This window comes from Gallinula chloropus (assembly GCF_964237585.1).
Source record: "Gallinula chloropus genome assembly, chromosome: 10".
In the NCBI taxonomy this organism is placed as follows: domain Eukaryota; kingdom Metazoa; phylum Chordata; class Aves; order Gruiformes; family Rallidae; genus Gallinula; species Gallinula chloropus.
In genome coordinates, this window is record NC_140095.1 from 19,498,549 (window position 1) to 19,570,637 (window position 72,089).

General features: G+C 42.2%; 3 protein-coding genes across 3 annotated transcripts; all 3 read right to left on the bottom strand.

The window, feature by feature from the left end:
- Window positions 1-351: 351 nt before the first annotated feature.
- On the bottom strand, window positions 352-22,254 carry FBXO38 (F-box protein 38; the record flags this gene model as incomplete). The annotated part of the gene is made up of 21 exons (XM_084268572.1): window positions 352-942; window positions 2,560-2,673; window positions 2,937-3,040; window positions 3,871-4,016; window positions 5,157-5,323; window positions 6,357-6,459; window positions 8,086-8,186; window positions 11,149-11,868; window positions 13,580-13,759; window positions 14,859-14,978; window positions 15,628-15,850; window positions 16,723-16,865; window positions 17,119-17,289; window positions 17,598-17,728; window positions 18,151-18,244; window positions 18,658-18,795; window positions 18,937-19,074; window positions 19,415-19,580; window positions 19,980-20,143; window positions 21,221-21,354; window positions 22,127-22,254. 21 exons carry the CDS (start codon window positions 22,252-22,254, stop codon window positions 764-766), a joined length of 3,564 nt encoding a protein of 1,187 aa, XP_084124698.1. The 3' UTR covers window positions 352-763.
- Window positions 22,255-33,935: 11,681 nt separating this feature from the next.
- On the bottom strand, window positions 33,936-38,862 carry LOC311195485 (serine protease inhibitor Kazal-type 6-like; the record flags this gene model as incomplete). The annotated part of the gene is made up of 5 exons (XM_084268889.1): window positions 33,936-33,981; window positions 34,475-34,602; window positions 36,258-36,277; window positions 38,349-38,489; window positions 38,847-38,862. The coding sequence occupies 5 exons, from the start codon at window positions 38,860-38,862 to the stop codon at window positions 33,936-33,938; spliced, it is 351 nt and encodes a 116-aa protein (XP_084125015.1).
- An 8,700-nt stretch (window positions 38,863-47,562) lies between these two features.
- On the bottom strand, window positions 47,563-54,720 carry IL12B (interleukin 12B; the record flags this gene model as incomplete). Its single annotated transcript, XM_084268874.1, has 6 exons — window positions 47,563-47,688; window positions 48,963-49,108; window positions 49,934-50,127; window positions 51,140-51,257; window positions 52,408-52,689; window positions 54,639-54,720. 6 exons carry the CDS (start codon window positions 54,718-54,720, stop codon window positions 47,563-47,565), a joined length of 948 nt encoding a protein of 315 aa, XP_084125000.1.
- Window positions 54,721-72,089: the final 17,369 nt, after the last annotated feature.

Genomic DNA, 72,089 nt, shown 5'->3' on the forward strand with positions numbered 1-72,089 from the left:
GTCAGTACGTGTAGACACACACTAGAGAGCAGAACCAACAATTAGCAATTTTTTTTTCATATTACAGAGTTAAAAACACTATTAAAATGAAATCAAATGGTATGAAATAATTAGAACATAGCCTCTGTTTTCAAGGTGCTCAAGAGATTTTTCTTCTTTCTCACAAATGTTTTTAATGAACTCTGGAAACTACCACAGATCAGCAACTTCCCTACTTCTCTTCTGCTTTTGGTCTTCTTTGCAACAGCTGGAGAATAGTTCTCTCCCTTTGAAAAATGCACACAGGACGCAAAGATTGTGCTCAACAGGTTTACTCAGACTGGACTCTTAAATGTTCAAGAAAAAAGGCACAGATTAAAAGAGACTCTGATGACTCTTTTGAACACAGCAAATGGGATTTTGTTTATAACAAAAAAAAATACTGCTATGAATTGTATGGGCTGAAAAAGTCAAATATTTTTTCCCTGTTTCTAATTATTGGCCTTCATTAAAATGGAATTTAAATTAAATTGTATAAACATATGAAATAAAGTCTCAGTATTAGGAAGTTTTTCTTTTGTTTCCTCTATGTACAAATCTTAGTATACAATTTTTACTTTTCATTATACATTTACTACATACTCTTTTTTCCAAACTGTGTGAGCACAGCCGCAAAGTACGTGTTTCAGGAGAACGCTTTGCATCCGGAAAGAATCCCCCTGCGTTCCTGGCCGACAGTGCCAATCAGTTTCTCAAGAGATGACAGGATAGGGAGGGCATCCACTCAAATGTAATCATCCTCTACTGGTTCACCGTTGACGTCACAGTAATGGATGAAGATAGCCACCACGCGCTGGAACACACCTTTCTTCATCTGGCGCAGTTCGGAGATCTCCTCTCCTATTGTTTCCATGCAGATGTCTGCAGACAGCTGCCCTTTCCTTCGGGGTGCATAAATAGTGGCTGTGGAAGGCACACAAGAATGAAAACTAGAATCTTTCCTATAAAGAAATTTGCAAGTCAATCTGTTTCGCATTAAATGAGGCAGTCTGGGAGAACAAAGCAAACAGAAACATCTTCCATTGAACAAAAATGTTCAGGGAATATTATTCAAGCAGAAAAGGTATTCTGTCTTCCCCATATTTAAACCTTTCAATAGCTCCAATACTCATTTAATGTACGCAAAAGCCCATGTGACTTCGAGTGAAGGAAGTCCCAGTGCATAGCAAAGCCTGTCCCCTAAGACTTACCTGACATGCTTTCAGGTTATCCATTTCAGTGATCACTTAAATGTTTTATAAACAAGAGCAATTGAGGATAAAGATGAAGTCTTTGTATTTTATGGCTTTAACATCATGTTTAATCTAATTACTCTTTTAAATCAAATACACATCAATGTTTTATTATTCAGACTTAGTCTGAACTACAAGTGTGAAGTCTATGAATCAGTTTCAAATATAATAAAATTTTTTAAAAATCAGAGATTTTTTTCTAATCCTTTTGAGCCTTATCCCTTATCCTTGAAAGGCTGAGTGAGCTGGGACTGTTCAGCCTAGAGAAAAGAAAAGACTAAGGGGGACCTTATTAATGTTTATAAATATCTTAAGTATGGGACGCAGGGGAAAATGGCCAGCCCCTTTTCAGTGTCTGTGGGGACAGGACAAGGGGCAGTGGCTGCAAGTTGGAGCACAGGAAGTTCTGTACCAACATGTGGCAGAACTTTTTCACAGTGAGGGTGAGGGAGCCCTGGAACAGGCTGCCCAGGGGGGTGTGGAGTCTCCTTCTCTGGAGATATTCAAGACCCATCTGGACGCCGACCTGTGCAATATGAGCTGGGGAGCTGCTTTGGCAGGGGGGTTGGACCTGATGATCTCTCGAGGTCCCTTCCAACACCTATGATTCTATGATCCCTTTGAATTATAGCTAGATGAGAATTTTAATTGACTGACATCAATTAAAAATACCTCTAATGAAGGTGATTCCAAGATTTTCCTAATTAAGTAGTGGAAGAACATTTTTCCCTGCTCTTAATTGAGCCCTAGGAACTGCACACTAGTATTTTTAAGACAAGCTCCTAAATAGACAGAGGCGCATATATATATATATATATCTCCTGAACTCTTAACCCACATCATCTCTGTTCCAGAGTTTAAGTCCCGTTCTTTCCTCTTTTATCCTAAGTTTCTAAAAGTTGCTGCTCTCTCTTCAGCCTACTTTAGTAACCTCTCACCAGGCAAGGCCAGAAACATTAGTCCAGCTGAGCTTTCAGCAGCAATGCCACTAATCTCCAAAGAACATGAATTCCTGGGACTACACATGACAGCATTGGGTTTGTGTGGTTTACATGCACTCCTTCTGCATATGACAAACCCATCATATTTTTAAACTAAGCAGCAGAGCAGCTCTCTAATTTTGGCACTTCAGTGGGCTGATATACTGTTACAGTACTATGGCCCTTTCCTCCGCTGGACCACCTACTCATCCAGCTCCCAGCACTGCTACAAGTCATTATTTACAGACTACCATAAAAAGCATAAGAATTAAAAACTTGAAAAATAAAGGAATGCATTGATTACTTACTTCTCTCATCATCCTCAAAGTCGTATCTAGCATAACTGTTTGGCTCCGCTGTTCTCAGTGATCTCAACCATGGGAAGTCAGTAATCATGGAGTAAGGGGCACCATCCACAATGCCTAGGGGACAGACAGGATGAGCGCACAAAGAGGATAATGTCACTCTTTCAGCACCAACACTCTTTATCAAGTAAACTTCACTGGTATCACACAGATCAGTCGCTCGACTGCAGGAAAAGCACTTCCTCAATTCAATTCCCCCACTCTGTGTCAGAAGTCCTCTGTTTCCCCACAAGAATTATTATTCATGTCTCTCTAACCTCACTCAAAGTTACTTATTTTAGAGACTGATCATCAGCTTTCAGCTCTCTCTAAACACTCACCTTCTAGAGTGTAAATATCTCGTCCCCAAGGGTACTTTGTGTATTTCTTCAGGTCTTCATCAGTTCGTGTAGCTTCAGGGAAGAACTCATATTTAATAAGCTCTCTGGAGAGAGGAAGGAAGAGAATACAGGCAGTAGTGATAGGAAATGCGAAGGTGGGAATGACAAAAACCAAATGGGAAATCCTATTACACAACTTTTCCCTTAATGAGCCTGAATCCATCAAAACACTCCTCTAAGACCCTCACACAAGCTCAGTATACAATCTTTTCCCTTCTGAGAGTAACCACAGAGAATACGTAAGGTTTCAATGAGAAACCAATCAAACTAAATTTTAAGTATAGCTTTCTGTCTGTAAGGAACAATCCAACACAGCTGCAACTGAACAAAACTTCCCAAGTAAATTTGTTCTCATAGTCCTTTTAGTGAAAAACCAGGACAAAAGCACTGGTTTAAAGCAGTTGGATCAGAGCCACTGTATGCAACAATTTCCTGCTGCTAAGAATTTCTGCTCCTCAGTAAGGAGCTGATACTCATTGCACATTATCTTGCCCAGAAACTAATTCTATTTCTTGGAGTAAATAAGTCTCTCTTTTTTAATTAGAAGAATCTTGATTTCAGATCCTACCACATTCCTCAGCCATCTCGACTACTTCAATGTTCAACTTTGTTATTGCTGGATGGAGCAGAACTGGGGAATTCCACAGTATTCTTCACATGGGTAAGTTTATTGAGTTTACCTTTTGTATGAGATACATGTGGACATTGAAATGCTATGCTGCATTATGTAGGATTCAACCTTTACTAGTCAGCACACCTTTTTTCTTTTAAAATTTTAACAGACTACAGCAAGTCTCCAGCCTGACTGAAGCTGTAACGACAGACTCAGGAGTGAACACTTTTTCTGTGAAGTTACTGAAGGGCAAGTACTCACTGGTTGATATTTGCTATTGTGTCCATCCAGCTCCGAATGCGCACCTTATTGCGGACGTTGGGTGGGTTACTGAATTCGTGAATTATGCAGATGTGGTAGGGGTAAGGGCCACTAAATATCTTTTGCTCCAGAGTCAGCGTGTCAACCTGTGAAAGGCAGCAAACCAAGACTTGTAACCAGGAGAAAAAGATGTGATTTTATGGTTGACAGGACACATCTATCAAATCCCCCCCAATTCTTGGGGAACATGCCCAACAAGAAGAAATTTTAACAGCATATATAATCAAATACACAATTAAACAGAGTAAAACTTCCCACGTGCGGCTCTGCCAGTGAATCTTCTTGAACAGTGGAATTTGATGGGAAATGTGTATTTTCTGATGCATTTCACAACTCCAATATGTAAGTGAACTTCCATAAAATTACATAAGGGTCCAAACTACATTTGTTTTCTCTGGATTTGTCTCTGGCTTTGAGGGAGGGGTTGGTTCTCGATTATTTGGGGCTTTTGTTTTACCACAGTTCTACCACTGTCCTCCAAGAGCTAAAGCAAGAGATCTGATTTCAAAGGGCAGCCTGCTTTTATATCAAATTAGCCTTCCCTCCTTGGTCAGGCAAACCAAACCAGAAAAAGCATTACTTTGCACGAGAGAGGCAGGATCACAGTAGAATACAGAATGCCCTGCTTAGAGTGATGAAGTCAAAAACCATTCTGGGTCTTAAATTAAGTTCTCTTATTTACTTGTCAAGTGACCTCAATAACTCACTAAGTATTACAGCTTACATCTTCTACATGTTATCTGGGGGAGGAAAGGGTGGCTCCCAGTACCACAAATTGTTTTGCAACACTGTTTAGCATCAAAAGAGGATGCAGCTTTTGCAAAGTACTATTCAAAACACTAACTTACTGCTAGTAAATCTTATAGGACATGGGTTAAAAATTGCAGATACCTATGTCTCTGCTTATACATAACTACAAGTTGATTTAGCAGCATCTAGGTTCTTACAGTTACCTTAGTTATTCAGTTTTGAATGAATGTAATGCATCATGATTTTTTACAGTATCTTCTGAGATGGTAATATTAAGTCTTAAAATTTAGTATCCAAGTTCCAGATTCTGCAGTGGAAGCCTTGGGGATAAAAGTTTTAATAGACAAGTTTCTCAGAGTTGGGTTGCTGAAAAATTTACCTTTCCTGCATTAATTGAAAGCACATGAAGCCCAGAGTGGAAGAACACAGGCAGAGCCTCAGATGCATTCATGATTAAATTAACATTGGGTGTGTACCTGCTGCATTGGACGAAGATAAATGATCCGGTTTCTTTCTGGTGGCATCCTGAGAATCTGATCCAGAACCTGATCCATGTTTAGCTTCTTGCACTGGGCATAGTCAAACCGATTGACAACTGGTGCGTTTTCTACTTTCAAGTGTTTCAACACACGGCACCTTGTAGCTGTAAATCAGCAAACAAAATTATTACAAGAAAAGAAATGGAGTACTGAAAAGACCTGAGGAGCCTCCTGTCAGAGTTGTGAAGGCCACTACTTCAAAAGAAGGCAAACAAGTACTGGAAGTAACAGCCAATAACTGAAGTAATTGTCTAGCTGGCAACTGAAGCATATGGAAGAAATAGGCTGGCTCTTCAATTCTTCCACATTATGACCAAACTTTTAATTTGTGAACTTGTATGAATTCTTTTAAAAGGCCATGTCAAATTACATCTAACAATAACCTTTTTCTCCTTTTGTTTCCTTTCACAAAGCCTCCTGAAATGGTCTGTGGACTGCCATAATTGAATACCACTAACATCAAAAATCAGATCAAATATAGAGTATTGCAAAGCCACACAATGTAAAATAAAGCTATTTCCCTTCTACTAACCCTGCTCATGTAATCAGAATTGAGCTAAAAATTTACTTCTGTTCTAAGTAGTATTCTGGAATAAAGAAATAAATGAATTTCTTCATTCTCTCCTAAGTAGGCATACCTCATTTCAGAAGAAAAGGTGTTATTTTATGTAGATGTTGCAGAAAACAATAAATGACCCAGTGCTTCAATACAGCACCAATCACACACACTGGCATGTGAATGCAATGCAGCTTAAATGCCATAATTTAAAACAGGTTTTTATCATGTCAGCTAAATAATCTAGGCATGCAGAAAGAAATGAGAGAAAAAACAAAGTGCTCTGAAACTCATTTCACCAGCTGCCAATTATTCTATTATCACTCTTCAATAAACATCTCATCTTCCTAACTGTCATATAATTTCATCTGCTAATTTTCAGATATTAATCTTTATTAAACTTGTTACAACTTATAGGGGAAGAGGCATTCAAACTGAGAAGTAGTAACATTTAGTGTTCTAAGCATCAGTTTAATTTGTAGCAAAGCAGCTGATGAATACAAAGCAAGCAGAGGACTGACTTGAATTCTTTCAGAAATTTCTCATAATGCCAGAGGGAGGAGCTATGCATGAATACCTACCATGTATGAACATCATTTTGGGGCAGTCTTTCAGTACCAAATCTGTTATTCCACAATTGGTTAAGGTGATTCCAACAAGGTTTTTGGATTTCAAAGTCAGCACCTGGTGGGGAGAAAAAATAAATCTACAATGGGGTAAAAATAAAACAGGAAAGTAAAATAAACTGAATTTTAAAAGATATTGCCAGGTACTGCCAGATACAGAAGGATATTAACTGGATACTAATCAATATAATGCAGCTTCTGTTGGTAACAGGTATTTGAGATGACTAGGCTACTGATGGCAATGAGATAAAAAGACTTCCTGCTGATCAGCAACATCACAAAATGCAAAAGAACAACTTCACAGGATTAAAAGAAAAGCCGTATCAGGAAGCAGAATTCATACTGGAAAACCTAATATCACCTGCCAGGTACTTCTACTATTCAATACCTATTTTTCAACCACAATGACAAAAATAGCAATTCTGGACAGTCACTCTTGTTTAAGCACAGGCAGAAGGTATATCAGAGAAACATGGTTTGAACTTACAGTACCAATGTATTTTACCAGTGCTATCTCAGAGGAAAACCTCACACAGAGGGTTGGAAATTACACACATAACCTACTTAATCCTGTATGTCCACTATTGGTGATATATTTTTCTATCACAAATCAAGCTCAGGAAACACATAAGCAATCATTTCCAATAGCATGAGCACAAGGAAGATATTTTGGGTTTTTTATCTGAATTTTTCCAAGTTTTATGACTACAAATCCTAGCAAAATTCAGCAACCCAAGGGTGAAGCTGAGCAATTATACAAAGATGAGTAAACATAGTTTCACTGAAATAGAGACATGTAAAGAGAAAAAGGAAGCATTTTGAAAGGGGTTCAGCAATTTAAGCTGTTCCTTGTAACCACAAACAGTTAAAAATTCAAAAATCAGAATGTTGTTCTTTCAAAATTGCACATTTTAGGAAGAAAAATCATGCACCAAAAATACCTTTCATGTCAATCACAAAAGCTGTAATGCATCCCAGTAAACAGAAAAATGTTACAGCACACATTCACAAAAGCTGTCTTAAATTAGTGAGGCTAAGTTCTTCACTGAACAGAGGGGGGAAAAAAAATGCTAGCAGGTTCCTTGACAGCAGAGCTCAGAACAGAAGCTTAAGTTAGCTTTCCTTCACTCTCTGAAGCACTCTTACACTCAGCTAGAATATGGCCCTTGGGTAAAGAGCCCCAATACACTAAGACAGACCTTGCGACTTCTTCCACAACTGACCTTTGCTGCTGAAGAATAAACTCACGTTATTTATATGCTAAGAGAACCTCTGTCCTTCCAAAGTAACAGCAGAGTTGCTGTGTCCAGAGGTAATTGCACATCCCATGTTTCTTTTAACAGCAGTAGCCTATGCTTTTGGTTCAAAATAGATGTCAGAGGATAATTTTTTTCTCTTCACACCGAGTAGGACACTGCAGAAAAGCAGGACTCCATGCAGCACTACAGCCACAAGCACCTGACACACTTCAAGTTCAGCTTTAGCTTAGACTTTGCTCTTCTCAGGCCAGTCAGAGCATCACTGCACCTAACACAGAAACTTCATGTATATGGTTAAGACCACAGGGAGCAGCAACATCAGCTAATCTCATTTGACTCTACACCAAAGACAAGCTTGTGTAATTCCATTGCTCATGAGCATCCTCAGCTGATAAACCTGTAGCAGGTAAGGAAATAGACCTTACTTGAACATGATCATCTTCAATCACCGGATCGCTCGTACTCGTGGACTTGTCAGCTGTCCTTTTCCGCTTCGTGGTTTGCCGTGCTTTTGGCTTGGCCACCTCTGAAAACAGAAGACCAGAAAAATCTTTCCTCTGTTTACATTTCAGGAGAACAACAGAGGCATTCCCTAGCTGAAAACATCCAGTAAGAACATACATTGCCTACGAAAGCAGATCAGACTACCTGTCTGGCTTGAAGACAACTGTATATCTTTTCCTTGCACAAAACCTGCTTTCAGGTTTGTTGCTCAGAATCATTCACACATAAATTGGGCCAGGGGGTGGTGGGCTGTTTATAGCTGAAAACACAGGGATGCTGAATCTTCAACACCATAGAAAGACGCGGAGCCAAGAGAAACACAGGAGGTGAATTGTTAGGTTATACTTGGTTCTCTGCAGCAAACAGAACATTCTTGACAAATACTTGAACTGAAATAGCTTTAATGTTTTAAATAGTAGAAAGAATCTCAAACTACTTAGAAATCTGCTTTTTAAACTGTCACTAACTTTTTCCTAGCATTGCAAAGGATGCCCAGGTATAAAATACTTTGATGTTCCCAAGCTGCTTCTTACTCCATTTCACTCACCAGTAACATCAAATTCCTACTTGATTTAAGAGATGGGACTTTGGAAAAAAAATTATGATAGATGACCTCCCTTACAAATGCCCTAGAATTAATTTTCAACAATTAACAGATCAAAACAAGAAATTTTTTTACTAAAATTAAGGTTCCATTGACTTTTTTGTTTAAACATATGGCATGTTCACAAAGGTTCACCACCAAGATTGAAGTGCAATATATTAGAGAATATATATGAACTACTCCATGATATACTACCACCAACATTTAAAAATATCTCTCTTTTCTTACTGAACATCATCAAATTCCACCAATACATGCAAACTATTAATTAACCTGTGACTTTCAGTGGGCCTATGAGCCCCAGAATTCAGGCTACCGCTTTAGAGGATCCACAGCTTGAAAGATGTAATACTAAGTACTGAACTTGTGGCACCGTGACTCATCATCCCCAGGGAACTTTGTGGCAGTTCCTGGAGTATCTACAGAGTGTGACATATTTCCTAGCTATATTATAGGAAAAACTTTCCAACTTTATGTCAAATTGCTCAAGGTACAGCCCAAGGATGAGAAATCTTTACAGAAGGTTTAACACAACATGCATTTTAAAATGTGAAAAGCATGATTCGCTTCAAATGCAAACTAAAAGATGTTTAAAACCCCCCATTTATTACACATCCTTTAGCCAGCTAGGCTGTGGCACTGATCTTTTTAAAATTTCACTGCTTTTAATATTTGGCTTGTTCCACTGCAATTATTTATGAGAAAAACATTTAAGAGAAAAAAATACTTCTGCTATCAAACATATGCTTGTTAGAGAAGCTGACAACCACAATGTCATTCATGCTGGAATAGTAGAAAGCAGTTGTATTCAAGGCACATTTTTAGACTATGGAATAACATAACTCTATAACAAAGTATTTTCAGGTTATACTTTAAAGAGTTGTATATCCTGTCCTAGTGAAGAAAACCACTGTAACAGCCAGGCAGCAGCATCTTCACTTTCCTATGTATTAAACACATATTTAAAAGATGACACAGCAAGTCTCGTTCTGCCTCAAACATCAGGTAACGTTCAAAGAAGAACACTTCCTTCAAAGAGGAAAATAAAGCATAAAGACATACACATAACTATATGGAGCCAGGAAAACAGCTCTGACTTGTGTAGGCTACATATAGGAAATGCTGAGACATTTTTCTCCACAAGCAGAATGGATCTTTTTTCCCCACGAACAACTGAAACATGAAAACAGAGATACTTTCAGAAAGATACCCTAATTGAATACTTAGATCTGTCTGACTTCATGTTTTGGTAATGGATGAGGATAGAGAGGATCTATTTTCTTTAGATCTTTATAGACTAATTACTAGTCATAGTGGAGCAAGGTAGAAAACAGACATTTGAAATTTAATAGGAAGATCATTTCCTCAATCTTGAGATGCATCGAGCTACAGAACAGTATCTGAGGTGATTTAGGTTTCGGTAACACTTGGGAACATTAAGATAAACTGGAAAGATGCTATGGAATACTGCATTTGAATCATTCCATGCTAACAGAGATAGGAATTGGCTATCAATCTTTTCTACCTCCAACACATACGGATCTGTAACCAGCACATTTCATTTCACTTTTCAGGTATTCTCGGCAAAGAATCCTGGATGTAGGAGGTAATTATAAAGTGTGCTATGCAGACTAAGATAATTATTTTGGAAAGCAATTATATTTGGAAGAAACAGCAAGTTCCCCTCTTCAATCTATTCTTCTAACATTTCTGGCTTCATTCCAGCCTTTCAAGATTTTGTTTGTATTTTGGTTTGTTTGTTTTATGTAATGTGCAGCATGAGCCTATTTAATAAAAAGACAATTTTCAAGGAGTTTGATCACCACGCCTTTCACACTTAGAAGTAGAATCCAATATGCAGGTACACAAACTTGGCTCAATTATAATCCCTGTTTTCTTTATTCCTTGATAAAGTATCAGTTATTAACTTCTACCTCTTGCTACGAGCCGAGTGTACCTGCTGTCTACCTTTTAAAGGGAGAATTTTAATGGGGGAGACAGCCTTATGTTTCAATGAATAGCAGCCTTCACGGGAAGAGAGAACCTGTCAAAAAGAAGTTGAATTTGGTTTTCAAATGAACAAATCAAACACTGTTTAGAATGTACGGATAACACATACAGAAATACTTGCATGGAGTCAAAAAAAGGCACTGGTACTCTTCCAGAGAGATCTGTTATTTTACCTAGCTATGGCAATGAACTCAGCCATTTCTACTGCATCACTATTCCAGCCCTTTGACAACCACTTAGTTTTAAATTTTTAACCAATAAATTTCAGGTTTACCTTCAGTATTACCTGGGGGTGTTGTGGTTGTTTAACACCGTCTCATGCCAGCACAGCAGTTTAATCAGAAATGAATTATAAGCATACAGGTCATACCTGACTCTGACACCAGAGGGACATGAGACAGCTTGCTTCTAGCTCTTGTTAGTGGTCTGCGAGGATACTCTTCCTTATACTCCATCTCGCAGCTCCCTTGCTGGGAGCCCGTGCTCTCCCCCTCACTGGCAGGCCCACAGGCACTCCCACTAGTCCTCTCATCACTTGTCCCTCCTGCAGGTCCACACTTTGGCAGAGTCCTAAGTGCAAAATCTGACCCAGCACTGTTTGGTCCATTCCTGCAGGTTCCACTCGTGGATGGGCATTCCCCATCGCAACACCCACTAGTCCTTCGCTGAACATCCTGTGGCTTGTAGCAGGAGCACCTGGAGCAAACAGAGCTCTCCTCAGTCTCTCTCTCACTGGAACCTTCACTTTTACAAGGCGAGCAGACACACTGCCTGGATTCATCTCCGATTGCTGGACTGGTTCCAGCAGAGTGGCTATTAGCTGTCTGTCCACAGTCAGGGCTAGGAGAAACAGTGCTGCAGGAGCTGGATGTTCCCGTTGATCCCGTAGCATTACTGCAACCTGGGTAAGAATCTTTGCTTTTGTTCCTTTCAGGCATGTCGCTTGCTGCTTTCATGTCTGCTTTAATCTGCTCGCTTGTTACTTGACAGCCTTTCTCACAGCTGCTTTCCTCAGTAAGGAACTGCTTTGCCTGGCCCACTTGGCTGGCACCACATCTCTTCCGCAGAGGTGTCTTGCCTTTACCGCTCACTGGAAGAGTTAAAGTGAGAGAGAACAGTGAGACAACCTAACACACAGTTTAAATACTGAGTGTGACTGTATTACAGGCTACTTAAAAGAGAAGGCAGGCTAGAGGCCAACAACAAATCTTGTCAGTACCACACAGCTATTTACATCTTATGGGAACTAATAGCATTTTAACAGTTGCTGAATCTCTAGAATCTCTTGCAGCTATTTTTGCAGTGATGTGCTGGGGCTTTGTCAGTAAATGAGATACGTATTTGCCAGACAGGCTAATATTTCCACAATGTAGCTAACTGGTTAAAAAGGCCAAAGCACAAAAACATGAAAGCCACATTGATAATAGGCTTCTGTTTTCTTAACTATGAGGAATAAATCTAAAGAATTAAATAGTAATGTAGATAGAAGTTCATGCTTTCAATGGCAATCCTTAGCTCCCCCTCCTGGGTATGGAAAGTGGTGTCCAGAGGTAACATCAGTCTCTGTTGACAAATGAAGAAAACCATAGAGAACAGTGTACAAATCACCATTGGAACATGATGGCTACAGTCCTAAGCCTCACAGCTTACATTAAACCAAGCTGGAAAAAACATTTTTTGTGCTACAAGTGTTTATGCAAATAGTCTCCAAACACAGGTTATTTCAACCTTCAACCAGACCACCAGTGAAAAACTCCAGTGTAGTTGAAATGTACTAAATGACAGGGGCTGATGTGTAGGGAGTACTCTAGTTACAACTGAAAGACACACTACAGCTTTGATAGGTCCTAGGCTTTGCAGAAACTAAACCAGTACTAGACCAGTACATTTCTCAGTCCTTCACAATGCAGGATTTTTTAAAAAAAACTTAGCTAAATATTCATTAAAGCTTAATACTGTATGTACTTATCTGCCAAATATTTATATATCACAATTTGACTTTGGCTTCTGCCTTTCTTATGTATGTATGAAACAACTTCATTAGAACACTAACTACAGGAAACACCCTGTCACCTCTGCTGCTGGAAAAAGACGTGCTACATATGACACTGGACCCAGGACTTGGTGCCACAGATGTGAAGGTTATATCTCTACATTCAGAAGACAGGGAATGTTCTTTTCTATGTCCCTCTATAATTGTCATACTATGGTGATGTTCTAGGCCTCTTACTCTGAGTCATAATAATAAATATCATACCAGTCCTACTATATATACACACTCTGTAATAATGAGCGTTGTTCAGAAGTGATGACTGTACTGAACACCACCCTGAGAACTCTAACTACCCTTTCAAGCTCATATCAAAGAAATTTGACCTTTAAGTGACACTCCTGCAGGGTCCCATGAACCAAAAGATGGCTACAACACTCTCACATTTTCCCCAAAAGTCACATTTTGTTTCAGTAGCAATGCTTTGGCAGATGAATCATACAGAAAAATACAGCTGCAAATCCGGCTTCACAGGCATGATGAATTCTGTGTACTTGGAAATCCAGAAGAGGAGCTGCAGGTTTCTGCATGCAAAGCAGTACAGTTTTTTATGTTTCTGTAAAGCAACTAGGAGCTCAGAGAGATGTGCCCTTACACCTCCATTCTAAATCTGTAACAGGAACAAAAGTATAAGGGGCAAACAAGCAACTTGCCTTTTACAAAGCTAGAAATAAAACTAAACAGGATGGAAAGACCAAAGCTTAAGAAGAAATTTTGCTTAACAGTGCCCAGGAACCTATGTGTTCCACACCTGAAGGTTCTCTAGTTTCCACTGGATCTCTGCTTTTCTCTTCTCCATCTGAGTAATTCTGAGCAATGCTGTTAGAGATGCAGGCTCTTGAAGTCCCCATGTTTTCTTCCTCATCCTCACTGTCTGAATCATGGACAGTAACAGGTGCTGCTTTTACAACTGGCTGAATGCCACTTGGTCCTGAAAACAGCACAAGAATGCCAACAGTTCATGTAAAAATTAGCCAAGCATGGAATAAAGGGCTGAAGAACTTTTAGAACTGCTTGAAAAAAGTAACAGGAGATTAATTTGGTTCAATTTAGCCACCACTTTGTGGCTTCCTTGTTAAAATCCATTATGAGAAGAGCACAACGCTGCATTTTGACATTAAAGCACTCTAGTTAAAAAGAGAAAGACTGTCACAATCTAAGACAAAACACAGGTTTTCTGTAATGTTTCTCAACTCAAAGATTCTTCCATGATAGTACAAGTAACTGCCTAACTGTGGATTATTATCAGTCCCTGAAACCTCTACCACAAACACAGAAACGTTGGTCAGAACACTCACAATTATCCTTCTAAATCCCTCCAGGAAAAATGGGAAGGAGAAGGATGAATTATCAAACTTTGATATAAATGTGCTTTGGTAGTTACCTCTCTTGGCATTAGCCAAGCACAATGACACACCTGCCTGGGAGTAACACAAGAAATGAACGTGAAGTTAAATAACCTTTTCAGGAGCTATCTTGAAAAAGTGAACAGATCTGGCACACATGTATCATACTTCATGTTGTGGGCATATTTAGCAGAAAATTATGTTGTCCTGCAAATAGTGGCTATAAAAGAAATTAAGACTACCTGACATCACTTACGTGTGTCACTAACAATGTCACTAATACATATAAAATTAACACTGGAACAAGTTGTTCTGGCTTGGAAAAAAAAAAAGAAAAAAAAAGAAAAGCATTCACATGCTGTGGTGAAACAAGTAAGGCCATTAACACCAACAATGAAACACAACAAGTTCATTCAGGCCTTCTGAGTCTTTTATTATACTTGGCACAAAAATAAGGCTTTAAGAACATGATTATTTTACTCCATAAGCAAAAGAAAACTGGAGGCTGTAAAACAGACTTTAAAACAGAATACATTTCTTCACAGCAGTAAGCTGTTCTAGCATCATTATTTTGAATGCACCAGACAACCCAACTGCAGAAAACCATCCAAGATTTGTACTGAAAAATCTCACCCCTCATGAAAGGGATACCAAAAGGTAATTCCTTTCCAAAACCAAAGTTACCTGCTTGCTCTTCATCAACCTCCATAGGAATGACAGCCTGGCTGTGAGCTGGGACCTCATTCTGCCCCTGCCCAGCAGCCATCCCTTCTTCTTGTGCCACCTCCTCCATCTCATTCAGTGCTGAAAAGATTAATATCAGGTCAGGAAGATGAGACAGAAGAAGAGAGCACACAAGTGTAAGAGGAATTCAACTGGCACCCACACTCAGTCAGAGAACCATCAGTAAGTAAATGATAGCTGCCTCGAATCCTTCAGTGAGTCTCTAGCTTGCACAAAGTCTCTCACAGATTTGTTCTACATCTCTTTAGCCAAGGCTCCAGCCTAACTTTCAGGGCTCACTCCTCCCAAGTATTTCACTCCTCAAAAGTCCTGTTCTACTGCAGTGACCAGCATAACCAGGATTTACATTATTCTTTCCCTCCAATTGACTTATGCTTTTGCTGGGAATGTTTAAAAATATACCATCTGATACTGATGTACTCCCAGCTGTTACAGAGCAGCCTAAGAAAGAGTTCACCCTTCCACAGTTCTCACACCAAAACTGTACTTTGCTAACATCTGTACTGGCGTGAATTGCTGAATTGTGCTGTGCCTGTAACTGCACAAAAACGGCTTTTATCACACAGGTAGCTGAGATGAGCAAGCAGCCCTCAAAAGACTGAAATGACATACCAGGAATTGAAAAAGCAAGAAGCTTTCAGTGTATGTAAATAAGCAGCAATGCAAATAAAATCACTCTCTATAAAGGTTCACAAATATCAGCGATTACCCTCAGCTGCAATCTGCTGCTCCTCAGCTTGACCATCTTGCCGCTGCTCATTCTCCTCATTCTGGTCGTTTGGATGTTGGTGATTGTTGTGATGGATGTTTGGATTATTGTTATTCTGGTGGTTATTGTTGTTGTCATTGTCATTGTTAGAGTTCTGATTGCTGACTAAGGCAGAGGAGACACCAATTCCTGTGCCTGCACTTAGGCCCACACGAGCACAACCCTGAAAGCAAAGAGCAACTATTAAGATTTATAATCACGGACACATTATCTCAAAAACATATCCTAATGCCAGCAGAAAAAGCATTCTGTCAGTAGTATCTGGGATAACAGAACAGTACACATGTGAAGAACAGGGAATTTATCCCTAATACTTCCTTATGCTACACACTGCAGAGGTTCACCTTAAGTTTGAAAACCCAGAAAACTTACACTCAGTTAATATCCCAATGAAAGGGTGCTTCACAAAGCATGTAACTCTATGAAGTAGTCTTTAATTTGCTATGAGATCATATTACATCAGTACAAACAGCAGATGATCCACTCTTCCTAGAACACTGTAGCCTCAAGACAAAATTCACGATCAAAGAAAGCAGGTTGTTATGTAGGCAGTTTTCATTACATTACAACAGTTATTACAGAGATTTGTGTTACAGTGTGGGAGAAGGGGCAATATGAAGAAATTAAATTCCTGAGCTTTGACAGCACTCCAGTAGGGGAATAGGACCCCATTTCACCCACTACAGAACCATAAAAGCTTCTTAGCATTGTAAACAGATCCCTGAGCATGAGAAAAAAACCCCAAAACATACAAGGAGCAATAGCAGAATGAAGTAGTGGTAGGGATCTCAACTGAATGAGTATCAATGTGAAACTTTCTTCCTGGTCACATATTCATACAAGACCATACCCTGCCATTCCTCACATCATTCTCACTAACGTATCACAATAATAGTAACTGCAAGCCACAGTCCTTTATTTACTAAACTATGTAATTAATCACAACTTTTAAAAGCATGCATAACAGGTTGAGCTTACCATATTTCCAATGAGCTGGCACCAACAGAAAGTAAAACTATTCCCTGAAAGACTCACCTTAGGAGGCTCACGGAACATCTGGTCCAAAGAAATAAATTCTAAGCTTGGCAATAACTCAATGAACTGACTAAAAGAATCTAGCTTTATCGCATGGCATCGCACCAGGGTGAGGTCAACCAGTCGGGTCCACCTTGAGTGATCTGCAGAAGAGAAGAGATGCATTTCCTGAAGGATTCCTATCTCACTTATTTTTCTCATTATACCCTTTCCAGATTTGAGAGTAGGCATCTTCTGTATCTCCATTCTGTTACCAGCACCATTATGCTTCCAAACCAAGCATCATCTACTGTACTTACTAAGAAATAGAACAAGCAGTACTATGAGCAGAAAAATTCTGTTTTAATATCAGAGCTATTCATATAGTATCTCTAAAATTTCAAAGGTGTGCAATACCTGTAATCCAATTATTTGGGTTATGTAGATGTGGGCAGTTGTAAATGACCAGATACTTGATGCAAGAAAAAACTTCATTAACAGCTTTCATACCAATATCTGTAATAATTCCTGGATTTTCAACCACATCAGCCAAGCCGTACTTCACCAAGTCTCCATTCGTCATTTTACCTACGGAAAAGACCGCAGCAAACAAAGCTCTAACCATCACAAACTCATCTTTTATAGCATCATTTTCTAAATCTCTATTTTAGCCCAATTTGGCAAAATTGATCAGATTATTACTTCAGTTTTACAAAGCTGAGATTCCCAATTTCAGTAAGAGTTTCAGGAAGCGAGGAAAAACGTATTTAGCTGTATGAGATCAGCAGCCTCAAGATGGTTAATAGTCTCTTCTAATCACTCTTAGAAAACCATTGAAAACGCAACAACTGATTTAATCCTTATATTTGTCAAATAGTTTATAAAAAATGTCATACACTGTAGTAAAAACTCATCAACATATCCTAGATGAAGAGTTTCAAACTGTGGGAATTCCAGTTCAGCCATCTTCAAGGCAGAAAAAACACCGTCTTTGGTCAAGGAAGGCTGGATCCGCACTTCATGCAACCTGAATGCAATTAAGAATTGCTGTTATTAAAAGGCATGCCAAAACAAAATTGCCATAGAAACCACTCAAGATGCCCTCTGGTAATAAAATTAAAATATTATTTCAACAATAGTAGGATTAAGAGGATAGTTGTTTTATGATTATGGCAGCTTTTGGCAGTTACGCAGCAATATAGTTGTGAGCTAACTGCACCCGACTTTTCAGATGCAGGTCTAAGGCAGCAGCCTATGACACAAAGCAATTCAGAAGCAGACATACCTCCAGAACCTTTAACCACAAAAGTGCTACTGCTATGTAACGCTTAAATATTTATTCCTTAAATTTTTGAAGGGTGTTCTGCTTCCTTATGTTCTTGGACTTCATTGCTAAGACAGTCATTTTGAGAAAGGAGAAGGGTGAAAAGAAAGATCTCAGGCCCATACCTTCGTGCAGCAGTTATGATGAGGTAGCCCAGATCCACTTCAAGTGCATTCTTGCAAGCTCCCAGAACTATAGTGTGCAAATTCCTAAAACCACCTGACAAGAAAGGAAAACCGCATTCTTTCACTTAGTCATCACAGATCACAACCTTCAGCCTTTGACATTTCTACCAACATTGTCTTGACAATTAACACCACACTTATTTTTTCAGCAAATCAATAAAACGTGTATGAGCACCCAACTCCCCTCCAATCCTGCTAGGTCTACTCACCAACAAATGCAACTGGAAGGTTAGCTTACCAGTCAAGAGTTAATTGCTGTTAAAGATCAAAACAAGACTCAACACACAGCTATACTAAACCCAATAACCATAGTTCTAAATTTGATACCTTTAAAATAATAATCAGGGAAGGATATGCTACAGACAAAAAGCTAAGCTTCACACACATACAGTATTTGCTAATATTTTTATTTACCTGTTTAAGCATGAGGGATAAGAAGTTACATACCCGATCTCCAGCTATCTTCTACCACATGCTGGATAAGTCCACCCAGAAATGGAACACGAACCAGTTCTAAATGCTCCAAATTCCGAGCAGAAGCCAGGCCCGTCACTAGGGGAACATACTTCAAAGAATTTGTGGGTCCTACACACAACAAACCAATATAGACAAAAAAAAAAAAGGTAGTTCTAAGATTTCTGTTTACAGTTGGTGCCTATGTGGCTTTAACAGAATTAAGGTTTCCTACATGCTAACACATCCCCTCCGCCCACAAATCCCTCTTACCGGCACAGTTCCTCATGACAAAAGTGCGTAAGCTGATACAAAGGAAATCTTTAAAAGGCTGTGGTTTGGTGAGTCTCACCCACTTCAGATAAAGGTGCCTCAGCATTGGGATACAAGGGATCTCAGGGACATTCACCCCTGATAATACATAAACAAAACAAACATTTTAAACAATCTTTAAGCTGTAAACTCTAGGATAAATTTATTTGGAAACATGATGGCTTTTCTTCCCCATGTGGCACATGAGAAAAGCTGTAAACATTTTAAACAAAAGTTCTTCACCTTAGCTTGTCAAGACAGTTTTTTAGAATTTGTACTTTGGAGCTGATTTTTTGAGAGATATATATCTCTCTCAATTAATATTTTTTAAATGCCACATGCTAGATTCCTCTCTTAGAAAGAATTAACGATTTTGCAGTGTCAAAGCCTTTAAATTCACCCGTGTTGAAGCCAACTACTTCACCATTACCACACTTACCTACTAAGTGCAAAGTCTGAATTTTAGCTCCTATAGGAATTTTCAGCTTGTTCTCAGGAGGAATTGGAAAAGCACCGTTACGATTACGAAACTTCCCTAAAATGTGAACTTGGGGCATGTATGTCCAAATAGCTTCCACCAGCTCTAAATGAGAGGTCTCAACACCCTGGATGAAAGGAAGCAAAGCAGATGCTCTAACATCAGTTCAAGCAACAACATCCTCTTAAGCATGTAAACTTCTCAATAATGCACTATGTGTAATGCAACGTTAGTTAACTTCCTAGCAAGACATGACTTTTTAAAAGCAGAGGGAACAGATTTTTAATTCTTAAATTAACTTTTAATTAATTTAAGAGCACCTGTGGTGCCCACTGGTGCAACTAAAACCAGTACTTGTTTGCAAATACAAGCACAATTAACTGATACTCTCTACAGCCAGGCCTGGCTACAAAGTCCAGGTCTGTAAGCCCTGTAAGCCACAAGTCCCTGCCACATTGCTTCTGCTCTGTTAACATGTGTCATCTCAGCAGCTGAAGAAGGTTCTGTCTCAAGTCTAACTACTCACCAGCAGATTTGGACAGGCCTGCAAAGCCTCTAAAACTCCAGGAATGCTGAAAGCTTCATGGCCACGGACTCTGCGTCTTTCAAGATACCTGGGATGAAGACCATAAAGTTGTTCAATGTCTGGCATCTTCCTCAGCAGCGTTAGGAAACTGGAATCAGTGAAACCTAAGATGACAACAACAGATTTGGTATTTGTGTGACAGCAGACACCTAGCTGTAAAGGGAAAGCCAAATACATTGTTCTCTTTGCATGGTAGGATAAATTCAACAGTGGCAGATGTACTCAGTGAAGCAATAGCTTGTTTTCTACTTCCAGATTTTAGAAATCATCACCTACATACTCTTCTGCCTTGAACTTTGCAGGCTTGCTATAGGCTTCCTCAGTGGAGTTGCATGGCTACAGGTTAAGTCTACTTTCTCCCTTCTCAGATGAAGCACTGCTGCAGACTGTCAGGCTTTGTGTCTCTATCTTTCCTGGAATTCCATTTATCAGCTACATGACTCAAAAATGCCCTGCTAGATGAGTTATCTGCAGTTCATCATTACTGACCACAGCTCACAATTCTCAGAGTAGTTCCTTAAAGCAAAGGATTCTTTTATTCTAAGATCAGACAACACATAAAAAGGATTTTAAACTAGAAAGTTATCTGTATTTGGATCTATCTTAGGTTGGGTCTAACCATCTACCTGATACCAGCCCTAACAAATCTGTCTAACTTTAGAATTCACTCATTTTAGTTCTTTTCCCCCAACAGTATCCCAGCAGTATAATTTAAATCCAACAGAAATCCTAATACTCACAGGGTTGACCTAGGTTGCCAAATTTATCTATAGATCTGAAGATGGCTTGAGGTGTGACATCAAAATTTATTTATTCTTACATTGTTAAGTGTTGGCAGATGAGTTGCTCTCTCATTCCATTGTATATTTTCCTGCCTGCATGCAAACAGCCTCTTCTTGGATTAACCCTTGGATTAACTCCCTTACAATAATCAGACAAACACAGATTGTATTTACAGATTGCTACAGAGAATCCCACTTTCTGCTACAGTAATATCCAATACACACACACAGACACACAGACAAATTTTCCAAACCACTAACTTGAGGAAGCCACCCAAATCTCACAAAAGTCAAAAGGAATCAAACACAATCTGCCCTGCCTGCATCATTAGAGATATGAGGAAAGAACAGTCAGTTCTGCTCGAGACTTCAATGCCATATCGTGAGTGCACTACTCACCAGTGGGCATGTACTCCCACCAACGGCCTGCACATAGATCCACAACCTTCACTACTCGCAGGTACAGAGTGACTGCTTCCTTCAGCTTCCTGGACAGGCATTCCATGCACATGATATCCTGCAAGGGAAGGTACCTTTGGGAGAGGAAAAAACACCCCCCTGATTTATCAAAGATGGATCCTTTTCAGCTTTTTCCAAACTAAAGAACATCCCAAACATGGCTACACAAATTCACCTATTCCTAACACCTAACAACATTAATTCAAACAGAACTTTGCAACTCTCCTCTAATAAAGCAGGCAATTTTGATAGGCTGCATGACTCACCAGTTTCTGACACTTAATAGAGGACATTTAAGGTAAACATATAATACTAAAATGGAGAGATGCTTCAGTTAAAGGTAGGCTCATTTCCTAGTACATCCTACCATGCTAAATTAGCAAACTTTTTGGAGAGCTGCTGTTTTTAAAAACAGATCTTGTCAGCAAGACATCACGTTCTGAATAGGCACGAGCAAACGTCTTGGAAGAAGGACCTTGCTGCAGGGAAGTTTATATACTCAGCCAAGCTCCCTTCCACACACTATGAAGTGGATGCAATGATTTCAAGACATGCACCTCAACTAAGTAATACCTGAGATACATTTTTGAGCTGAAATCGGTATTTAAACAAACTTATTTCTTCTGCCTTCCACCTTTTATGACATTGACATAATTGAATTAATTTGTAAGCATCCAAACAAATTCTGGGACTCAAAAAACAATTCTCACTCTATCCAGTTTTTCTCTACCAATTCACTCCTGGTATATTTACATTTTCTGAACACTACGTGCACTATTAGTGAGAGTACAATGGGGAAAAATAGAAATCAATAAATTCAATAAATTGACTTCTGAATCTGCTCACCTAAAGATGTGGCAAAGCACTTCATGAGAGAGTTGGTTCATGTAATCTTTTGGCTCATCAGCTATGGTAGACTCAGAGTCTTCACTGTTCACTGAGCACGGCTTCACACTTTTCCGACGGGGACCCATTTTTGAAACGATTTCTGATTAAAGGAAATGTTCACAATGTTATGCAAACTCAGTGCAACTGAAAGAGAAGAGGGACAGAGAGTAGAGGAGGACACACCAGTTAAGCTTCGTTTACCAAAAAAACCCCAACAAAACCTGCCAATAAAGACAAGCTCCTGTACGGCTGAATTAACTAAGAAATAGAAAAAGTATTCCAATAAATTATAGTTTGCCTCATACACAAAGTCTCAGACATAACCTGGTGAGTGGTTATTAGATAGACTAGAAAGTCCCCCAGAGCTAAGGGGGACTAACAATTAGGATTAATAAGAGATCCATTCTTTTGCATAAATAAAATGTCTTCAGAGATACCATCCACACATTACTTGATCTAGACACATCACAGGAAAGCTGTGTGGAGAGTTAGAGGTTACCAAGCACATACCAACTAGATGTGTTCCAGTGAAACAGAAATCCCAAAGCCTCTGTCTAGCAGAAAAATAAATAATGTCCCTTTCAGCAAAAAACGGGCTCCCACTGATCATTTCCCAAACCCAACCTATTAAAGGTCCTCAAACCAGCCCTTTCTTAGCAGTTACAATACCAAATAAAATATTCAAGTTGCTTAAAGATCAAAGCCCCTCAAAGACCTGAAAGACCTTGCCTCAGCAGCAGTGCACAGGATATCCTCTCTTCTTTCTCTTTACTGAATTAATGTGGTCATGTCTATGCTGTTCCTGCAGCACAGGAGGACTGAAATAACAGTAATGTAGGTTTCCAGATTGATTACAAGAAGTAACAACTAAAATATGAAATTATATGTTAATGTTAGAGTAACTGAGTTGTTAACTTGTGCAGGTGAACAGCATGAGAAATGTCTTCACTACTGCTGTTCGGCCAAGGAACACTTTCTGGTAAGTGGGGTAAAGCACCATTAACTGAGTAAACCTGTTTAACAAGTTGAATATCAAAATTCAGTGGATGAGGAGAAACAGCTTTAAAAAAAAAAAAAGGCATTTTTGAAAACTTAAAGTTAGGGCATTTGTTGTGATGTAAATATACCAGAGCATTGGCTTCACATTGTGTGGAAGTGGCAACAGAATGAAAAATTTTGCCTTCTCCAACACAAATGATTTATATGCTGGCACAACATCTGAAACATTGATTGTCTGACTGTCATCTAATTATTGAGAAATGTGTGCTTTCACAGATTTTCATATGCATTTTAAATTAACAACTATATATGTTTGCAATTAATTGCATTTTAAAATATATTAAAATAACTGAATTAGCACCTTCTGCCTACAAACAGCATGAAACATCGCTCTACTCCCTTGGACCAGCTGGGACTTCTCCATCCAAAGCTAAAGATGTGGAGTTTGTAGCCCATACACTTACTGCCCTTCTTCATGGTCCACTCTGGAGGGATTTAGCATGTTTGTAACACCACACTGTAACAGTGTTCAACTTCCTGAAGCCACACATTTGCTTTGGAGTACTAATGAGATCGGATTCCAATGAAACCAAGTATTGCATGGATTCCCAATGAGTGTCACCTGACAACTCAGTTTGAGCTGAGGGCAGGATACAACATAATAAATTCTCGATTGGTTCAGACACATGATGGGGTACATACAGCAGTGTTTGAGGGTGAGCATTAAGACTGTGGTATAAGGTAAGTGTAAGAAAGATATTAACAGACATCAGGGAAAAGTCTGAGTATCCTGTAAGATGTGAATGAAACGAGCACAACCTGCCCACTGAGTTTGGGCTGTGGCTTAGTTTGGCTCCTGCAGTTAAGTAAAAGGGGAAAAGAATGGCCTACTCTGTTATGAGGCAGCAGTTTCTGCCAAATACCTTCTCCTCTTGACACTATTTCGAGCTCACATGTGCGGCTTTAACAGCTCATTCGCCATTAGCAAGCTGACCCCATTTGCAAAACCAAACCCACCCCCAAACCCCTCCGGGTCTCTGAGCTGGCAGAACAGAGCTGTGCTCTCCCCAACCCAATCGGTTCGCGAGGGCCTCTGGACGAAACGGCAGCCCGGCGAGATACGGCCCCCCCCTCCCCAGGGACTGCTACACCGAGCTCAGAGAGCCCGAGCAGCCCCAGGAGACCCGCGGCCCCGCAGAGAGGCGGCGAGAGACCACCGAGGGACGGCCTGGCAAGGGGTAGCGCACGAGGGGTGTTTCCTTGAGGGGAGGAGGGGGAAAAAGCCCACGTTTGTTTTGGCTCGGATAGGCGGTATAAAAGCAGGTTTCCCCACAGCCCTCCTCCCCGCAGCCGGTCCCTCAGCGGGGGGAGGCGGTGGGGGGGGCGGCAGCCGCCCCTAAGGCGGCGCCTCGGGGTTCCCTCTCCTCCCCGCGGGAAGGGACGGAGCGGGGTTTATCCTCAGGGCCTGTCACAGGCGGGGAACGGCCCTCGCCGGCTCCAGCCTCAGGCCCCGGTGCCGGGCAACGACGGCCCCGGCCGGCGGAGGAGGACAGCGGGACAGCGGCACCGCGCCGCCGCACGAGGCCCGCCTGTCGCGAGAGGACGGGGCGCCGGCAGCCAGCGGCTCCCCGAGCCCCGCCGTGCCCCTCACCGTGTCGGCCCGCGGGTCCTTACCTGCCCCTCAGCGCCGCCCTGTTATTGTGGCCGCGGGGGGAGGGTTAACCCCGGCAGCCGCTTCCTGCGCGTCCCCTTCCGCCAGCGCCGCCGCGCTTCCGGCCCCACTTCCTGCGCCGGCAATGCCCCGCCCCGGAGCCGCGATGCCCCGCCCCGGAGCCGTCTGGGGACCGCCGGGGGCGGGGCTTCCTGCCGGCCGGGAGGGCACCGTAGTGTCGGTGGCGGCTGCGGTCCGGCCGCGTGTCAGCTGGCGGGGTACGGCTGCCCCGCTCCGGCCCCCAGGAGCGCGGAGTGCCGGCTGAGGTGTAGGGACGTGAAGCGGCGGCGCGGGTGGTTGGACGCCCCGGAAAGCCAGCGGGGAGTTCCATCGCCACAACGGCGCCTGCCCCCGGGCCGCGGCGTGGCCCAGCCGGGGCGGGGCGGAACCAGGCCGCGCTGAGGCTCCGGTGCCTGCGCGCACGGGCGGAGGGGAACGCCTCCCGCAGAGCTGCACCCCGGCTCCGAGGGGTGCGTTACCTGCGGGGCTGTAGCCCGGCCCTCGCCCCCTCAGCGCGGTGAGCGCTCGGTGGGGCTGTGCGCAGCCCGGCTCCGCACCGGCGCGGGGGGAACGAGCCCCCGGGAACCACCGAATTCACCGGACGCCGCGGAGGCGGGCTCAGCGCGAGCCCCAGGGCGCGGGGCAGCGGAGCTGGTTTGTCACCCCGGAGGGTAGCGGCGTTTGTTTGGTGAGGGCCAGCGCACAAGCGCCAGGCACCAGTTCCACGCCCAGGGGTGCAATTGGCAGTCACAAAGCTTCAGTCTGACTTTGCAGAGCAACTCAGAGGGGCTGTTCAGATTTTCCTGTTACGGGTACGGGGTGGGGTACCGTGTACTGGGTGCAGCGAGCCCACTGCTTTTGATGGTTCATGGAGCCAATGCACACGCCAGCACTCACATTTAGCCTGTTCCTGAGTCCCACTGAAACAGCTTCAGGAATTGTTCCTGTTTGGCTTCTCCACTTGCATATTAGAAGCAATTCTCATGACTACAAAGTCAACCAGAGCTCTGTCCAAGTCTTGTTTCTCTGCATCCTCAGCTAACTTCTCACATCAGCACTGCTACCTACAGCAAAGACAGCAGGAGCTTCTGGCTAATACCTGTATGATGGACCCACAGCCTGGCACATTACATTCCCATAAGGTTCTAGAAAAAAAAGCTGGAGGCAATGTACAGCTGGGAAGGAATGACTGAGTGACAGGAATGCACACGGGACAGGCTGAATTTAAGCAGGGATGCTGAACAATAGGAACCAAAGCCACGGATGCTGTTGCTGAACAGAGTTGGTACCAGCTGTGCAAAATAGGGACAAACCCTCCTCTTGGCACTCAGTGTGGATACTACATGTGTCAGCAGCAGCATCCAAAAAATTTAGACCCCGTAGTACAGGGAAGGTAGGTAAGTGAGGGCTCCTCTAAAAACAAGAACAGCAGTTCATTTGTTAGCAGGATTCAAGTCCAGTAATGCTTGTTCCTCCCCACAAAGGCAGGGTAACACATTCAGTGGCAATAAGAGAAGACTGCAAAAGACATGAGAGACTAAATTGAATTAAGGAATTTGGGCAGGGCAGTTAAATTTAACTGTCATTTAAACTTCCATGTAATATAAACAGAGTCTATAAATGGTTAGGTGGTTTCAAGTTAGACAGCAGAAACCAACACCACCCTCTCTTTTCTTACCAGAAACCCAGCAGCTTGTCACACAGGTCAGTTACACGTGGATCTTTGAAGATAATTTGATGCTTCTATTTCTCTCTCAACCACTACATGAGACAGCTTAGAGTTTTAGGCACTTGAGAATATCTATACTAAAACCCAAAGCAAAACAGTTACAAACTAGAAATGCTGAGCCATCAATAAAAATACTTGTCTGGTGTCAATCACATTTGAAATTAAACAGCACACAACATTATACACAGCATGCTACTGAGAAGTTTACAAAGTTAAGAGGCTATTGTTTCTTGAACTAGTATCACAGCATTGGCTTTGCTTCCTTTTTTCCAGGGTGTTGAGGCCCCTCATTCACAGCTGGTAGAAGCTATTATGACATACATGCCACAAGTTTACATATTAGGGAGATTTCATAGTCTTATTTCTGCAAAACAAGCATTGAATAATAAAAAAAAAAAAGACAAAAGAATTAATGGATTGCTTTTATATAAAAGTTTTCAACCCATAGACTCCCAATACTTACCAGCCTCCTAAAGAGTTGCTTCTAAAGTTAAATCTTCTGATACAATGAATATTTTCTATCCCAAGTGACGGCAAAATTGGCACTGACTACATAAAGAGCAGCTAGGAATAGTCATCAACATTTAAAACCTTAAAACTTCTAAGCAGCAAGTTATTAAACACTCATCTAACTTCAAACAGAAACTTAAAGCTAACAAAAATCTTCTAAATCTATTTACTATATCTATAAACCCTCATTTATCACTTTTTACGTATATCCGCCTGTATCCCAGCAACCTAGTCCTTAGAAAACATCACCATACACTCCAAACCTTAACAAATCACCATCTTCTTACAAGAAGAGCCTTTCTCTGTGTTTATAAGAAAATGTACCTGATGTGTCTCACCTGCACCACTGAGTCAGCAGTGTTTTGCTCCTCTCTCCACAGCTGATACCTGATAAAAGTGAATCAAAGGGATTCTGGTGTACAAGGTTCCTCTTATATGTCAGTAGTGTTTTCACCACAGTTTAAATACTTAGCCTCTCATTTTTACGACTTCTGCACATAGAAATACTCTATGGAGTTTAAACTTTGAAAGAATGAGTTCCATTTTCTGATATGTACAATCGCTTCTTCACCCTGAAAAAGCTCAAGAGTATTTTATACACACTTTGGAATTAGCACAGCACTGCTATTGTAAAAACATTTGCTTCTTATTGCTAATACTGCTGCAGTCTGCCTGTTTCATTCAGATGCCACCATGCTGTATCCATACCTGGAGGTTACAGCCCATATCTGCACTGGCCATGCATTTGGCCGTGACACATAATTTCAATGTAGAGGATTCTGCCTTTTCCCTTTAGGGAAGGTGGTCTCAGCTTAGACAATTTCAGTCCTGTTTGCAGAGGTATAAAGTTAGCGGATCCACAGTGCTCTTGGCAGTCATTGAGGTTTACAAAGTGATGAAATTGCTTCTTGTTCGTTCTTTAATTTTAGAAGGATTTATTGAAAAAACGATGCACACATTTCTAAAATGGATTTCATGCTGTGAACTTGAAGTAATCTCATTCACTGGAGAAAGTATGTCTCCCCTCTGAATTACCTTCACAGTTTCATAATTGGGGAGTCCATCTGCAGCCAGGGTTTTGTGGTTGCACTGGGTGGAACTGCCTTGTCTACCCTGTCTGTAACCACTCAGGGCTGTCTTCTGTTGACCTGGCTGATGGAAGCGGTGGTGATTTCCTCCAGTGAGGAAACAGTTCAGCAGCCCAGCGAACACACTCAGAATAGCCATGCAACATGCTGTGGTTACTTGAAAACACAGAGGCATTGCTTAGAGGTTGATGTAGAGTACTAGCTGCTTAATTTCACACAAGTGACAAGAGGTATCACTTTGTGGGAGCAGTACGGGGAGCCCTTTGGGGTAGGCAACTGGGAGCTTTGAGCTGGAATTAAACTGAGGTCCTGCTCGTTGTGGGAGATGGATGAGGGCCGGGGCCACGAGGAGCTGTAACACAACATTGTTGGGAAGGAAAGGGAGCTACCTTCTTTTGTGATTCCCCTCTTGGAAAGGATGTGAGTCCTTCCCTATTAAAATCCTCAAATGCTCCTGTACAGTCGTGTTGGAGTGGAAGCATCACTACCCTCAGTCCTTGTAAGGATGGGCTTGAGCACTGCAGCAGAGGAAACCAGCCGTGAGATACAGCGGCAGAAACAACCCTCTCCTTTTGTTGTGCTCTGTGCCGCCTGAATTCACCTCTTCCCAGCTGTGCTCAGAAAGGCTGGAGGTGTGCTGGTGGGAGGCCAGCAGCTGCAGACGTGCTGTGCTTCTCCCAGGAGGTGGCATCTCAGCGGTGTGGATGAGAAAACAGCCTTCCCCATGCCCGCATTCCTCTGCCTTCCCGTGCTGCTTCTGGGAGGGCTGAAGGAACGTGGTCACAGCTTGGCCCAATTAACATTAGGTTTATGTGACATACTTCTCTGTCAGGGCGGCTGCTGTTCTCTGAGGAATCATTAACCTTTCAGGATGAGAATCAAGAGCTGCCACACTTGCAGCTGATGCATCCTGATTGCCCACTGCAGCTGAGAGTATCTAGGCCCCACAGGGAGAAAGCTTCCTAAGCAGTGATCCCTGTGATTCCAGCATCTTCTGCTGGAATTTTAAAGCCCAGTTAAGAAAGGAAATAAAAATTTTCGATCTTTTCTGTTCATATTTTAAATACGCATCTGTCTGTTTGTGTCTCAATAGTTTAACACACCTCATGCACCACAAAATTGAAAAAATATCCCTCTGTGGACAGTTAATTCATGTAACTCATGGTGTGTATAACTAGCATACAAAGCTTTGCATTACTATTAGCTGTCCAAACTGTCAAAGCATTTATATTCTGTAATACAGAGGCTGAAAATCTTGTTACATGCTTGTGAGTTGTCCAAAACCAGATAGATGCAGTTTGGATTCCTGTTTGAATTTGTTCTGACTGATTCCTAAGGAAGATTGTTGCTGCCTCAGTTTCTCAGTTCCTCAAGGAAATGAATCTCAGAACCCAACTGTTATCAGACTTCAGTTGTTTTGATTACAGTCTATCTTCTCCAAAACAGGGAGGAATTGTTGCTTAAACTTTTAAACTTTTAAACTTTTAGGATGTCTCTTTGACACATGGCTGAAGTAAAGAATACTCAGTGTTGAGAACTTCACTGGTATTTGGGTGGTAGAGATGTTTTCCACCAGTTCACTTTACAGCCACAAGTTATGGAGTCTTATGGAGTAAGATCTTATAATCTTCAGATAAAAAGTTGAAAAGACCTTCTGTTTACATTGTGGCACTAAGGGCCTGTTTTTTTTCCAAACACCTAGTATTATTAAAAGATTCAGAAACACCAAGTAACTGTAGCAACTAGAAACACTCCTCAAGCGTGAGGTAACCTTTGAGCTATCTGGTGTAAACAGCCTGAGCAGTGTCACACTGATTTTAGAGCAGGGCTAGAATGCAGCTCTCCAGGCTGACCAGACACTGATACATCCTAATGAAGCCAGTTGAATGTGAATTGTATTCCATTGTACTTCACCAGTCAGTCACTTGGTATTATCTTCAGTCCAGAGACATGGAATTCTGGCCTGATCTAAAGAATGATTTATGCAATAGCATCTGTAGAGCACAGCTGGTAATTTTTCATGTTGCCCTTGATGTCTTTAAGGCGGTAATTGCTAGTGTAGGAGTCAGGAGACCTGGATGTCGGCTCTGGCTCACCCATACATCTCAGATGCACAAGAGGCTTTGTTCAAAGTGGTTATGTCCCCCCTCAACAGTTTGCTTTCCAGGTCAGCCTCTGAGGTCTTAGCAGCAAGGTTCATCTCTTCTATTGAGTGCATAGAAGACCTAGCACCAGTGCTCTTCATCTGCTGTACTTACATGCTAGAAAAATGACAATAGCAACAATATCACAAATGACACTAATAACACTATCAGAAAATGCAGTGGGGGCTTTATGGGTTAATGAAGCAGCTTTATGTTATAGCACTGGCATTTTCTCTTTTGGGAATCCAACCCATTTCATTCTCAGGCCTATTATTTTGTTATCTCTTGTCACAGAAGTGAAAAGGAAAATGTTGTAAGACCTTGCTGTGAAAACCCTTCCTTCTCCTCCACATATAAATAGCAACATCAACAATATACGTGTACCTTTTCAGCGCAGAGTTTTGAGAACTCTAATCCTCACTGAGAGCAAGGACACCTGTCCTGTTCTTCCATTCAATGCCAGTATCTGGCTACCTCTGTTGTGTTTTCTAGCAAACAGGCTCTGAGCATGTTTCATCAGCTCACTCAAGCCACACACATTTTTCCTTCCCCATATTGCTATGTCGTTGCTCCATCACACAAACTCGACTGTCCAGATTGTCTGGCTGCTTCAGCATTTTCTTCAGATGTCATTTACAGCAATTTGCAAATCATGTTCTTTGCTCTGGTATGTGGCAAAAGCTGGTATGCTCCTCAGTGTTATCTGCAGCTCTGTGCCAGCACACAGTGCTAGCAGGAGCTGATGCAAAGCACAAGCAGTTCGTGTTGGAGGCGTTACTCTGCAGCTGCTCTCATCTGCTGTTTCATGTCAGAAATACCAGAAATAAATTAGAGTCCCAGGGGTCAGTGGTAGGTGTAGGGGGCTGTGGTAGGTGCAGGGGTGTGTGGTGGACTGTTGTAGACCTCTAACTTACAAGGTTCTGAGTCACCCATGTGGATGTGCATTGGCTGCATACTTGGTATCTTAGGTTTGGTCCATGAACACAGTTAGTTAAATATCTCAAGATACTAAAGCAGATGGAGTGACTTTCCGCTTAGGATATGACAAGTCAAACTAGAAACCAGAAAATATCCCAGAATTGCCTGTGTGATTTTTCTGACATCACGATGAAACATCAGAGTTTGGCTTTGTTTTCTCAATTTGATCTCAGTTTTGTCATTTTGGTCTTTCTCAGTCAAGATGTCTTGGTTCAGCAGTTGGGACAGTCTCATGAAGAAACTGTTTTAAACATATCAATCAGAACGTAGTTCATAGCAATGTAAACTTCCCACTATCAGAAAAGGTTAGTGATAGACTACATAAAGAAATGTATGTGTTAGAAATGGCAGGGACACCCTCCACTAGCCCAGGGTGCCCAAAGCCCCATGCAGCCTGGCCTTGAACCCTGCCTGGGATCATGGGGCAACCACAGCTTCTTGGCTTATACTGTTGTTCTAAACTGGTAACCTCAATAGAAAACCAAGTATCTTCTGCTTATGCATCACCTAGAACACAACATGCCCATTTTTTTCCATTCTGAAAGATAAGCATCAAATGTGAGGTCACAGATAGACTCCCATCAGTTTCAGGGGCCTTTGGATGATCCAGAGTGTTTGGCCAGTTCTTAATGTACTAAGACAACTGCTGTCCCTCAGAAAGGAGCCTGAAGCCTCCCACATTGGGGAATAAACTCCAATCCATCCCAAAACCAGTTTCTAGGTTCCTGTGGTTCCATGTGACACACCAGTGACCAGGAACAGCATATTATACTGTTAAGAAATCCATATGGCCCAGATTTACACAACATTTTATAGTTACTCCTACTTTGCCCAGAAATGCAGTGCATTAGGGAACTGTATAGTCAGGGAAAAAAGGTCTTTTGTTAAATACACTCATTATTTGACATAGAAATGCAGTGAATTTCCTTTTTATGGTGTTTCCTTGGTTGGAAAATAGCACTCCATTTACATACTTAATCTAGCATCTCATTAATTCTCAGTTTTTCCTTTCATCTCTTGCTGGTTTCAGCTTTATCATTCTTCCAGATGTACTGAGTGCAACAGGCAATTAGTGTAAAAATAGTTCAGCCAGTTCACATTATAAATCAAACTAGAGATTAGGGTAACGTCAGTCCACACTAGCAAATCAGAGCTGTGTCATCCAGAGGCCAGCAAGTTGAGACTATTCACATGTCTGCTATGAAATTATTTTACCTTCCAAAACAGGGGGCCTTCATCCAGTTTCCTATTTGGGAATGGTCCATACACTCCCAAGATGTGCCTGAGAACTGGTGGAAAGAATTCCCATCCAAGATGGGACCATGCCAGGGCCATGCTAATAGTTTCAAAGTAAAGGTGATAAGAGTTCCAGTGCTCATAACAATTTAATTACTTGGCAAAGTAGTAGGCTGTGAAAGAGTCTTTGGTTGTAATCAGCATCAGAGTCCAACACACTGTTCTCCTCCACAGGGCTCTGCCAGAAAGAGCACATCTTAAAACTGTGAACCAACAAATCCTCTTGGTCCTTCCATTACAGAAGGCACTCTGCCTGATGCTACAGCAATGTTTAGCCAGGGTTCCTGGTGTTTGCCTTCAAAGCCATCCATAAGTTTTAATTCTGGGAAAGTGTATCCCATTGCCTTTCAAGTGAAAGGCATAAACCTGCTTAATAGTGAAGCCAAGGATGTAAGAGCAGAACAGAAATTTCCTAAGGTCTGAAAGCTGCCAATTCATCAGAAGCTAATAGAATAATTAATGGTCACATTTGCATGACAGGGTTTGACAGAGACACTACTATGGAGCTTATACAATCGTACAGTTAACCAGATTTGTTTCGTTTCAGAGAAAAAGAAAGCCAGATTGTGGGATAAATTCCAGTAACATGAGGCCATCTAGTGCATATTATCAGTGTTACAACTTTTATCTTCCAGGCTTCAGGGTTTTTTACCTCTGGCCCTAGCTCCTGCTCTGTGATGATGGCCTGTGACTTGGGAAACACCTTGTTTGTGAGTAACAGATACAACAAATTCGTTCTCTAGAAATGTCACCTTGGACAAAAAAAAAGCCAATATTTATTTTAATAAACATGCAAACTAAATAACTAAACAATACAGAGAATTAGAATTCTACAAAGTTAGAGAAAACATGATCATTTAAAACGTAGCTACAAAACTGGAGAGTCAAAGCAGTGCCCGGGAAAGCTGAAGCCTTTGAAAAGAAGAATCTGCTGAAGTTTCTGGGTAAGTGAAAGAAAACTCTTCAGCAAGGAGAGTTGAGGCAATGCCTGCACTGACTTGTGTCAGCTAAAAATCAGGTGGCATTGTCAGAAGAATTGAATTTTAACCGTGGAGACAAATCTATAGTAAAGGGCTTATGTGAAAGCCAACTTGCTAGAGAGATGGGAATGCTCCCGAGAGTCCCAAGGAAATGCTTTGCAGGGAGAAGTGTCAATCCCAACACTCTAGAGCAGAGAGAACCAGCAGATTGCAGAGCACAGCTGAAAAGCTCTGTTCACCACCATCAGAATAGGTGGGATGAATGAAGTTCAGGTGTTGTGATAAGGCAGCGTGAAGCTGTTCTCAGCACTCTTCCATTACACAGGATTTATTCAGCATGCCCCTGCTTGCTTCATATGTAAGGTACCTCTGCTCTTCCTGCAAGGAAAAGGAGAACAGACATTGCAGACAATAACATTAACATTATGAGCTAAACTTCTTCTGAAGTCTCCACCCAATAACTAGCTAACAGACACTATAAACACCTATAGCAGCCAAGAAGGCACTTATCTGTAAACAACTTTATTTTATCCAAGCAAGGTATTTCCAGTACCACTTTTCAACTCTTATGAAAGCTGTTTGGGTGTAGGTGCCTTGTTAGCCCTATGTTACTCATTGGACTCTTTGCTTTACCATCCAACTTTTGCAGTTTCTGCCAGAATAGGAAGTTGCTCCTACACATATCAAGGTCATTTGTTCATCTTAACTGGACCTTATTGGTGGGAGGAGTAATTCCTCTATAGAGATAAAGCAAAGCAGCAGAGTAGCAGCAGCCCTGAAAAAAAATGATAGGTGGGATGGAAATACTAGATAACTCAGCTAATGTCAGATTTTGTTTTATTCAAGAGCAATTATGTAGCACTATACTTACAGGACTGCTTTGCAGAAGGAACACTTGTTGTTGTATGTTTTCCCATCAGAGCCGCAGAAAGGTTGATAGAGTCTCTCGCAGTAAATAGGTCTCCCTCTTTCTAACTGCTTGTACTCACTGCAGTCTACCTGCAAATACATTAGCATTTTTCTTTGAGTCTCTCTTGCTCACATTCTCCATTCACCTACAGAAACTGTGAACACATGACATTTTGGGCAAGGTTGTCAGCTGCCGTAGAGCAGCACAGAGCAGCGGGGCTCCACCAGCTATATTAGCTGAGCCTGAGCCTCAATAAAGAACATTCCTCTGGCAGAGATGTGCATGATGTTACCTGTGCTGGGTACTGAATGCCTCTGGGGACTTTGCTGTCTGTCTAAGACTAGAGCCACTGGAAAAATACAGCTCCTTTCCCATCCACAGAACAGTCAAGGCTTAGTATTTTTCCTTCTACCTGATTGCAGTTGCCAGGAAAGTCAGGTGAGGTTAATTGTCAAGGATGTGAAGGGTTTCTGTCTATTCCAGAAGTATCAGCTCTCAGTGCTTTTTAAACTGGTGAAAGGATCTGCCCAGGCAGAGGCAAGTAATGTCCTACCTTAAGTATTAACACAGAAAGAGATTGTTGAAAGGCCCTCACCTGATGGCAGGACTGTTCTCATTGCATACATATGAGATGGGAGTAGAAACCAATGAAAGAAATGACTGAAAGTGCTCCTACTTGGTTTGGGAGTTCAATCTTCTGCCCAATGAACATCTTTCTTGGAATCTGAGAAGCAAGGAGCCCCTTTTGCAGTTCACATACTCTATTTAACATGCTGTTTGCAACCCTCAGAAGCCTAGGAAATCACTTGTCTTTACAGCCGCTCTCACAACCTAAACTGGTTCAGCTCTTTTTACCATTGGTCTAGGGACAATTTGAAGCATATTAGTTGTTAGAGAGAAATCATGACTGGAGCTTTTCCTTTCTGATAATCTAGCCAAATCCAGTTATGACTGTGCATCTTTAAAACAGAACAGCAGTAGGTTTCCATGAGGTAACCCAGCAGAGACAGTGGAAAGGAATCGCTGTAGCTTGTAACTTATTTTAAAACTGGTCAAGAACCAGCTTGTGAGAGGCAAGGGCCAGCTAATAAAAAAACCCAAAAACTTGAAACTGGGTGAATTTGCACTATATATATGTGTAATAGCTGTTCAAATGGGGAAGTTCCCTAATTCGGTATGGAGAACAGAACAGGCTCTTCCTGGAAATGTTTGTATGTCTGGGTGTAGTTTTAGGAATCAGAAGCTTTATATATTGCACTAGTGTGGGACTACCCCCATGTGTGAGTGAACATCCACTTCCAGCTACTGTCCACTGGACTGCCACTAGGTTCACTGCTAATCTAAGCAGAGGATTTCATTGCTTGGTGCCCCATGGCTTTCAGAGATCAACCCTAGGACAGACCTTCCAACATAGAGAGAAATTAAAATGCTTAGGCAGATGATTTAAGATCTGAAAACCACTGAGAAAGCCTTACAGCACCATCACCAGATAAATATTTTAAAAATCATTATTTCTCAGAGTTAAAAATTGGTTTTGCCCATTTTCTCACCCAGACTTTATGCCATGTAAAAATGACTTGGAAGTTGTCAGAGCAACCACATATCTCAAATTCAAAACTCTCTCTCGGAAATATCAATACTCAAGCAGCATTTAATTAATGTTTAAGATGGGGTGGGCTCTGAGCTCATGCTATTGTAAAAGCAATATATTTTTAATCCAGAAATAAAAGAGAAAATTACTTACATCATTCTCCTTGGCAGCATCTACAATATAAACAGAACAGCAAAAGTTAAGATAAGATAAAAAAAAGAGCCATTGTTAAATAATCAGTTTGCAACCACAATAACTTCACTAGAACCAACCCTCCCAACTACACCCAACTCCTTACCTCCTTGAAAATAAATACTGGCATAGGTATTTGGTGTTTAATGAGATACAGGTGTCAGGAGCTACTGAACAAGTGAACCTTATTGCACTGTTTACCTTAGAGGTCTCTGTTAGCATCTACAGCACCTTTGTTGTTGGAGGGACTGAAGATTATTGTTCCCCTTTCACCAGAGGAAGGGTGAAGACCCAGGAGTCAATATTACATTCAATGGCCAGTCTGTTTAGGATGAATTAATTGTTAAGCATGACTGGGTTTTAATTTAATTTGGCTGTAAGCAAATCACATGGACCTTTTATATTTTGATTTTCTGTCAATAATGAGGATATTGTCAGTAAACTGTAATACTAAACATACATAACAATGCAATTTGGATCACAATGACACTTTAAAAAATGTTCTCACCCTTGCTAGGCAGTGTGGATTCTAAACTATTTGGCAGAAGGATTGGCTCCTATTTTGGATACACGTGGCACGTCATGCAATGGAGGCCTGTTCTCAGGTGGGGCCTCAAAAAGCTCCTTCAAAACAATGCTAATTACGCCTCCCAGAAATTAATCAAGTAACATTGGCATGTCTCCATTCCAGTGACACATTCATTACTTTCTTTAGGAATGTATTTTGTTCTTCTCCTGTCCTGTAATCGTCATTCTGTGGCTTCCAAGGGATAAAAGTTATCAGGCAGAAGCTTCTGCACAGAAGGAGCAGGAAGAAGGTGCATTATGATCTAAAAGGCAGAACAGCTCTAGCACCGTCTGTCTGACTAAATGTAGCTTTTTGTTTGATCTTCAAAGCCACCCAGCTTTCCACTGAAACTTCCTTTCATGGAGCTGCATACATCTCATCAAATAAATTTCTCCAAGGTAAAGAGAAAGAGCATAAATAATGCTCCATGTCAAGTTTCAGTCAATGTCACCAGAAATTTGGCTGAGTTGTCTTGGTTTTTTTACACATTGGATTGGATTTAACCCACTTTCACAAAAACATTAAGGAGTTTTTTGGTGCTTTTTTCTTTGGTAACCTTTTGGTTTCCACTATGTATTTAGGAGCAAATGCAAAAGAAGATGTGGCTCACAAAGTATTGATCCAGAAAGTTTTCAAAAAGAGAAGATAAACTAGGAAGTCCAAGGAAGGGATTTGCTGGACTTCTTAGGAAAGCAATATTTATTTATTTTCCTGCCATCAACAGTTTTCTTCAACAGTATGCCATTTCACCAAAATCCACAGTTTTCATAAGAATTTTGATTTTGAGATAATTTTCAAAGCAAAATTTTCAGGGCTATTCAAAATGGAAAATATTTTATTTTCTAATTTTTTTTTTGTTTTAACATTTTCATGGTTTTGCTTCTCCAACATTCATAATGACATTGAACTGCTGTACTACTCACAGAGAAGATTTGGACTCTTGCAGTTACTGTAAATGTACTTATTTTTCTTTATTATTTTTTTTTTAATTGCAAGTTTTAAAATTGCCAAGTGAGGGTTTGAGAAATTTCTCCCAGCTCCCTATTTTACTATAGAGCAACCTGCACCTCAGAGGTCTTTCCAGCCTGGCAAACTAACGTCATGAGGAGATTGTTCACAGCCATATTATGCGAGCTGTGCATAATTAACTGTCCCCTGCTTGCTCAGTTTGGCAGGAGAAGGATCTCATCAGCTCTAAGCTCCCTGCTCTGATGGAAGAGAGAAACAAGTAGGTGAAAAAACCTGCTTTAGTTCTGAGGCTTGACAGTTCACTTTTTAGTTACAGAGCAGAATGCAGCTCACACCACCATCAAGCAATAGCTTCATTTACTCCAGTTCCCACCAGTGCAGTATTGCTTGCTACGTAGTGCATGAGCACCACCCAAGCCCAGCAACCATTGCTCACTCTCCCAGCAGACTGAGGAGCTTCCAGCGTTTGAACATTAAAGCTTTAATATATCAGGAAGTAAAAAAAGGTTACTCACTTGCTAAGCAGAGAACTGCCAGGGTGAGGAGCACAAAGGCGCCGGTTATCTTCATGGCAGATGTGGGTTCTTGACCTGCTTCACAGCCAATCTGTGCTCTCAGTATTCCAGTACACTTGGCTTCAGTGTGTGCCCGTGTACCTGAGAGAGCAGATATATATACACACACGCACAGAGAGCAAGAACCCTGGTGATGAAATCCTCCTTGTAGAGAAGGTAATTAGAAGAAGGTGTTGCCCATGGGTAGTGTCAATAAGAATGTCTTCTGTAGAACATGAAGGTCATAAGTACAGGGCAAAGATGAGCGTCACAGCATGGGTTGTGTTGATAAAGGAGATGTATTGTATTTTGGCTAATCCCCTTGCCTAATTAACTGTTCCATTAGCAAGTTCAAGGAGTGACTCAGTAAGGTGGTTACTTATTGCTGTTCTGTTATTGCCATAGTGACCCTCAAAAGCTGAATTCCATGGGAAAAAAAGAGTAACACTTGCTGGATACATTCCAAAAGATTCATGCCGGTAGAGCTGAGATGCTTAATTCCTACCCTCTTGAAATTTTGGAGACCCTTGTCACTAGCTGTGAATAGAGGTGATGCTGGGTAGTGTGACCACACGCCAAGCCCTTTCAGTTTGCTTTGTGGGAGCTGCTTGAAAAGGTCTGTTTCATGTGAATATCCTCACCTTCACACGCAGCGCAGAGGGTCCCCCAGTCTTTCAGTGTTCTTCTGCCTTTATATTTCCACCAGTTTAGAGCCCAAGAAAGTGCAGAAAGAGCAAAGATTCCACATTGCACTGCCTGGCAGAGAGAAGTGAGGAGTTTACAGCCATTGTGCATCCTGCTGAATTACTGCCTAGCTTGCTGTCATGCAGATATGGAGGAGATCCCTCTGTCTGCCTGTCTTCTCCTTTGTTGCTGTTTCTAGCACAATAGGTGTCATATCATGTGGGATTCTTTAAGCAAATCCAACATGTTGGTGTGTGAGTGACTTCATAGGCATGATTTTCTGGCTTTCACAATGTAGAGCAGGGCTGGAGTCACTATGGGAAACTCATATCTGAGTCTTAATTTTCATAAAGCTCAGAGTAACGTGGAGTTTTGCCTTCTCTTTAGTGGTAGAAGGACTGACAGTCCTTACAGAAAAGTTGTAATTCTTCAAGTAGAACTTGGGCCCCACTAACTCATGTGGAAACCAAGAGGGATCATCTTATCTTTAAAGAATGAATGTAATGAATAAATGTTTTATTTATGATGAGAAATTCTTATTCCTCATCACTTAAATGGGACCAAAAAACCCAGATACCATCATGTTCCAGTTCCAGGGTAAGTAAAGATGTGGTTTGAGGTGGAGCCCTATAGTTTGGGGGGGGGGGGGGGTGTGGGGGGTGTGTGTGTTTATGCCCTTAGTTCAGTGATTTAATTTTCTGTTTTTATCTGGTTTTAACTTGGACATCTGTGCATATTCCTGTGAGGTGGAAATCACAAAAGAAAGGCTGTGATTTAAACTGGGGTTGATAGGTTGATCTGGATTCTGCTACTTTAGGATGTCCGTGACATTTCTGTTCTGAAAAGCCCAAAACTTTTCTGAAGGACCTGGCACTGAGTGTGTATAAACACATGGAGAATCCTCAGGACATGTTCCTTGGTTGATGGACAATCACAAACATTAGGCAACATGAGCAAAACCCAGAAGGTACTCCTGGTCTGAGTAGTTTTGAGGAAACGAGACTCTTGAGGATATTTTGAAACTGTAAAACTGCAGCTTGACAGAACATGCAGGTTCCTTGACACTGGTATGAGGAAATCTGCTGCTTTGGTTACACTCCCTTGCCAAATATGGTACTACAGAGCGTAGCATCTGATGCAACCTCAGTATCCATCCCATCTCTTTAGTGGAAGAACATCTGTCTGTGTCTTCTGAGTTGATGCAGAAGATTCTCTGAGGACTAGTGTAGAAAGGGAGAGAGGACTTTGGGAGGTGGGGGGTGGTAATGAGGGAGGCAGACTTTGGATCAGATTTTTCCTAGCATTTGAAAATTATCTTCCTATTGAAAGCATTCCTGCTGCCCCATAGCAGGACCACCATAGTGTCTTTCTGGCAATGTGGAAGTGTTTTGATTAAGGTTGGAATTAAGACTAATTTTCTGAGCAGTGGACCTCAAGCTTTGTGGGGCTTGCCCAGACCGCTCAGATAGGAGGGACACAGTTCTGCTGAGAAGCTCTGACATCTGCAAACAGCAGATCCCTTCCAGGGGCACAGCAGGGGTCAGTTGACATTCCAGAGATTTCTGCATTTTGGAATATCAAAGCTGTCTTGAAGCTTTGAAAAGACAAATGCCATACATGGAAAGCATCACTGTTTAGCTTTCTGCTGTGAGGTGATACTCATACGCAAAACCTCAAACACTGGCAAAAAGCAATGTCACAGAGCACATTTTTTTGCAACTTCAGTTTAAAATGACACCAAAACATCTCTGTATCTATATGCCTAGCTTTAAGAATGTGCAGGGTTCACATTACCTGACTGGAGAAAATAGTTGTTGTTTGACTGAAAAAATGCTTCATGTGAGGTGCCTTCTGCCAAGACTCACAGGGTCTTCTTGTTTGCCCTGGTAGTCCTCATACAGAGCTGGTCTGACAACCTGAGACCTGTCATCCTCAGGTGGACCCAAGATTCATCTAGGTCAAAGTGCTGTCTTCAAGAACATTCAGTGGCAGATTGAGAGGAGAATTGCATGGTTCTTCTCTTGGTGGACAAGTTGAACATGAGTCAGTGTTTCGCTCCTACAGTGAACAAGTCCAGCTCTGCATGCTGGGCTGTATTAGTAAGAATGTAATTATGAAGTCAAAAGCATCATTGGTTCCCCCTGTTCAGCACTTATGGAGGCTCCATCTGGAGTTCTGTGCACAGTTCTGGGCTCCCCAGCACAAGAAACACACTGAAATACTGGATCAAATCCAGCAGAGGACCACCAAGCCCTTTAGAGGGGCTGAAGAACATGTCACACTAGGAAAGATTGAGAAAAGTAGTTTGTTCAGTTTGAAGAAAGCAAGCAAAGTCGTTTTGCTGCCTTCAGGTACTTTGTAGGGGTGTACAGAGACAAAAAGAACCAAACTCTCCTTGGAGGTGCACAGCGAAAGGGAGAAAGAGAACAGTGCAAACTGCAGCAAGAGAAATTCCAATTGGATGTGTGGAAAACAAGTTTCACAGTGACACAATTGGAACTGGCTGCCCACAGAGATTATTAGAGAGAGTGGAAAATGGATCAGTTCTAAACTGGCCACGGTCTGGTGGTGGGACAGGGGTGTGTGGCACCAGGTGACCTCTGGTGATCCATTCCAACCTGAACCGATTCTGTGATTCTCACAGGTGAATGTAAGCTGTGGCTTTGTGGCACATTTGCCTGTATGAGTTAACATTTCTCCGTTTGACAAAGCAGACACAGGCAATTGGATTGATTTTAGCTACTAGAAAAAAATGTTGTTTGTGGGCAAAGTAGTGTTCAGATCTGTTTAGTAATAGCTGCTGCCCAGAGTTGGATAAGTGAAGCCTCTTTACCATATCTAAAACTAGTTCTGGAATTGATGGCAGATACTCCCTCAGGATTGAAAGATATGAGTGAAAGTTGGCCTCCACAGCAAACTCATACTGGTTTCCATAGAGTGATGAGGTACTGTTTGCATACAGGCATGTGAATTGCAGGTCTTTGATAGTTTTATACTTTCATCCTTGTACCTCATCTTTTCCCAACTTCTTACTTTTCCAAGTTGTTATTTTGAAGAAGAGGGGGACTGTTGCATCTAATAAAATATCCCTCTGTATTTTTTTGAGAGTGAGAACATGTGTCAGAATTACTGATACGTTGCTTTTGATTTAGGAGCTGTGAATGGAGCACAAATGTGATGCCAAATACGCTGCTGCAGTGCATCATTAGTTCAGTGCCTGCTGTGTTCTGCATGGGAGGATGTTATCTGGCTGCATACCAGAAAGCAGGGATGCTCCATATCTTGTTCCCATTCATTGGATGGAGTGCCTCGCATCGGGGACATCAACAGTGCTGAAAACATGGCACATGGAATAGCCAGAAAACATATCCTCACATACCATGCGTACCTGGGAAGAATGTACAAGCCAAGATAACTATTGATACGGTCACGAGTGGGAAATCAGTGATTCCAGTGCATGTTTATGCACAACCCAGTACACAAGCTCCTTCAGTTTTACCCTGTGTGGGTGGTTAGGGTTGTCCACCCATGGGCAATTAATGTATCAGGCTTTAACGTCTTGCTCAATGGAAGGTTTGAGAACCAAGTGATGTATTTCTTAACTGTGCCAAAACGTTTGGGTATTTGCCTGAAGGAAGGTGAGTTTCCCATTTTCCACACCTTAAAAAAGATCAAAGCCTTTATTTAAAATTGCAGGTATCAAGCTGGGACAGATCCCAGCTGAAGTTCCATGTTATTTTAGAAAGTTAAAAAAAAACCCCAACACCCTGACTCTCTGCAAAGGCTGGAGCTGATCTTTAATTTTTTTTCTTTGTATCTTCTAATCTCTTTAAGATAAATTTAGCCTGTGCATGACTTAGTGTCATACCACTGATGTTTCTGAATGACTTGATTCTTCACAGGTATGTGCAAAACAGGCAGTAACAGCTTAACACTTAGCACTGAATGGATTGAACAGTGAGTATTGAATTGGACCTACTTTAACTTGCTTTCTATTTTGTGTTTTAAGATGTAATTTCCAGGCACTTTGTTGAGCACTTTGAAGTTCTGACACACTGGGGTCAGCCAAACTGAAATACTGGAGGAAAGGTTTCTTCTTCTAACGAGGTTAGAGGACATCGATCGGTTTTGCCTCTATTAGAAACACTACACCTTTTATAAAAGAGAAGGTACAAGTTAGGAAGAACTGGGAAAAGATGAAGGTCAACATGGAAGGAGAGGTGGATGTGAAGCACTTGGATCTGAGATCCCTGTGCTCTCAGAACCCCTAATTAGATACAAGCCTTTTTTCCCCCCTTTACTGTTAGCAAGTGCCTGCTTACCCAGCTCTGATTGCTGAAGTACTTAGAGGATAGCAAGCTCCCACTGCAACCTATTAGTGCCTCATTAAGTACAGCAACTATTTGTAAAGCATTCTTTAAGGTGAGGAGCACCCACAAAAAGCCCTGGAGGGAATTAGTCAGTCTCTGTTCAGAGCAGATTTAGGGAGGTGTGGTAGGTAAAACCTAAAACCACATGTTGAATGATGAGTATGAATAGAAAGCTGGAGGAGCTGCCCCTTCCCAGGGAACGGTGGGTCACCGAGTAAGACCTTTTATGTGTCTGCATGGTTAATGACTCTCATACCATAGTGGTCTCCAGAATAAACTTAGTCCTATCGTTTTGTTATTTCAGAAGTTTTGGTTCTGCAATCTGAAGTTCTTTGGGGGCAATCTTGTCATTGATTGAGTCTATACATTGTGACATTGATAAGAAGATTTCCTGATTATTTGCAGTGCAACAAGGAGAGGAATTAAGGAAGAGAAGTACAAGGATTAACTGACACAGCAACTATTATTTTCTTGACTGGATGAGGTATGTTAGGAAATGATCTCCAGTGTCAGGAGCCACCCTAGTGAATATCTGAGCTGTGATATTAACACCTGTTTGTATGATGTAGAGAGTTCCTCAGAGATAGAAAACTGTCTGACAATATCTAGAGCTGATACTTAGCGGCGCTGGGTCCATATAAGGCCCAGGAAATAGATGATCAAGGACTGAAGTCAACTTTAGGTCTTAGAGAGCAGCCATCTTAAAACTAAGTTGATTTTTGCAGAAAAAGGGGCAGTTTCAAGGTGTGCTTTGTTATTTTTTCTGGAGAATTTTGGATAATTACACAACCTCACAATCTCTGCCAGAAAACCTTCCCATAGGGAGGTTTAACTCATCTCACTGGGGTCATGGCACAGAAAGGCATGTTCCTCTGAAGCTTGTCAGGATACAGCTTGAGAGTGAAAACTTCTGAATCAAAGTTAATGAGAGGCTTTGACGATTAGTTTTAATGGTGCCAGGGTTTCAACTCATATCCAAAGAACAGGAAGGTTCTGCTAACTCTGAACGCTGTACCAACAGTATTAGAAACCTCAAAGGCCTCGAGATCTATGTCAGACTGGTTTCAGTTGCAAACGTCCTGACCACAGAGGTCAGTGAACCTTGGACTGTGAAAGAAACAATCACTGCTTAGCCTGAGAAAAGAGCTTAGATTGCTAACCAACATCACTTTTACCACCACCGTGAATTCAGTAGCATTCATCAGTGATGCTACTTCTCCCTACAGACATTGCCTCTGAAGTAATCTGTAATATTCTGGTAGGAAAGTGAAGAGAGATATTAACCAATCTTCTTAAAAGGTTACAAATTAGCCAAATTTTCTTGGTTTTAGATGTATTTATTATTAGTGAAACACACAAAGTAAGTTTCATTTATAGCAGAAATAAGATGCATACACTTAATAAATACTAACAGGACTTGTGGCTAGATTATCAACATTTTTTTCTGAAATATCAGATACTTGCTACATTTCAGTGTTTAAATATCTTAAATTACCACCCATTTCTGAGACTGGAAAAAGAAAGAAGCATGGCCACAGTAGAAGTCTTTCTTTAATTTCAGCGATTCTGTATCAGGGATTAAGGTCTAAATCCTCAAATATATATAAATGTCATTTTCTCTCCTGAAAGTCAGGATTTGAGGGAATGACAAAAATGTTCAGGCTTCAACACATGCTTCTGCTCCTTTCCAGGCCTGGGGACTTACACTGTAAGCGGTTCAGAACTAGGACTGGAGGGATTTTTCCTAAGGTTCTGTGAAGACACCTAGCACATACTGCAGTGCTAGGGAAATACTTTCAAAACAAACTATTTTATAGAAATAAATAGTTAATATGTATTTTTATAATTAATATTTAATATATAAATATTGTAAACCTGGAATTGGATGCTTAACATCCACATATAAAACCAGTTGCCAGCTGCTCTGAAATACCAGATGCCCTGCGGTTAAGCTTCCAAACACTGCAAGCTGGTTTGGGTTCAGGTGCTGAGCACTGCTGCCCTCTGGCTCTGCCTCTGGCACAGCAGGTCCCATTTAAAACTGGAAGAGCTGTACTGGGTGCGAGTGGGTCACTGAATAGAGGGCCTCCAGCGATCGCAAACATGAAAGAAAAGGAGTTTTGTTTAGGAGGTAGGTGTTATATTCACCTACTGACTCAGTTTCCTTCCATGTTCATGAGAGGTGGCCACAGGACTCTGAACCACAGCACCTCAGAGCTGCCTCTGCACCAGTGCTCCCATTGCTTCCACTGCAGCTGGGGGTCAGCTGGACCTGTAGGGCCTTGAGAGTGGTCGAGCTGTCCTGTGCAGTGCTCTGCAGCTGAGCATCAATGTGATGTGAGCAGGGGCAGCTGACAAAACGCAGCAGCTAACGGGTCTGGGACTCTGAACTGAAATTCCTTCCTTTGCTAAAACATCTGCCATCAGACTGGAAGATGAGGGATGGTGCTGACACACAGGTCCCTCACAGAGCCCAGGCTTTCTATGCTGATACATTTCAACAAAACTTAATAAATAAATAAATAGACAATCCATTCATTAAATAATTAAATAAGGAATTACTAAACAAGTTACTTTAGTAAGTTACTTTCCAAATAAATTAACATATGAAACAGTTTGAATAGCAATTGCCATCCCCTGGCATTGCAAATCATATCAAATAAATAAAATAAATAAATAAATAAATAAATAGCTGCAATGCTATAATACACAGAACATCCAATAATAGCTGACAGCAACGTATCAAGATACTATCCAGTTAATAGTTAGCAGTATCTAGATAGTAGTGAATATAACATGATGTATGCTAAAGGTGTTTCTCAAATCTGAGGAATTTGAAAGAGCTGTCAATATCAAGACTATTAATCTATTATGAAAAAGGTACGTTATGGCTTCCTAATAACCTCAAATGCAATATTTTTCTTCCAATTATGCTTATATTCTTGTGCTGATTCCTCCTTTGCTTTCTTTTGGAGCATTGTGCCATTCTCTTAGAATCTCTTACTGGTTATCTGTAAAATAAGAGAAAGGGAATTTACATAGGAATTAGCTTCTCTTTCCTCAAACCTAGATTTTTTTAGTCCATTTCTTAAGAAGCTTTACTGGTCTGAGCCACCTACTGAAATGCCACGGCTCAATTTCTCTAGAGAGCTCAGGACCACATACTGCAAGGCTCAGAAGTTCCTGGGTCTGCTGGGGATTAAGGATTCGGCTTCAACTGGGGAGACTTAGGCACCTGTGGAGCTACGGCCCTTTGAAAAGTTCCTCCAGTTCCCACTGGCATCTGTAAATGCCCCTGGACCAGTGAAGACTGGGTCTGTGGAGATGTGTGATCTCATTTTGAGTGTTTCACTAGGGCCACAAGTTTACAGCTTTTCAACAGTGTGACTCAGGAAAAGTGGAGGTCAGGGAGATTTGCATGGACATCTAAATAAAAAAATCCCCAAATTACAAACAAAAAAAAAAGAGGGGGGGGGGGGGGGAAGATGAAAATAATTGCATAATTCTTTTTGGAGTCGATCCAAAGGAGGTGATTTCCATATTTAAACCCATGTTCTGACCTGGAAAGCTACACTAGGAGGAACCTAGAGCCAGTCAACTCACAGAATAAGCAAAGAGCCATTCCTAGGACTGACAGCTCTTCTTTCTGATAGCAAATATCTCCTCTCTCTCTCAGTCCCTTTCTCTTTTTACTGGTAAAGCTTGGCTGGATATGGATTGTCTGCTCTGTTTCAGTGCTGGACATTGATTCATACCCTGTCAATGCCAGGAAATGGTGAAGATCATCATTGGTTACACTAGCAAGGGCCAAATACTGCCGTGTTTCTTAAACAATATACGTAATTCCCTAGTTAGGTATAACCCTACTGATGAACCTACATCTGTTGTTTCCTCTCTGAATTAAACAGATTCTAATTGTTTCCTCAATTATTGTTTTAATAGAATAATCATTTAGGTGCTTATTCTCTTACACATATTTAATGAAAAAAATGTTCAGGAGACAAAAATGTTTGTGAGGAAGTGTGAAGTAAGATTTTAAGAATCAGCAGAAGTCCATGGACTCCTTTCTCTCCTAAGTAAGGAATCATCCCCATTCTTCCAGCAGAAGGTTCTTTTAAGTCTTACCTGCAAAATGAAGACCACTGACTCCAGGATGAGTTGTAATAGCGATCCTTGGCCTGCACAGAGATCTTGTCTTTTGGTCCTGTCTTTGGAATCTGAATAGACTGCTCATCAGCATTGTAGACCTACGAATAGGGCACAGCTTCAGCAGTGGGTTGCAAAGACCAAGCAAGTCATACAATAAGGGGCCAGACAGATTGTGACAAGCACATGGAACTCGAAAACCCCACTGGTGGTATGTTGTGTCAGAGGTGCCAATCTTCACCCACAGATACCTAAGTCTTGAGGACTTGTGGGAACTTGAGCCTCAGTGGGAACAAACCGAAAAGCCCACTCTCCTCTGGAGCGAGTGGTGCAAAGTGATCCACCCCCTAACTGAGACAGACATTAAAACAAGGACTTCATTTGTTTATCTGGGTTTTCCCCGTTTTCCTCCTTCCCCCGCGGTGGGAATCCTAAATGTCGTTGACATTTCAGGGAGGACGAGTGGCTGATGCAAGCAGCACCCCGCGGTCTCCCCAGTTTCTCTGCCTAAGGGGCTGCACAGGACAACCCTGCTCGACCCAGCGAGTCAGCGCTGGGCCAACGGCCCCATCTGCTGGCACAGGCCGGCTCGTCCCGCCACAGGCATCCTCATCCTCAGCCGCCCGGCTTCATCAGATGAGGCTGCGATGGGCCTTACGTTTATTTTCGGGCTCGGGGCCAGGGAAGAGCAGCACCGCATTAGGGAACTGCTCCGGGGTCAGCTGGCTGGTGGTTTCCTCTCCACTTCTGCTGTTGCTTTGCCCCTGTAGTGCCGTTGGGTGCCCTTCAGTGGCTCCCGGGCAGAGCAGAGCAGGCAAAACCATTTTGTGACTTAAAGCTAAGGCAGAGAGGCTGTGTTTAGTTAATAATTAACTAATAACTGGAAAGCGAGTGGCAAAGGCTGTAGCCTTCCCCACTCCGCACAGAAATACTACCAAGTGAGTCACTGGCTCTTTATTTGCCAATTCACCTGTAAATCTCAGCTACCCAGGCACAAGCAGCATACAAGGAAATCAGTGCAACAGATCCTAGACTTCTTGATTTGGAAATTGGGATTTTCCCTCATTAGGACCCGCACAGCCTCCTGATGAGTTAGTAAATACTCTTCTCACGCTAGCACAGCTATGCAATGCTGGGCATGATTTTATCTCCCCAGTTACATCAGGGTTGCATCCACCCTAGAGTGTGTTGCTTGAGTCTTACTGCTCATTGAACTGGGAAGGTCTTTTTCTGCCAAGACAGAACCTTGTGCATTTGGGTCTCAGCACCTTTTTTTTTTTTTTAATTCTAGTCCATGATACTTGCCTACTAAGCTGAGATTATTTATGCAGTCTGTTCAAGAAAGAAAATAATCTTTCAAGTGTAGTATCTTTACCTGGCTTCCATGTTTCTTTGTACGTTCAACTTTGACCCTGAAAGTCAAAGGGAAGTAGGACTTCGGTGTGCTCCATGTTTCAGGATATGTCCAGGTCACTGTTCCATTTGTGGCCACATACTGACATTGGGGTGGGTCAGGTTTTACTACAAGAGAAAATACAGAAGGAATTAATTCATATTAGCAGTGTAATATCAGATGCTGATGTGCTACTGTCCGTAGTTTTACAGGAATCAGGTTTGGGAGCCTCCATGAGATTAAGAGAAGAGTAGGAATCATGATAATGTGTAAGAACTGCCTTATATGCTTCTTATGGAAAATTAAGCACACTCCTAGAGCTTCTCTGGGTAAGATCCTTCTTTTTTTATTTTCTCCTCCTGGAGGGATGCAGTGGGCCTTATTGGACACAGATGAATATTTTCAACCCCCGCTAACCATTAGGGCATTTGGCAAAACATCTGTTTCCTTAGGATGCTGCTTTACTTTTCTGTGCCCTGTGGCATCATGGTCACTTCTGGTCCTCTTATTTCCTCTCAGTTTCTATTGACCAGCCCCGGATGCCCGTCTGTAGGAACGGATCAGGAAGGAAGCGCACAGAGCGTTAACCATTGTTTGAGTAAATCTGTAGGTCTCAGAGTAGAGCCTGCTGGGTTACAGATTCTTCTCTGGCTTCCCTCACATACCCTTTCCAATACATGTCCACCTAATAAAGAAGGCTACAGAAACTTCTGGGAGATGTGGGGGTGAGAGGGTTGGAGGTCACAAGCGAGGGAGCTGTTGCTTCTTCACTTCCTCTTCCGGACTGCTGCTATGATTGTTTCCCCTTGTTCCTGTAACTGGGGGCTTGATACAGATTTACAGTAGAATAGGGCAGGAATTCCCAAGTTTGGTGTGATCAGCTACAATTGTTAGTTCCACTAACAGCAGCAAGAATAAAGCTAAGAATTTATCATGATTCCTGGTCTACTCACTGATATCTCTGATGAAGAAGCTGCTGGTGTAGTTTTCATATTCCACCTCATCAATGACCTCCAGGAACATCTCAATTGGCTGGTGCTCTTCAGCAAATGGACAGTAGTTTTCTTTCTGGCACTGGGCTGTGTATTCAGTCACTGATTTATCAGTGTGAGCTACAGGGCTGCTGCAGGTTACATCTCCTTGGGAACTGAGTGCAGAACAGAGCAAAGTACTGGAAATGAGGGCTTGTTCTGAGAATTTCTTCCCACAACAATAACAAGCTGTTGGTAAGGTAATGTTTTGCTGTTGCCTGTATCATTTTATGTCCGTGCTTCAACAGCTGCAGACACAGTCCTGTGGGAGTTCTTACCTTTTCAGTGCTGTACGTTAATGTAAAATCACAGGAGCCCCCCTGCCTTAGGAGAAGGAATTAATGCTTAAACCTAAATTAGGGTATCTCCTTTCCTATTACACCCCTGTGCCACGACAAGCCCTGGTATCTTACTTCGTCCTGTAGCCCTTTTCAAAACCTTGCTGGGGAGGTTAAAATGTGTCCACTGGAAAATACATCCCCAAAGCCATCTGTAAAGCACTACCTGACTCTGGTTCTATTTTTGCACTCAGCAAAACAAACCGCTTTTGCAGTTGTTTCTTCTTTAACAAACTGCAGTGACCTTTGCTTATGGACTCCATGTTTTGGAGAAACCCCCAAGAGTAGTGGGAGGTAGGAAATCCCCACAAGGTTCCCCTCACGCATTTCCCTGGCAGGTTTCTGCAGTGTTCCTCAACAGAGACTTTGTCAGTGGACATGTGGCTTTTGCAGCATGCTGCCTCCCACCCCCTTAATTCCACTGGACCTGCTGCGACCCAGCGCTGTGGCTGTTTCTGCTTTTGGCTCAACTTCCTCTCTCTCCCCAGCCTGAGCTGTTTGCCCATCGCTTAAGCTGTTCTGTGGCTGTACCTCAGTGGCTCTAAGAGCCCAGTGCCCCTGTTCCATTTGCAAGTCTTTATTAATTTCTGAGCAACTCCCATGCCTTTATTAGTTAAGTTAGCCACTGTGACAGCTCCCAACATATTGCAGATGTTCAGACTCTGCAAGTGGGGTTCCTCACTTTCTACATGTCCCCACCAGCCTAAAACCCAGGGTCTCCTCCCCAGAGTAATGCAAATGGTGGTTCTGGCCATGCTGTGAGGTTGTTAAGGAAAGTACAAGCTTTTACCCTTTCAGACTTCTGATTGTGAACTTCACGTTTGGACTCTCATTTTCTGTCATCCATGAACATATGAAAATTCCAGAGTAGTTCTTTGCCTCACATTTTAAAAACGTCCTGTTTGGCTCTGGGTGGAAAAAGAAAGAAAACATGATTTATTTACTCTTTTTGCCAAAACAGCTGAAGCACAGAGAAACCAGAGTTGGACAGAGTCCCACTGTCTGTGGCAGGTGGAGGGTGCGGGGGGACAGACCCCATCTCATGCTGCCCTGTGGGCAGCCACCTGTAGTTAAAAAGCCACGTAACCACAGCTGGTGGTGAAGGCTGGCTTGCATGGCACCACAGCAACCACAGCTACGTGGGTACCGGCGGGAAGGAGAGCGCACCCCAGCTTGTGTGGGTAGCTGTCAGCATGAGATTCCAGCAGCCACATCCACTGTTCCTTTCACAGCAAAACATTGCTGCTGAGCAGTTGCAAACCTCTGCATTTGCCTGTATTGATGCAGGAGTGTGTGCACAGTGGATAATCTCCTGTCTTCATGCCCTGGGGCACTCCGCAGGGAACGCTGGCAGTGTGAGAGCTGCATGAGGCCTCAGTATAGGTGTGTGTCTGGCTTCTGCTACCCAGCACTGCAGACCTTGTGTCATGCCCTCAATGCTCCTCACTGGCAGACCAGCATACTGCATCTGATGTGTGGGTCTGGGAGCCAAGGAAAAAGTCTTGGAAACTCTTTAAGTTCCTGGCACCACAGTGAGGGACTGTGATATGAGACATGGATGAGTGAGGCTCATCAGAAAATGCAAAACATCACAGGCTTGTCCCAGTGGGTTAACCTCAAATGGAGAAGCCCAGATGAAATCACTTAATATCTAGGTCATCCCTGGTTCTGTCAAATCACATACCCTTGGTTTTGAAAAGCTTCTCCTGAGTGCTGGGTTGGTGAGATGGAGGCACAGCAAGTCAATTGCTCCCCCACCAGAAGAGCAGTGGTGGAGCATAAATGTTATCCTGTATCTAATAATTCCTACCATCACTCCATCCTAGAGATCTAGAGTCCTAAATTAATCCCATGGCAACTGATTCCCTGCTCATCAGCTGCAGTGTATACAGGCTCACAGAAGTAATCATTTGCCTTACACTGTTAGTGAAGCATTTGAAGAGGACCCATTGTAAAGTGGATACCACTCATGATTTTCTCTAGATGGTGACCTCTGGTTCTCACAAAGCTCTGATGCACAAAGCCAGGCAAGACACACCACATCACTTATGAACCTACCTTTAAAGCTTTTCAGAATTGACCTTATCATCTGTCCATTGGAGTCTATTTTAGTTATGAGGAAGAAATAATAGCTGACGATTTCATGGGTATTAGCTGTCAGGCAGGTGTAGTTGCCAGCATCTGGGAACTCTTTCAGCTCAGCAATCAGAGTCTTTCCAGTTCCCTTCAGTTCGGTGTCCTTTTTCCAGTAAACCTGCAGTGCTTTATCAGAGGTGTTACAGGTGAGCTCCACTCTTGTAGCTGGTGTCTCATCATTCCACTCCGATTCTATGACGTACACTGGATATTGCAGAGAAACAGGTTAGCAGCTTCTCATACTTAGCAGCATGAACTGAACTGAGCTGGAGAGATTTTCAGCTCTGCTCTCCAGGAGAACTGCTAAGAAAGCCCTGGTTTGCTTTCTGGCCTCACCATCAACCAGAAATCTTTGCCACAAGAAGAGGTTGGGGTTAGAAATTTACACTATATCAAGAACCTGCTGATCAGTAGGGATGACATACTAATGGAAGAAGTGATTTTTTTTTTCCCTGTGGTTCAGAGAACCTTACAGTGGTTTGTAACCATGGTTCATACCTTTGTTTTAAAGGTGTCAGTGCCAGGACACACTGAGCCCAGGTATTCCTCCTGCACGTAGCCTGTGGCCTTGCTCACAGAATGGCATGTAACCCCCCCAAGATAGCGCTTTGCTGTGGTGCAAAGCTGTGACGCTGTGTGCTCTACAGCCTCAGAGGTCTGAGAGTGAGCAGTGGGAAGGAGGCTGGCTAAGCCATTTGTATCTGCCTGTAGCTGATGAGGTTTTCCATTTCCTGCAGGGAACAATCTGTCCTATCGCCCTGGTCCCAGTGGAGCATTTGCTGAGATGGGGAGCGCAGAGCTGCAGCGGAGCTCAGCAGCCTGCCACAGGGAGATGTGCTCTTCTAAATGTCATCTCGTAACTCCAAAGTGCCCTGATGGTCTTTCCAAATCAGAAGATGCAATTTTTCATGGAAAAATTCCATTAAACATTACCTTCTTTCATCCCTCTGCTGCAGCTGCCTGAGGAACACCTACATTTCTGCATGCCAACAGTTCTCACATTTAACTCTCGTTGCTCAGATATACTACAGCTGGCACAGGCTCCCCACCCACATTCATTGCCCTCAGAGACTCTTCTACATGCAAGCAGGGGCAAAAATTTGTTTCTTAGTGTGTTGAAGTTACAGCAGGCACTCAGCTCAGGAAATCAGAGTTCCAGTGAGCTCCGAGACCTTTTCACCAGAACATTTCACTACCAGAATGAGAACCAGAATGAGATTTGACCACAAAGGAGAAGCACTAAGATACACATGTCAAACACTGACCCTAAAATGGCAGAAAAAGTGCAATTCCAGGCAGCTTGGAAGCTTACCAGACTGCTCATGGATATTTGAAGCACAGTCAATCTTACAGACTTCAAACACAAAGATTATTCTCAATACTGACAAACATATTTGTGGTTCTCAGCACCCTGGTATTGCCCAGGGAACCCACAGGATTTTTTATGGTTAGATTAAGTTAATCTAACCATAAAAAATTTGCTTTTAAAGTAAGTTTTTAATCTAAACATATGGGGAAAAGTAATTGAATTAATTTTTACAAACATAACACAATGAAATTGAGAATGGTTTTCTCATGTTGCTTGGGGTTGCACTGAAGACAGCTTGCATTATGGAGCTACACCGGATGAATAAGGACAGCAAATTTGATTATCTGAATCTAGCCTGATTTTCTGGTTGTTGCTCAAATGATTTGTTTGTTTCAATTCCCCTGGATTTTTACAAATGTATCTGTATTCAAGTTATTTACCAGAAATGTTGGATAAACTCTTTCTAGGTGTTAGGTTTTCTCCTGAAATGTTCATTTTGACAATTAATTCTTCGCTTGTTTGTGGGCTGTTACCTAAGTCACAAGATACTGTTTCTGCTTCCAGAGTGCATGACTGAAACTTTGCTAACAGGAGAACAGGGAATAGGAAATAAGGCAGTTTCTAATGCAGACACTCAGAATGGCTGTTGTACGACATTTCAGGGCTTGTAAATATTTCTCCCATTAATACCAACTAGTTACTGAGTTAATCACAAACATATTGGAAGAACCTCAGCCTAAAATACTGTAGCTAACAAATTCTGTGCTTGTGAAGACGAGTGTCACTCTGGGATACCCTTGTGTCCCACAGCCAGCTGTAGTCTCAGAAAGGGAAGACAGCTTACCATTTTCTCTCAGTTGCCACTGCGCTTCCAGAAGGGCAGCAAAGGAAAATAATGAAAGTAAGGCAAGTAGTAGGTGAGACATCTGTAGGGAAAAAATAAATTACTAAGTTTCATCAAGGATGGGGGAGTGTGTACTGAAATCAAGCGCAGTGCTGGGCAGGATAATAAGACAGAGTTAGTTCCAGTGAACTAAGAAACATTGTCCCATTGTAAGAACTCAGACTACATAAATACTGAGTATTGGGCTTGTACAGGAGCTCAAGTCAAGTTTTTGATCCACTTGTTATTCACACCACGACCCAGCTTAGAGAAGACATCATGGGACGTGGAGGAATTTGTGTGCATACGTCTCCTATGGTCAGGAACTCAGCAGGACTCCCAGGTCCCTCAGGTAGATATTCCTCCTGGAAGGAACGTCCTGCTGATGCCATGAGGCTAACTGCATGAACAAGGCATTGGTCTAAAGGATCAATGAGCATTAAATTCCAGGAATACAAAGTTAATAAGTATATTCCTTGGTTTAAAAATGTCATTAATTCTACTCAAACACAGGATTGTGAGTAAGATGGAGAACCTGCTAAAGAGTTCTGCTGGACTTCACCATCTCTGTGAGAACAAGTGACAGCGCTGTCAGTAATGTGGTGTAGAGCTGGTGTCCCTACTCACCCTTGCCTAACTGGTGCTAGTTCTAGTGTCCACCTGAAGTTGCAGAGTCAAACGAATTTTGCAAGCAATTTCAGGCAAAATTCATACTGGATTCAGAGCCTGAGCCACGTTCCAGAGCCACAAGTAAGTATATCGTTATTGTCTTTGTTTGAGACATAAACATATATATTACTTGAGAATATATGGGTATATAACTGTGTATACAATAAATAAATATATATTTGTCCTGAATCAAAAATACAGCTAGAGCTCTTCATGAAACACAACTGTATTTGCCAAATTCTGTAGTAACCACCGGGTGCATAAAACCTTTCAGTGACAGTGATTAAGATCAGCTTTCAGACCTTTTTCCAACTGGAGATTAAGCCAAACAAACAGTATGATTTAGAAAAAGAGATTGGTGAAGTTATCTTTCAGAGGCTGTTCTGACTACAGTGGGACACTGAATGCACATAAAAAACACAAAAATCAAGTGATTTAGATATTTTTTTCCTCCTAAACCAGTTGTTTTCAGTAAAAAGGGAGTGCCCTCCTGATTTCTTCTCACATGCTACAAAACATTTTCATCTGGTTTTATGGAGGAAGAGTATATCTGTATTTCGTGTGCACCAAATCTGTTACTCACTGGCAGCTTGTGCTATTATTAGCCGTCCTGAATCGTGATCAGAAGTCAGCTGCCTCTGGAGCAATGCCAGGCAAGCCTGCCCTCTGATTTTATACACCACACAGCAGCTATTAAGGAGACCTGAAGCTACAAGTGTAGTATCCAGAGAGTGCCTAGGAGAGGAACCAGTTCACACAGCAGCGGTACGTACTTGGAGAGAGGCAGGAGCCTCAGTGAAATGCCAGATACCATCGGGCAGCCTATCAGAGGTAAGTCACTTCATTAAAGGGGAAACATTCTTAGTGCCTGATGGTTTTCTACTACAGGCAGGATTATCTGCCATTTGCAACACAAAAATGCATTTTACAGCTTTCTGAAAGATGCTCATTTCATTCATTTAACATATATTCATCACTCTGCCCCATAAAACCAGTATCTGAAATACCAAGTAAAACTTGGAGGAGGAGAATGGTGCAAACTGTGCCTTCTTCTCGGTGTCAACCTTTCATCAAATTTGAAATCCTGGAAACAGAAAAGTTTCTGCTGGTTTTAGGGAGAAGCTTCCTGATTTTTATTTTTTTTTTAAATGAAAAAAAGTGAACTATTTCCATAGAAAGTTCTTCCCTTTTTGAGAGGGAGAACATCACCACCATGACATCTCAAAATTTAATTAAAAAATTAATCAGAAATAGACTCTGTTTCCAAACATCACAATCAGTGTGGTTGCCTGAGCACTTCAGAGATAAGCAGAGCGTACTGACATGATGTATTCCCTGCGACTGGGAGCATGAGCTGCTGTAAATCAGCCCAGGTTCCTTCACTGAGGACCACAGAGTCATTTCTGTCAGAAAAGACCTCTGGCTGTCATCTGGACCAGCCCCAGCTCCCAGCAGCTCCAAGTCAGTGATGTCGTGGTTTTTTCACAACAGAGAATGGTCTGTCTATACACATGTATTTGGCGCTGCACACACCCCAGCAACATGACTACTAGTAAGATACAAAGATTATTAGCTTGTATCATTAACTGTTCTGTTAGCTAAACACTTGTATGCACTACAGACAAATACTGTTGTGAGAAAAATGTCACATCAACTATTAATAATAATACAACTAATAATACTAATAATTACACTTTTAACTAAATCATTGCAAGTTTTCATTAGTTACATCTGAAGCAGCCTGTACCAGACCTGTGCTGCCCCAGCGTTAGAGAAGAAAGGAATTCTCACCTTTTCCTGTGATGCCTGTTAGCTGAAGTTGCCAGGCAGGTTGGTTTTGTGATCTGAAGGAAGCAAAGTCCTGGCTCCCTTATAAATACTTGTAAACTCTGAAAGGAAAGGGATGCTCCGTTTCACCGCAATACCACAGAATTGCAACACGTGGCTTGAGTTCCTTTTTTACATAGTGGCAGAGCTAAAGCAAAAAAAAAAAAAGTTTGGGACTCCCAGGTAAACTTTAAAGAGGAAATGAGATTATGAGATTGTCACAGTGACCTTTATGGCATGCCAGAGGCATTTCCTTTCCTGCCTGTTCTTTCTCTCTCATATTGCCTGTTCATCATCTGAGGAAGAGTAAATACAGACCAAATAAACTTCCAAAACGGTCTGATGGGAAATATATTATAAAGAGAGAAAGAGAAAGTTAAATAACGTCAATCTATTTCTATTTGATAAGCACTAAAGAGATAATGACTTGAAATAAAATCCCAGTTGCCACATCAATCAGAAGTAGAGCTAAGGTTAAATTAATTTTAATTAGTGTTTTGAATTGTATTTATTCTAAAAATTGACACTTAGGTCAACCAAAAAATAAACAATTAGCTCTGGCTCAGAGATCAACCCCCGAGATTGTCACATTATTTTTTGTTGCAGTTTTAAAATATAACCTATTGGTTTTTCTTTATAAACGTGATGACCCTTTTAGACCTGTACTGAAGCATGAGAAAAGCCCCATACTTAACACATACTTTGAAAATGAGGAAAAAGTTTTGATTGATTTTTTCATTACTTATTAAATAGAAACTGCTTCACTTTATTTGTCAGGCAAACCAAAGCTCAGTTCTTCTCCTAGCCTTGGTCCAAGCCTGAAGAGGATGACTGAAAAGATATAGCCAAGAAAAAAGATAGTGCTTATAAAAGGGAAAAAAAAAAAAAAAGAAAAAAAAAAGTGGTTTGAAATTGAACCTGACATGCTTTAGGGGTTCATAAAGAGGCCCAGCTCTCTCCTGGGTGCTGTCTGGTGACAGGAGCAGTCCCCCAGCCCAGAGACAAAAGCTATAGCGTAGTAAACCAGCAGTGAAAGGATGGTTCTGGTCTCCATCGTTACAGTCAGTGGTCCTTTGGAAGTCCTCCACACAGATGGGACTGCACAAATATGTGCAATATGTCGCCTGTGTGGTGCCCCCAAACATGGCAAGAACATAAAACAAGAGGAGGAATGACCCAAGTTAGCAGTGACACGAACTTGCTATGAACCCCAGGGCATGGGCTTCCTGTTTATTGTCACACATCTCGGCGGCACAACAGCAGAGAGGGTGACATGCTCTGATTTGAAGAAGGATAGTTTCAGGGCTCTGGATTATCCGTGCTGGAAGCTGCACACAAATGTCCAGCCTTACCAGGGGAATCTTCTTCTGTCCTAGCCATCCTCATCAAAGATACTCTGCTTGAGCAGGATCACCTACACCTCGGCATGGCCATCTCGGATGAACTGAACGACTTCCCTGCTGAGTGCAGTGTACCCAGACCAGGCTTTCCTGAGCTCAAGCTCACAGCCAGAGCTGGGCAAACGTGGAGTGAGAGGCTGCAGGCTGAGCACAGCTTTCTCAGGTGGGTTTGAAATGGCAGAGAAAAACTGCTCCCTCCACATATTGAGTGCTGAGTCGGGATCAAAGCAGTTTGATGATTTATTCACGGCACAGAATTGAGCAGCAACCAATGAACTATTCCCTGGAGATCTGTATCAACAGTATAACAGACAAGCCAGAGTACTACGGACTTCCAAAATGTTAATTAATACCTATACATCTCCACCCTCCACTTACCCCCAAAAGCTCTAATCTCCCCCTCCCACACACACACTTCTGACACGCAGCAGAAGGACCTGTGGGTTATAAGCACATGTACTGTCTCTGCAGCTGACTGATGCTTGTCACCTCTCTTACGTGAACATTTGGGACAAATACTTTCCCAGGCAGTTTGAGGTCCTCCACACAGTTTGTGTTCCCACTTCTACCCTAACAGCCATCCTCTCCAGGCCACTTTGCCAGAGGTGGACCATGCATAGACTGGCACTTCCCACTGCCCTTGTTTAACTGTTCAGAAAGAGAAAATGGCAGTTGTAGAATCACAGAATAGAACCATGGAATCTCCTGAGTTGGAAGGGACCCATAAGGACCATCGATTCCAGCTCCTGGTTCCACACAGGGCCAGCCAAGTCAGAGCATGGGACTAAGCGCATCGTCCAGATGCTCCTTGCCCTCAGCCGAGCTCGGAGCTGTGACCCCTTCCCTGGGGAGCCTGTTCCAGTGCCTGACCTCCCTCTCAGTACAGAACCTCTTCCTAACATCCAACCTAAACATCCTCTGTCACACGTTCATGCCATTCTCTTGGGTTCTATTCCTGGTCACCAAAGAGAGGAGATCAGTGCCTGGCCCTTTGCTCCCCCTTGTCTGAGAAAGCATGTTGAGAACTGTGTGGCAGAAGCAGCTGGGGCACAGGCAGGTGAAAGGTATTCAAATTGTTCCAGGTGACAAAATTGTTGTCTCCTGGTCCTGGCCCTTGACTACCTTTGATATGTGTGTCAGAGGGCAGCTGGGCTGTGCACCGTATTCCCACGCGTCTGCTCCTCCTCCCAGAGGAAATCGTGTAATGACAGCAGGGAGGGAGCCTCAGGGAGCAGTGACACCCCTTTCTCCTTGTAGCCTCAGCCCATCCTAATTGCAGGCTCCGGGAAGCACTCAGGGCAGCTCTCCCTTCACAAATGAGAAAGAGCCCAGGCACTTACAAGGTTAGGCAACACTGCTCACCTCTGAGAGCACTTCCAAAACTCACTCCGGTGACAAAAGACAAATTAAACAGCAAACCAGCAATGACCAGGAAAACTTGAGAGCTGCATTCAGTCACGGAGCAGATAACTACAGGCACAAGGAACTTTACATCATGTTACCTAGTTCCTTCTCAACCCATCTTAGCTTGTCTGTGTGCTCATGTCAACCATGTATTGTGGCTTTTCCTTTTCAACTGTAACGTCACTAATGTGTAAACATCTGCCCAAGCTGACAGTTGTCCTTAAATGCCTCCTCAGTTCTGAGACACGAATAGTTAATGATTAATATAAACAAGTAAGGCGTTTTCACGGCGTACGTTTGCATGTACGTGCATCCAGCCCACCCAACTGCTGGAGCTCAGCTGTTGTGACAGGATAAATGAAGCAATACGGTACCCAAGCTTTGTGTCAAGAATCCTAGATGCCAGTTATGGAGCGCAGACACATCTCTGTGGAACTTCCATGATGGGATAGTTTGCTATGATCCACCAGAGGAATTTTTAAATATTAAAACATAGAGATTGTGAAAATATCTTTTGATGACAGTCTGGTTTTCCATTATGAGCTCATGTATTCTTAAGGGGAAATTTGGAGGAGAGCAGCTTCTCTTCCATCATTTTATCCTACTTCCCCTATGACACTGAAAGAGAATGGTGGAAACTCTGTGTCCATGTTTTGCTTTTCTCTAGTGCAATGGGAACACTCCTTTTCGGCAGAAATGGCCCCTTTGAAAATGGTTGTCCTTTCGTTTGAAGGACAGATGATTTTTGCTTTGTGGGATGACACAGTTATTTCACCACAGTCCAGGAAAAAACCTGTGCAACATTAGTCAAAGGAAGATGTATATAAACTGTATAATCAGTATGATTCCTCTACACGGAATTTCCTTCAGTATCTGGCCAGTTTTGAACAGATGTTGATTTGGAGATTAATACCAAAGATCAAGTTTTATTACTCCTATTAGTAATGTAGTAGCAGTAAGAAGGGAACTCTGTTCTTTAGAGATAATTCACTGAACAGTGATTTATGTGACTTCATCAGGAAATACTGTATAATATCAATGAACTTTCCCAAAATATTCTAGTTGCAAGCGACTACATTGAATCAGTGGGCCAAGACCAAACCTTGAGAGAAATGCCAAACAGCAGAGAGGAATAATACATCCCACTTCTGTTAAAAATCAAAACCCCTAAGCTTTAACACAACAGTGATTCACTGGCACCACGATACAACTGGAGCAGCCACCCAAGATGGTATCTCTCCTTAGATGGAGAGGACAGTAAGATGTTTACCTCATTTCTGCTCCAAGCTGGCAGGCCATCCACTACCTCCAGAGCAGAAATTGCACAAGAGTATTACCGTGGCCTGACCTAATTAATTGGCTGGTATCATGCTAATGTAGCTAATTGACTTTCAGATTAGATCTAACTGTTGTTCAGTGCGGGGCTAAGTGTGGACATAAAATACATGTAGACACAGAGCACCAGCTGGTGATAAATGAGAGAAGTGGAAAGAAGGGGTTTTCATCTCTTTGGCCCTACTCCCTTCTCTCCCAGTAAATCCACATCTGGCCAGTCAGCTCATAACTCACAACTCATCGGGTGTCTCTACATAGACTCCATTATATGCACAGCCTGTATTTAGAGTCAATAATATAGGTGAAAAAAGACTGTAAGGGAGATAGTACTATCCTGTGTAAGGATAAAAAAAGCAAGAACGAATATATTTCCAAAGCTATCTTAGAACCAAATCACATTTTCTGCAGTATATGACTCCAGAGAGTCAATGGGATTTGGGTACCAAGGCCTATGATGTGCTTTTGCACATCTTCATAGTCACTTGGAGAACGTGGGGCAGAGATACAAAAGAAACTCTAAGATTCACTGCAGAACTATAGAGATACCAGACCCCTTTAATACAGGAAAGCACAAAAGATCCTCCCCTGGAGCATGCATCTGAAGATGGGTCATTGCTTCAAGTGCAATCCGGTGCAGTCCATCGCAATGCTTCCTATTACATCAGTCTGCTGTTTCCATCACAAATCTGTTTACATTTGGTAAATCTCTGCGCTCTACACTCACACATAGCATCTGGATGCAAGTTGCTCACTTTATGTGAAGTTCACTCATTTCTGGAGTGCAATGTTGCAACTGTTTGAAATCCAGTCGCCATTACTTAGGCCAGGATATAGTGCTGGGGTGGGGGAAATAACACACCAAACTGAAAGTAAAGGGAAAAACCCAGTAGTAACTTATTGACTTAAATTCAAGCAATGTTTTCTTGTTTGTCAGGCAACTTCTATACAAAGGAGGCAGGGTGCTTGAGTTCTCTGCCATGCTAAAAGTGCATGTAGTAATTTTTCAGGTATTCACGATAAGCTAGTAGCAGGCAAGGATAAAATCCTTGGGCAACAAAGTCAGTAGCTGAGCATCTGTGCAGGGACCTGACGACATGCTTGTGATTTGATTTTTAAGTTGTTCAATATGAGGGTGGTGGATCACTGGCACAGGCTGCCCAGAGAGGTGGTGGAGGTCCCATCCCTGAAGATATTCAAGGTCAGGCTTGATGGGGCTCTGAGCGACCTGATCTAGTGAAGATGTCCCTGCTTACTGCAGGGAGGTTGGACTAGATGACCTCTAAATGTCCCTTCCAACCTTTCACATTCTAAGATTCTATGATTTGTATTACACTAATTGGAATTTCAGCTGATTTATGACAAGACAGGGAAAGGTACGTAGGTAGGCACGTAGGTTGTTAGGAAGACATGTAGGTTGGTATGTAGGTAGGTCGGTCGATCACAGTTTTTAGCCAGTGATCATTAGCAATCAATGTGCCATGGGGTTAGATAATCTTTTAAAACCCAGAATCACACTATTAGACTGGGACCAAGAAGCCCAGGGGAAACAATGGTAGCCTTTCTACCTAAACTTAAAGGTGACAAAGGAGGCAACAACCAATGCAGTCCATCACTTTAAGCCATAAGAACACCCTAGAAAATTCTGCAACTTCTTCACCATAAGCCAAATAACACATAAGACTTCTCAGCTGGTGTTCGGAATGGGCAAGGTAGGAAAATAATTTGGATCTGGACAATTACTAGAGAGCAGCTATTGTATGGTCTGGAAAAATGTTTTGATGCTTTCATATTGCTCTGCACTTATTCCTTGGCCACAGTTGAAGAAAGACCAATGCAGGGGAAAGATAAAGTGGAGAACTCTACCATGACACTGAAGAGAAAAAACCAAAAATCTACACTCACATTTGATTAGAGAAGTCATCGAGATGATAGTCTCAGGTTTTGGAATTGGATTAATCATCCAAAATTCATCAAATACTTTTCTCAGACATTGATTTTCTTCTGTGAAATATGTCTATTTGATTAGATATCATTACAAAAGCTATTTGTTGATAGGTGGGCATTTACTTTGTGATAAATGCCAGTTTGGTACAGCAAGCAGGATGCTTTTAATGCACCTGCTGAAGTCAAGCTGCAAAAGGAGCAAAAGAGAATTGCAAAAGTTAAACATGCCTCAGAGGAAGACAGAAATTGGTTATAACAGCATCCTTGGCAGATCTTTTGTATTGCAGGAGTCATTACGTCGTAATTTCTATGTATGGAATATTCTATTTTTAACCACTCATCTATCACTTGGTAGCACAGTATTTGAAGGACAGTTTACTCATTTATTTATTCTGTTTCAGCAACTAGAATTAATTTTGGCACTTGGATTTGCAATCTCAGAGGTGCCTTTGATGTGTCAGCGGTGCAACAAATAATAAGCTGTTGGCAACATGAGACATTGTTCTCCTTTAATGCAGTATGAGCTTGTTACATCCCTCCGGCCACAGGCAATATCAAAGAACTTTCAGAGGAAGAAGCTGCTCATGAACCATAGATGAAGGTGTGTTGCTTTGGCACTGGCTAGTGCAGCCCCTTCAAAGTGATCTACAGCTTCCATGAGAGGAAGAGCTGGGGGGGGGGGGAAAGCACTGTTCATTTCCTCCTGTTTTGGGGAGAAAGGGGAGGTTGCCAAAGGCCCTCAAAGACATTTTGAACCACTCCATCCCTTTGCTAGTGTAACACAAAAACTCATAGAAGTTGCCAACTTTTTCTGGGACTCTCAAGGCTGTTCTTTTCCAGTTTTTCCCAGAAAAACTTTCTTTCTCCAGAAATGACCCAAAAAGGTCCTTCTCCAGAAATGACCCAAGACTTCTAAATGAAACGTTCCAGGAAGTCAGAAAACATCCTTGTCTTCAGCTCCCAATGTACCTTTCTTTTTTTTCACCCTGCCTGCAGTGTGTCTATAAAGAAAAACAAACCCTCCTTCTTGCCCTTCTAACCTGCACACTCTTCCTCCTCGAGGGAAAACAAACAATCCACACTGTGTACGTGCACATTGCTCAGGTACCAGGCTGTTGTCATGTAGTGAGAGGAGAGCAAGCAGAGAAGAGAGCACGGAGAGAGAAGCACAGGAGTTACTCTTGCTAGTAGTGCCACTGATATGTGTCTTACATGGTATTTCACAAGCATATTTGAACCTTTCTTAAGAAGGCACGTAGTTCATGCTTGGCACTGTCCTAACTACTGCTGTGCAACTCTGGATCAAGCTCAGCACCCCAGCAAAGCAAACTGATGTCTGAGGATGAAATCCGGCACTGACAGAACTTCAGGTGTACTCTTAGTGCAAGTATGTCAGCACAAAGTCTAATTGTTACGAAAAATACTTCTCATCTGATTTTATTGCTGTTTTGAAGGGAAAGATGGATGTAAATTGAAGTACTTGGGGATATACCTATAAAAAAAGGGAACTCATGACTATTTCGCATGTAATTATTAATATGCAGATATTTCTCTTATGGGAAAGCCTAGAGACTCAGACTGAAAATGGGACCCTGTCTTACAAGGAATAGCAGGACTTTGTAGTAAGATTCAGTGCCCCATCATGATCCAGGCATCTTATTGCATCACTTTTTATCTGTCAGAAAATTCCAGGTTCCTGAAGGTGGAGAAAAGACATTTTAATTTATGTAATAAGAGCTGCAACACCTCCTATGACGGTTAATGAATGAGGTCATACAAAGCTTATTTGGAAAGCAGGGATGTTTCACAAACAAACTGCTGAACCATCCCTCAAGTCCTGAAAGTCAAAGGAAATTTCTGAAATGACTCCAGTGGTTGCTCTGTGATACGACAGCCGCTTCTGTAACTTCTGTGAACGTTAACTTTGCTAGAGTCGTGTTGTAATAGGTGGGATTACAGCATTGCCAACGCCGAGTGGTAAAACATCGGGAGCTCTGACATGTGATGGCTTCTAGCAACCCCAGAAGAGTGGGGAAAAGGGAGGGACTGGTGAATCTTCGCTGGGCTGTTACGTACCAGATAACGTTGGGAATAAATGTGGGTGGTGGCTCATCCAGCCTAGTGCCACGGGCCGCTTGCTCACCCCTCCCCGGGTGGGACGGGAGGAGGACGGGCAGACAGCGGCAAAGCGCAGGGTGGGTGAGGGCAGTTTGCTGGGACAGCACGGGAGGGGAAACAACAACAACAACAACAACAGGACTCGTGACAGAACATAGTGATAACACAAAGCACTCTACCGACCTGATGACCGACCGGATGCTCAGCCCACACTCTGACCCTCCCAGAGCTGTGTGGCGCTGCCCCTCCCCGCCCAGCCCCTTTTATGGGGGTATGACATCACGGGGTGTGGAACCCCCTTGGCCAGCTCCGCTCACCTGTGCTGGCTTGTGGGAGAATTAACTTTGTCCTCGCCCAAACCAGGGCAGTGTGCCCAAGAGGCACTACAGCCCTCTGCATCTTCCCCAAGTATACACAGTCCCCAAGTATTATCTACTCCAGGGAGCTAGTTTTCATTTCTATTCTCTGTCTTTTGCTGGCTTTGTGTTCAGGATTCAGGGTGGGGCTGGGTTACACTCACCAGCTATTCTTTGCAACCACCAGAGCGAGAAGCTGATTTTAGTACAAAATGTAAGGTATGAGTTCAACCTCCTGTGTTATCATGTAAATCTAAGCCTGAAGTTTAACTGCCATGTTAAGAACAGATGAGTCCCTGTAAAACTGTGAGAGTTATTAACACTATAATTACTATTAACACTATAATTAGAGAAATAAAAAGGTTGCTTGGTACTAGTCTAGGACTAATTAAGACTAATTCAAGACTTTACATAGCTTTTATGTTAATGAATTGCAACAGGTAAGGTAATCTGTGAGTGATTTCTGGAACTCTGCAGCACGCTCTGAACGCTGGAAGGACAGCCTATTTTTGGCTTTTATATACTACTCTCAATAGAAAACAAATTTGGATTGATATGAACTTCCAGAGTCAGTACAGTGGTAAAAGGCACAGTCCATGCTGAGAAAACAGCACAGGCTTAGTCCTTCTCCCTCTAATGTAATGGCCATTTCAGCATTAGACATCAGTGAAACCAGCTTTTGTACCAGTGTTGACAAAAACCCCTCGTGGCTACTAAAACTCCAGTGCTTAGACAGGGAAACTTGTTTCAGGCTTTTCTGAATCTGACCCAGGTGTCTGCAGAAAGCTGCCTCATGTCAGCACCAGCTGAAACCACTGGGCTCGAAGACAGGAAAAACTTCCACTGTTTGCAAGTGGATCATGATCAGGCTTGAAGCATGCTGCCTGCCATCTCAAAGAGGGGTCAGGAGACCTAGGCCTGTCCTCTGGCTTATTTAGGGAGTGAATGAACATATTACGCTTTTCTAATAGATTCTGCGCAACAGAGGTTCACAAACTGGGCCACAGCCCCTTCTAAGAGGCTTATAAATGTGCTTTTAAAAGAGTAAGGCCATCACAGTACTCTCAAATTCTCAACATAAATTTGAAATTCCACTGGAACATTTGTAGAAATATGAAACCCAGGTTTTCAACATCCACTTGAGTCACATGTAATGGAATTTCAAGGACAGAAAGCTGAGATATTCTGTTCTCTCTGTGCAGTTAGTTTCATGCAGTTAATCATGCAGGAAACCACTATGGACATTGGCAACATGCAAGTTTAAGTTGGAAGTGGGCAAAGGAATTCATGTTCCTTAACTTTATCTATTAAAAAGGTATTCAGAGTAGTTCTGAACTCTAATGGGGAGCATACAAATATTTCTGCCCTTTATTACAGTTATTAATTGTAGCCAGGAAACAGGATATCCCTAGATATATTTTTTCTTCCTCAGCTTTTAAACTGCTGAGCAGTTCTTGGTACGATGTTTATGATATCAATGGGTTAACTGAATTTATCTTGTTTTCATTTGAAAGGGGGAAGTCTTTTAAAATTTTCTTCTACTGCTATTATGATGTCTCTGGCAGCCAATAGTAATTCAACAGGCAGAAGGACGAGACCCAAGAAAGCATCTCTGCTTCTTTATTGTATTTTGTCTGTCAGAATCCCAGCTGCGTTGACATACAGGCTGTCACAAGATTAGTGGGAATTAGATTGTTTCAGACTTAACCACAGCAACTCCACATCTCACCACTGCACGTTTCTGAATGAAATCCCTGAGGAAGACTTCTTGTTCAAGAAGCAGGGGCAGGTGTGGGGGCTGATATGCCAGTGGTAAGAATGGGACAATGAAGACCATCTCGAGTTGCATCTCAGCACGGTCTCTGCCCTGAGCCTGACATCACCATTCATGCCATGTGCCTGGCAGTTTCGTACTGGGTGTGAGTGACTCAGGTGCTGGTTGTAGCAGCACCTGAAGCAGCTGTAGCAGCTTTGCTGCTCTTCTTGGTTATGCACTGCACGACCTGCAGCCTTCATTCAATTTTGTGTCCAAAAACTTCACTACCTCACTTGCATGTAGGTTACACAAACCACAGAGGACAGCCCCATGGACAGCCTGTGTGATCACGAGGACGTGGCAGTGGCCCATCTTTGAGCCCATATGGGCGCACACTGAGGCCTGATCTCTGTCTTGGGTTTGGATCCTGCAGAAGTTGCTCTTTTGCTAGCAGTGTTTGTTCTACCACTCACCATTTTTATAACAAGATCATAGTTTAACAGTACTGATCTCTCCTTAGGTTTCTAATCAGGGGGGAAAGAACATGAAATAGGAAACAAAGACTGTACAGCCCAGATCAGGCCAAAGGCAGCTGAGCTCAGTATCCTATCTCAAACAGTAGCAGAGAACACAGAGAAGACTCTTAGGTTAGTTAAGACCAAGCACGTGCTGGTACATGAAGAGAGGGCTCTTTCCTTTTCAGCTACTGACAGATCCATGTGCTGGCCAGAATTGTACTTAACAGTCTTATGCATACAGATGCTGGAATGATGGAAATGATAGAAAAGTGACCAGAAATAAAGAAACAAAATAACATCATTTTTTTTAGAAGTATTGCTTCTAAAAATGATGAGAAATCCAAATTTATTTTTGATTTTAACCTTGCAAGATCTGAACATCTACCTGACCCCAAACAATATGGCAGGAGAAAAAACCAAGAAGTCAGTTTCACTGCTGTGTCCTGTGTCTTTATACCTATGTATGTCACGAGACATGTCAGAGCACGTGGCAATGCCTTTTCTCAAGACTTAACAACAGTGGGATGAACAGACACTGTCACACACTCCAGAGTTGTTATGGCAGATATTATTCTACAGTTTCTTTAAAAAAGCTACTTTTAGGGGTAAACATCAACCAACCAGCTAAGAAGGTAAACACTGAGACAGACAGTACAGCTTCAGAAGAGAGAGTAAGAGAGTGAAGCCATTGAGATCATGGTACTTCATCCAAGGAGCAGGTCTTTACTGCCTGAAGCAGATGCAGAAAGGTGAAGCGCAGAGAGAGTGATCACTGTTGCCATTCTTACTGCCTGCTAGCAATGGAATTGGACTGGGGCACGGAGGAAGCAAAGCAGGAAATGAGGTGACAGCTTACATTTCTTTCCGAGCAAGGTAAAAGCAGACACACAGCTTTTCATGTCATTATGGGGTGTCCTTGAGATTTTGGGTGGGAACCTACCTATTGTTCCTTACTCAGGGGAGATTACTTGTTGGTCAATAGCTGTCATTCAGCAAACAATATAGATGTCAAAGTGAGGAGAAAGCCTTGCATGAGGGAACTTCCACTAAGTACTTTCCCAAAAAGAATGATGAAACCACTTAAATGGAGTGAACACATTTGTTTCTGCTTACCATCATGCCATGGAGTATGAGGATGTGCCTGGAGTTGCTCATATTGGGAATTGTGCTTTCTTGCTCCTCCCTTGGCGCTGACATCATCCTGACTAAATGCACCACAACAGCCCCGTAGAAAAAGCCTCCGTCACACAGATGAAAAGGTTGATCAGTGTCAGTAAACCTCTGGACTCGAGCAGGACTGACTTCTGATTTAAATTTGTCTGAGGAGACATAGGAAAAAAAAAAAGAAGAGGAAATGTTTTACATTGAAAATGTTCATCATTTTGTACTTGGGTGGTTTTGGTTTTCTGTTGGGGGGGGGGGGGGGAGTTTGGTCAAAAATGTAACCGGGTGCCTTTTTTTTTGTGATCACAGGGATATACACACACTCTTCAGAGCTGCAGGAGGATTACTTATGCTCAATTCAAGATAAAACCGCCAGCTTTCTGCGCAGATGAGAGCTCATTTGATCTTGTGCCAGAAAAGACACTGAGTTCTGCTCTCATTATAGGCAGAAAGCATGAAGGGAATGAAACCAGGACCTTCTGGATCACGGGGAGAAGGGGATGCTGTCCTGTTAAATAAACAAATCAGCCTTGCAGCTGTCACACAGTGATTGTTGACCCTCCTGTGTCACTTCCTAACTCAGCTCCTCCCTGAAGTGTGGTTTTGGGTGGGGGCAATCCTCACTGTGTCTAGCTGGAGAATGAATGGACAGGATAGACATTAAGTTCAGTCTCCAACCTGAGTGTGGAGCAGCAGAGCATAAAGACTCGTTGACTCCCAAATTCCACTAGATTTTATTATCTGAGTCAAAAGCACATCACTCCACTTTTAGCTTTACATCTTTAATCTGCTTTTTCTGTCACCTCTTTCTATGGGCAAAATTCCCTCGGACACTTCCTCAGAGCACTCAAATCAAAAACTCAATTCCTCCATGCAAAGCTAGATGAAATTACACAATAGGTATTGATGCAATGAACTCACCGTGGAGTTTCTTCCTACCTCCACCAAACCTTTCACCGGCACTAGAAAGTCAATCAAGTGTGGGTTCCAGCCACAAATTACATTACTTCCTTTCCGTGGTAATAGCTGCTGAAGGAACACCATATAAAACCAGTACACCTTGCAGGCACTGCTCATTTCTCTGGCTTCTGTTGACCGAGCAAAGAGTTTGCTTGCATTTGTGACTTTGCACAATGCAAATTCCTCTGATACCGTGAGGCAAAGCTGTACTATCTTCCAACTAGCTATGGAATTTCTAGGGCAGGTGGGAAACAGCAGGAGAAAGCCCTGCATTGCGGAATCTCTTCCATGAGCACTCACCTGACTACCTCAGAAGTTAAACATTAACATTCCTATGCAATGCTTGTTTTATATGTAATAAAAATATCAACGTTCGATGTTCTGTTTCAATTACCTCCACCTATAATTAACATCTGAGAGTAGAAATCATTTCAGAGAGCTTTAGTCTGACAGCCATAACAGTAAATCCCTTTGCCAAAGGAACTGTTGTTTGCCCAAAGCAAACAAGACATCAATCATATTTAGAGATTTCAGCAGAAAAGCACTTTTATCACGGAATGCAGTCCAGTATAGCTAGCTTAGATTGGATGGAATAGAAATTTTGCAGTAGAACAATATATTATTAAATTGTATTCTTCATATGTGGATCACTACCTTCTGGTTTGTGTTTTTTGCCCCTTCAGCCAGCTGAATTCAATGAACAGACAACTCAACTACTGTGAGCATCCTCGCTGGAGGGCACTTTCTTCTGGATCTGCAGGGAACGTCATGCTGGCTGAAAGGGCCCATCACATACAGGTCGTGGTCAGCATCATGAGCCTGGCACCGCTCCACGAGCCCGCTGGCAGGAGACACAGGATGTGTTGTGCAGACAGCCATATTCCTGGAGTCAAATCTGCAACATAAGCGTGGTGTTTTAAGAAAACAGGAACTTTCCCGTCTGCTGTAGAGTTATAAATAACCCAGGGCAAAGTTTATTCACAAGAGCTAGATGGGAGGTGACTGGGCACAGCCCTGGGTTTGGGGACAGAGTCACGGGAGCTAAAATCCCTGGTGGTAGTTGAATTTCCATTGTGACAATACTATAATTACCATTTCATTACGTGGGACTACATTTGCACTGCCCTTTGCTTACAGTTAATTCTTCATGAAAAGGAAGTAATAGAAGTGAGGAGAAAAGAACCTTAGAAGCACTGAACTGCCTTATGCACTAGTGTCTCTTTTGAAGGCCTGTGGCTGAGCAGGCAGATCGAACTGCATTCACTCATGCTGCAGCTTTATTTGTGTGTAACAAATCTAAGGGGAAGGAAAGATGGGGAGAGGAACACCAATTCTACTAAATATTCTTGATTTTTGTCAGGACGGTGAAATCCCATTTGCTCATACTGCACTGCTGCCATGTTCAGTAGCGCTTGGGTTTTGCTAAGACTTGAATCAAAATCCCTAGCAAGCTGGGCAGGAGTGTGGCAGGAAAGACATAGTTCATGTTCACTGACAGCAGGTATAAACCAGCCATGATGTGGACAAGGCATCAGTAGATAACACTGTGTGCAGCTGTATACAGATTACGTCTGTTATCATTGTTCATTGTTCAAATACTTAGCCATGAGGGTTTGTCTTAGAGATTACCACCTCCATTTCTTGCTTTATATATATATACTTAAAAAAAAAAAAAGCATTATGTGTGTTGAAACCCATCAGGATGTAAATAAGTTTAGTATTCCTGACAAACAACTTCAGTATATCTGCATTTGGGAAGGAAAATTTAAAGCCGCTTCTTGTAAAAACAACTGATGTTTTCAGTTGGAAAGGGAATCCTGGTCAAAGCTAAAACAAAAAAAAAATAAGTAACCTCCCTTGCTTAAACTTAGGAAACTGTGATAAAAGATCTTCTACAGGAGAAGGCACCGTGTTCCTCACTTAATGTGAAGTTAGAACATCCTGAAGATATTTAAAAGCTG